Raw genomic sequence first — 57021 nt, 5'->3', positions numbered from 1 at the left:
TCGTTATAGCCTATTTGTATCCGCATCCGTTTAACTTTCGGACGGATTCGACTAGTGCTAAATAGATACGGACACGGATACGGAAACGGATTTTGACTATTCATTTACACCCCTAATTTAAGGTCATATTTGTTGTAAGTATTAAGCCATGCATGTCTTGAAGTTATTTAGGGTTATTGCTTGTTCTTTCAAGGACATTCATTGCACGAATTCAAGCTGGATTAAACAAGTCTCTCTGAGCGAGGTTATCACTTATCAGATGCCAGTCCAATTCTAATCTTTTTCAAGAACAGAATAAAGAAGGAATTTACTATAATTAAGCACCTAGTTTCAAATTGTTAATACAGATTTCTAGATTTGTGCAGTCTAAATTAAAACTTTCTAAAGAAATACATTCTGAAGCAGATTACCTCATTAGTTAAGGCTTACGAGATCTCCTATAAAAGCATGGAGGTTCGTCATAGTAGATCCATCCTTCTTTATAGCTCTTTGACAAGATCTCTGAAGTTCTTTCGCTCTTTCCCTCAGCTGCAGTACTCCTTCATCTCCATCCATCAACCTTCGCACGACGCGAGCAATCTTATCTCTTCCAACCACATTTTCCACTCCAATATCCTCCTTCACTCTCAAGCCAATCTTCCAGTCTTCCACAATCAACAAACTATTAGGAATTTGGTCAGCAAACAGAGGAAAAGTGAGCATTGGCACCCCTGAGTAAATGGCTTCTAGTATTGAGTTCCATCCACAATGTGTGAAAAACCCTGCCACAGAGGAATGGCATAAGACCCTCAATTGGTCACACCATGGTACTACTAATCCCATTTCACCACAAATTTCCTGCAAATTGAGGGCTTCATCGCGAGCAACCCACAAGTATCGAACCCCACTGCTCTGCAACCCCATTGCAATTTCATGCATTTGAGTGGCCGATGCAGATAAGAAACTACCCAATGAGACATACAAGACAGAATTTTTGGGTTGAGAGTCGAGCCACTTGAGGTAATCCATATCCACAGTATTATTACTGCCATTGCTGAAGGTATCAGCTGAGGGTGTGACTCTGTCTTGAAGTAACATGAAAGGGATGGAGGGACCAATTGGGTAAATGGGTATTGGAAGTATTTCCCTTAAGGTGTCAATTACATGGGGTTGAAGGTCATAGAAGGAAGAAAAGAGAATGAATTGTACTTTGGTTACCCAAGAGAAGGCTTCTTCCATTCGCTTTGAAAGTTCATTTTTGCGCATGTAAATGGATGGCAGATCTCCTGGGCGTATTGCAGGGATTCCTGGGATGTAGGTCATGATCTCATCTTTCCTTTCTGTGAACCAAAAGAAAACAGGTTTAATTAGCACTTCATTTGATGCCCTATTTAGTATTAATTAGCTTAATTGCATGATTAAGTACTTGGAGGGAGTAATATGTTTGATCTATCAACCATTCAAATTAATGGAAATGTTTATTATTGGATCAATTGTATACTAACTATACCCTAGCTAGCTAGCTAGGTATGTGACTGTTTTGGGTATTCTAAGGGTATTTTGGCCAATTCCGACCAATTCGGATTTTGTTGAGGCTGATTCCACCTTCTTGAATCATTGTAGAATATAATTAATTAGAAGTCTAGTAAGTAACACACCTGAGAAATTTTCAAGTGTAAGAGGTAGATGGCCATGAGCACGAAGGAGGTGATAATGATAGGTCAATGAAAACAGGGATGGCGCCATTGGCCAGAGCAAAGCCACCGGAATATTCCTCCGGTCCCCAATAGCTACTGCCCATGACAATAAAGTGTCAGCTATAATACAAGTTGCAGGTGGTTCAAGCCCATCAAGAAGCTGATCAAATGGAGCTTCCATCTTCGTGTAGACAGCCTCAACGAATCCAGCGTAATCAGAAGTTCGAGTTAGCTCCGATGGGATTACATTAGGGATGGAGAGAAACCGAAGGTTTGGAGATGATTCTGGTGCGATTAAGGTAAGCCACTCTTCAGTGACCACAAATGTGACGGGTACGCCTTTTGAAGCTAGAAGAGTACACGCATTCAACATTGAGTTGATGTGGCCACGACTTGGGTATGCCATTGCTAACACGTTGCAGCCTTTGATTTTCTCTATGCCGCCACTGTTAGACATCGCCGGAATCTGATGCTAAGTGCTCGGAGCTATGGAAGAAACTTCACCTTCCCTTCCCCTTCCCCAGTAGTACTGCCAGAACGGGGCTCTCCCTCTCTCTCTCTCTCTCTCTCTCTCTCTCTCTTTATCACATACAGGGGGAGAGTTGATGTTGAATTTTCCATGCCACATCAATGATAACACGTGAGACGGTCCCCAATATTCAATGAGGAGTTGCAAAATGAAAGAACGAAATTTTGTTGCTACAATTGTATTAGGAATGTTCCTGTTGAAAAGCCGGTAGTCAAGGCAAATTAGGAAATGGAATTAATTCATTTTTCCTTTGGGTTCATAAATACCCTCTCAGGTTTTAATATTTATAAAATATTCTTGAGAGTAACATTTTTATAAGTACAATTTTGTGATAATAATATATATTTTTTTTCTCCAAAAAAAGGACTTTGTCCATAACAACGCTCAGGATGACAGTGAAATGATTATACAATCTTATGAAAGATAGAAAACCCGTCCTTGTTGATGCTTTTACATGGGTCCCACAATCCTATTAAGAGAATACAATCCTTTTTTTTTTTAAACAAAGGCCACGTGTCATTATGAGACTGTATGTGAAGCCTTCACGTATGAAGATTTGATTTGAATTTGGCACCTTTAAGCCGCCTAGGGATAGTGTACTAGTACCCTCTTTCTTTCATGAAATGACTTGACTACCCTCCTATGTACAAAGCCATCTCCCCGCACTCATTGGTGTGCTCCGTTATTCTACTTACTATATATGTTAGAAGTGTTTTCTTTGGTAAGAATATGTTAGGAGTGTTAATCGATTGGTTCGGTTTGGTTTTAGTTTGTTCCTAAGTTAATCTGGACCCAAACCATTAATGGAATTTTTGATTTCGATATAATATCTAATTATTTTTTTGCTATCAGTTTGTAATCAGACTATTATCTAGTTGGGTCCAGTCGATTTCCGATTTACATTTATACATAAAAAAATTAATGGGAAAATCCTGGTTTTTTTGGGATTTTATATTTCTTCTTGGGTTATTTGTCCAATCTCACTTCTTATCGGGTTTAATCAGTTTGATATGGTTTCTGTCAGTGCATTCAATCCATTCAATTCAGTGTTGATTTCTTTCAATTCGATAAAACCTCAATCTGAAATCAAAACGATAAATGTTCAATTTGGAAATTTGACTCAGATAGAATCAATCGACTTCGATCGATTTGATCGGAATCTGGATCCAATGCCATTTTAGAAATGATTTTCGTAAAACCTATTTTACATAAAATGATAGATCATATGTAGTTTTATTTGAAAATATTTTATTGTGTTTTACGGGATCCGATCACGTACATAGACACTCTCGTATGGACATGTTCTATGAAATGGAGTTGGCAGTACTTTGTACATGCCTGAGATTCCATAATGGTGATGTTGATTTTTTTTTTTTTGGTAAATATGGTGATGTTGATTAATGGTGGATTAATACATAATAATTAATTGTTATGTAAGGGTATAATTGGAATTTTTTCATAATTAATTGTTTATTTAATTTATTTGATAAGGTGTAAGTTTTATTTATCTATTAAATATAAAATAAATAATTAATTAAACTATTTCCTATTAGATTTTACTTCTTCATCAATTACCTTCGTTTCTTCTTTAATTAAGTTTTTTTTTTTTTTTTTAATCTCTTTTTATTTCTGAAGGAAACAGTGAAAGACTCAGTGGGGGAAGGGAAGGAAGTATAGGGGCTTGGCTTGAAATTGAATCCTTCTCTGATTTTTGGATAGTTATTATTTGACCCGTCGAGATGGATCTTTAGGGTAAACGATGGAAGGGAGGAAACTTACTGTAAAAGAAGTAATATTTAGCAGCCATACCAAAAATATCTCATAAAGCTAGAAAAACTATAGGCCAAAGTCACTAATAATGACTAACCAGAACAAAATCTGTTTTAAGAAAAAATTAAAAGTTGCTTCAAGAAAATTGCAAACCCAGAAGTTAAACAAGCATAAATCGACCATACTGAACTCACGTTTTTCTTCCTAAGCTTATCATTCCCTCCAGTCGTGGAGCCGCTCTCCCCTTTCAACAAATCAAGGGTTCTCTTAGAGTTCAAATTTGCAGACTGGACCGCATGAATAATCAGAATCCTATTTGACAAGGGAGGGAGAATCGGTGGTGGAATTAGTAAAGGAGGAGGAGTTGGAGGTGGTGCTGGAGGCGAGGCTTCATGGTGGTGATGGTGTTAATGGTGGGTGGTGGTGGTATTGAGTATTTACATTGTAAAAGGAGATGATGATTTGGGGAAGATGAGGGCATTTTTATTTTTTTTAAATTTTAGTAAATAGGTTAGGACAATTAGGTCTTTTCAAATGTAAAAAAAAATAGAAAAAGGATAATTTGATCATTTTTAGCATTTAACACCTAGTGTGGACTTAAATGACTTTAGGGGGTAAAGTAAGGGTGATACGTGGAATTTTCAAGACTAATGCGTGGACTTGTCAAAACCTTAAGGGATATGAGGAATAATATTAGATGCATTTTAAGGGGATTCACATATTTAACCCTAAATGCTCAATTTGGGGATTTGACTCCCCTCGAATGAGTAGATCTGCCAATAAGATCCAATGAGCCCAGGAAATGCGACACCTGTACTTCTCCCATCCAACGGCTAGGAAATCTTAGTGTTAATAAAAACCCATTGAACAAAGTTTTTTATGACGACAGAATTAAGGGAAGGAGAGGAGGGGAATTTTCCATACCACACCAATAGTCATGGAAGGAGTGGTATGATATATCTATTTGGATTCAATAAAAAGAAAATTAAATGCATTGCAATCTGTGGGAAGCTTTTTCCTGTATATAAAGGGAAATGGAAATATGAAATACCTTTGTCACTCACCTAATTTTCAGAATGTGGATGAGCTGTTAGACAGTTGAGTCTATCCTGAATCTAGGAAAGATCATTAGTTTGACACTTCTCCCACCTTTTCTTGAAATAGTAGTTATGCAATAATTGTAGTAATAAGAGTGTGGCCTATTCGGTTGCTTTGTCTGCCCCCTTGTAAAGTCCTATCAGCCCCTAGTGGGATCTTTCTGGCTCCAGGGCGGGCCTAACACCAAGGAAAATTCTGCCTAAGCTTATCTTTGATTTTGTTTTTTTTTTTTTTGTAATCTTTGGAAAAATTACATGATTAATCATTCATTGTTTCAGATAATAAAAATACATTGTTTTGAATTTGAGTTTACAAAACTATCCAAAATAGTGTTCATCCCTCATCGAAGGATTTTTTTTAACAATTTTACCCTTACTTCTTCTTTGTTCATGGTTCTTCCGACGATGCTGCTGCTTCTTCTTCTTCTTCTTCTTCTTCTTCTACTTCCTCCTGCCACCCAACTCGTCCCTACCCCCGCATCACCTTCCCATGTAATCCCCTGCAACCATGCCCCACCCTCCCCTATAATTCCGCCCCCACCCCACCCTCTCATCGCCCTATCCAGCACCACCTCTAACCCTGTGCATCACACATCCCAACCCCATTTTTCATCGCCAATTGAACAACTTCTTCAATTATTTCTCTCACGCGTCAGGAATTTGAACCTATCATGAAAATAACTTTTTCTTTTGTCGTTGGAGGTTATTCGGTTATAGATTGTTGATTCTATTGATTTGAAATTCGGCAATAGGGAATAGTGTTTGCACTTTGTTTGGGTCCATGTCATTGAAGTGGGTCAGACATTCAGCAACGAAGAAAATTAATGTTGGGTTGATCTATCGGTTTGCATCTCATGAAACAAATCAAGAGCTTAATGCAAATTTCCAAAACCGCAAAACCCATGTGTGTTTGGAAGACATCCTTTGCTCTTCATCTCTTTCAAGAACTGATAGCTGGCCTCTGCTTTTTCCAATTTGCAAAACCCCTTAATCAAGGCGGCGGTGTAAGTGACTCTTTACAAGATTTCATCACCTATAACAAGTCATAGATCGTCATGAGAGAGATATATATATATATATATATATATATATGGAGAGAGAGAGAGAGAGAGAGAGAGAGAGATCATACATTAGAAGATCCATGATCGTTGTAAAATGTAAACACCAAAGAAATGCAATCCACCAAAGAAATGCAACCCTGGTTAGATTATCCATGTCTGTTTTCTATCCAACAGGAGATAGTGCAGACCGTATGATAGTGAGATCCTCATAATTTTCTATCGACTCTATTGTAGGGACCTCATTACCTACCTCTACATCCATCATCAATAGGGGCCATGAACAAAGATCTATCGATTAAGATTTATCTAAATCAAACATTCTTTAAAAATTAGAGGGTACGGTAAATGATCGCGTACAAAATATATCGCCATATATAGAAATTACAACACACAAACTGAAGTAACACATAAATTGTGGTTATGGCCTTATGGGATGGTAGGTTTAGTGAAAATAATAACGTATTATTATTCCTACTAAATCAAAGATTATTTAATTAAATTTAATGTGAACATCCATGCATCCAATGCATCAAGTGATGCACAAAATTAGTGCTTGCTCCATCCTTTGGCATCTCCATGCTTTTTTCTATCTCCTTCCTTCATCGTATGGTTACCTCCATCTTTCTTTAATATCTTCAATTCTCCATCGGTTGAATTTACATGAAGTAAATAAAATTATAACCTAGTTTTCTATACACTTTCCTTGGGGAAGAAACCTCCTTGGTAAACACAACCCACCATTGGATTGTCCAAGAGGTGCAGTACATAATTTTATCAAAAAAAAAAGGAGGAGAGCACAACGCATATAATATTTCATATTCCATTCACCACATGAATAATTAAATACTACCATCTACATAGATTTACAAATTAAATCTATTCCCATAATCCCCAAGATATAATAAGACTCTCCATAGTCATGTCCAATAAAATAATAACACATTTGGCCCCACATCAAAATGTGGCATATTGGGTGAGTACATCTCATCCACTTTAACTTTTTAAGTACGAGTGTACCCAAAAAAAATTGAACACAAAATATTCAATAAAAAATGATATCCCACAAAAAAAATGTCTCACTCACATAATTTTTTTTTTTTGGATTTGGCCTACGCTAGCAATGCATTATTATACTTGAATAAAATAAAAAAAATAACAACTTATTTTCTTCTCTTGTTCAATCATGCATACCATATTCTAAATATAATAAGAAAACCCTTATTAGAAATCATTAACCATTAATACAAGAACATGGAGAACCCTATCTTATCAAAATCATACTCTGAATCTAAACGAAAAAGCACCGCTCTGATGCTAATTCTTAGATGTAACCCAATGACACAGTAAAATCAAATCTGGTCAAGTACTTTTTGTTTAGATCCAACAGATGGAGAAACAATTTTTTAAGAAAATATGATTACCTTAGAGTCGTAAGTGTAACTTCTCCTATAAACAATAGGTCTTCAAACTGATACAAACTTGGAGATTGATATTTGTTCAACACTTTGAAGCTTGTGATTAATCCTTGCAACTTAAAGTAGAAGACAATTCACCAAAATTCCTTGGGTTCCAAAACTCAAAATTACTCTAACTCAAACCACATCAAGAGAGGGGGAGAGAAAAAAGAAAAAAATGGAGGGAGAGAGGAAAACCAAAAATCTTGGAAGCCCACCGCCTCTGGTTTTATAATTTTAGAGATCTCAAGGTGGCCTTCCATATTGGCCTTAACCCAACCTTCTATTTTGGTGATTCAGTGTATCTCTATTTTTTGTAACTCCAATTTGCTACTAAAGTTGAAGACATAGAATCTCAAAAAAGATGCAATCTTTCTAATTTATAGTTCATGAAATATTTTCATAATATCTCTTGTCATAATATAAAAAGATAGTTAACCATAACTATTTTATTCTCTCATGTAATAGCCATGCGTCCAATAAACTCTTTTATTACACACAAGCCCTTTCATTTTTTTAATATCCCATAATGAATTATAGGGTATGTACTTTAATGCTATTAATCCCCAATTCATCATGTACGTTGATCGAGAGAATATATGACTGCGATCAGACGATCGTAAAACTTTGGAATCAAAATTCAATATATTATATATATATATATATTTTATATTGAAAATAAATTTATAAAAAATTTCGAATAAACACTAGATCTAGATTTTTGTCCAATCAATCACTGAGTTTCTCTCTCCTAGATATTCCCCATAAACAGGCAGTGGATTCCATGTTGAGAATCCTCTTTGCTTACAACATTGACAACATAGAGGTGGAGTCAGACAACAAGAATATATTCTCCTACATCCCAAATCCTTTAAGAAATCCCCATTTGACATTTCCCATGTAGTTAATGACATATGTCATCTTTCCTCCTACTTCCAGTCTATTTCTTTTTCTTTTATTCCTTGAGAGATTAACAGCGTGACTGACTCATCAGCTCAATATGCTCTATACATTATTTGCATGATGGATTGGCCTCACTCCACTCTTTGGCTCCAGGAGGCATGCCTCTCAAATGTCTTGGCCTTTGCACTCTCTCCTCAATAGATTCTTAATTACCAAAAAAAATAAATCATGGTCATCCAAGCCTCTCCATATTTTTGTAGTGACATAAACAAAGAAAGCATGAAGCCCATTTATTGAAAAAAAACTATGCCATACTAAAACGACAAAAAGGTTTAGGACCGAGTTTTCCTCCACCCACGATGAATGGTATCCCATTCATAGGGGGTGGGAGAGGGCAGGAATGGATATCGGGAGTATATTTTGGAACATACTAAAACCCTAGGAGGGGTTTGTGAATCTAGGATGGTGGATGAACCGTCCTCTATGGGTGGAGAAAAACTGTCCAAAAGTTTATATTTTAAGCCATATTCATATATTTGCTCACTTGTTCTAAAGTCACTTAGGCTTACTTGTCCTGGCACTGCCTTGTGCTTCTGTAAGAGAATGAGAAACTCTCGACCCAAGAAAATGCAAATTGCACGGAGCCCACCTAACTTCGTTTTCTACCGCCACTGGCAAGTCCATCTTTTTTTAAGTGATGAAGATTATAGGTGTTTGGTTTATTTTTTTCTAATTTCTTTAGTCTCAAACTCAATTTCATTAATATATTTTTTCTGATCCTGTGGCAAAATAACAAAAAACTCAATTTCATTGAGGCTTGGAATCCTACCTAAAGGAGGTTGGCTACATTATTCCTTTATCAAATTCAACTCTATTAGGTCATATTTGTTGTAAGTATCATGGAAGAAGAACTCGATCGAAACCTGTCGAAACCATCGAGTTAACTTAGTTTTGCAGGTTTCCGAGATGAGTTGCAGGGTGATTTTAAAAAATCCAGGATTTCGACCAAAACTCGATGGTTTCGACATGTTTCGACTATATTTCGATAGTTTTGACCTGAATACATATATAAGTGTCATTTATCCCATCGAAATTTTAGGAAACCTGGCCGAAAACTAGGACATACACTTATATATGCCAGAAATCAGGTCAGCCACTTATTTATGCCTAATATCATTCAAAGAAATGTTTTATATTGATATTTCATAAATGTTTTTATATTGGTATTTCATTTATTTAAGATATTATTCATAAATAAGCAAATACCCCCTATTTGAATTTAATAAAAAAAGTTAAAAAATTAAATTCTAAAAAGACAAAAAGTCAACCCTCCAGTTTAAGAACAAAAACTGGATTTTCGATGGTAGATGAAATTTTCAACTTTCTAATGCTGGGGTTTTTCTTAAATAAAAAAACTTCATAAATCTTAATATGATAAAACATTGTTAAAAACCAAAAGTGCTATAAAATATTCATTTGTTTTGATATCTAAAAAAATATTTTCATTTATAATGATTTTAAACAGCATTAGCGCACACCAATTTAAGTTTGACCAAAACATAACACCTTCATTAAAATCAGATTTAAGCAATCTTAGAGCTTTCAAACAAATCCAGGATTGCTTAAATTTGATTTGTATTAAAGGAGTTATGTTTCGGTCAAACCTTATTCGTTACCATGTCCAAGAACAATATGCAGTATCAAACTTGGACCAAAACCACAAGTATTATTTTAGTGTTCTCTATGTGAAACTAATAAATGGATTGAGTTTAAAATGTAAAAAACAGGCAGTACAACAAGAATCGGGACAAAAAAATAACTTTTGGGTCTCGAAACCAAGGTTCGAGTTAGCCTAGAGAAAGTTCCAAGTTTTAACCGAGATGAACTCGGTTTCTGGATGATCGAAACCTAGTCGAAACTTGAGTTTTAGAACCTTGGTAAGTATGAAGCCATGCATGTCTTTTCTCACTTTGCCTGAAGTTATTTAGGCTTGTTGCTTTTTCTTTTAGCTCATCCATTTTGAACTGAGAGTTCTTTAAAGACATTCATTGCACGAGTTCATGCTGGCTTAAACAAGTCTCTCTGAGCGAGGTTATCACTTATCAGATTTAAGTCCAATTAATCTAATCGATCTCTTTCAAGAACAGAATAAAGAAGGAATTTACTATAATTAAGCACCAAGTTTCAAATTTTTAATACAGATTTCTAGATTTGTGCAGTCTAAATTAAAACTTTCTAAAGAAATACATTCTGAAGCAGATTACCTCATTAGTTAAGGCTTACGAGATCTCCTATAAAAGCATGGAGGTTCGTCATAGTAGATCCATCCTTCTTTATAGCTCTTTGACAAGATCTCTGAAGTTGTTTGGCTCTTTCCCTCAGCTGTAGTACTCCTTCATCTCCATCCATCAACCTTCGCACGACGCGAGCAATCTTATCTCTTCCAACCACATTTTCCACTCCAATATCCTCCTTCACTCTCAAGCCAATCTTCCAGTCTTCCACAATCAACAAACTATTAGGAAATTGGTCAGCAAACAGAGGAAAAGTGAGCATTGGCACCCCTGAGTAAATGACTTCTAGTATTGAGTTCCATCCACAATGTGTGAAAAACCCTGCCACAGAGGAATGGCATAAGACCCTCAATTGGTCACACCATGGTACTACTAATCCCATTTCACCACAAATTTCCTGCAAGTTGAGGGCTTCACCACGAGCAACCCACAAGTATCGAACCTCACTGCTCTGCAATCCCATTGCAATTTCATGCATTTGAGTGGCCGATGCAGATAAGAAACTACCCAATGAGACATACAAGACAGAATTTTTGGGTTGAGAGTCGAGCCACTTGAGGTAATCCATATCCACAGTATTATTACTGCCATTGCTGAAGGTATCAGCTGAGGGTGTGACTCTGTCTTGAAGTAACATGAAAGGGATAGAGGGACCAATTGGGTAAATGGGTATTGGAAGTATTCCCCTTAAGGTGTCAATTACATGGGGCTGAAGGTCATAGAAGGAAGAAAAGAGAATGAATTGTGCTTTGGTTTTTACCCAAGAGAAGGCTTCTTCTATTCTCTTTGAAAATTGATTCTGGCCAATGTGAAGGAGTGGCAGATCTCCTAGGCGTATTGCAGGGATTCCTGGGATGTAGGTTATGATCTCATCTTTCCTTTCTGTGAACCGAAAGAAAACCCATTAGTTTAACAAAATATGTTTGAACTATCAACCATTCCAATTGTAAATGTTTATTGGATCAATTGCAACTAATTAAACCCCTAGCTAGCTAGGGATGTGAATGTTTTGGGTATTTTAGCCAATTCTGACGAATTCGGATTTGGATGAGGCTGATCCGACCTACTTGAATCATTGTAGAATTAAGGGATTAGAAGTCTAGTAAGTAACACACCTGAGAAATTTTCAAGTGTAAGAGGTCGATGGCCATGAGCATGAAGGAGGTGATAATGATAGCGCAAAGAAAACAGGGACGGTGCCATCGGCCAGAGCACAGCCACCGGAATATTCCTCCGGTCCGCAATAGCTATTGCCCATGACAATAAAGTGTCAGCTATAATACAAGTTGCAGGTGGTTCAAGCCCATCAAGAAGGTGATCAAATGGAGCTTCCATCTTCGTGTAGACAGCCTCAACGAATCCGGCATAATCCGAAGTTCGAGTCAGCTCCGATGGGATTACATTAGGGATGGAGAGAAACCGAAGGTTTGGAAATGATCCTGATCCTGATCCTGGTGCGATTAAGGTAAGCCACTCTTCAGTGACCACAAATGTGACGGGTACGCCTTTTGAAGCTAGAAGAGTACATGCATTCAACATTGAGTTGATGTGGCCACGACCTGGGTATGCCATTGCTACCACGTTGCAGCCTTTGATTTTCTCTATGCCGCCACTGTTAGACATCGCCGGAATCTGATGGTAAGTGCTCGGAGCTTTGGAAGAAACTTCACCTTACCCAGCAGTGAGAGGACGGGGCTCTCTCTGTCTATCACAAGCAGGGGGAGAGTACGTCGGGAGGTTGATGTTGAATTTTCCATGTCACATCCATTACAGCACTAGTACCTTCTGTCCCTCATTCTTTCGTGAAATGATCTTATTATCCTCTTATGTATAAAACCAGAGGAAATTGAGGAAATAGAGTTGCCCTTGAAATAGAGCAGAGACAAAGGTCCAAATCAACTTGAAACCAAACCATTAAGGAACCACCTGCAATAGACTTTTGTGGATTTTATATTTCTTCTTGGGTCACTATCGGTCCAATCTCACCTTTTTATCGGCTTCGATGTGGTTTCTATCGGTGCATTCAATCAATTCAATTCAGTTTTGATTTCTCATCCAATCTGAAATCAAAACAATAAATGTTCAATTTGGGGATTCGACTCCACTCCAATGAGTAGCTCTCTCAATAAACTTTGACAAGACGACACCTGTACTTCTCCCATCCAATGGCTAGGAGATCTTAGGGTTAAAAAACAACCCATTAAACAAAGTTTTTCATGACGACAGAATTTAGGGAAGGAGAGGAAGGGAATTTTTCATACCACACCACTAGTCATGGAAGGAATGGTATGATCTATATGGCTAGAATAAAATGAAACCGTAAGAGATGAGAAAATTAAAGGCATTGAAATCGTGGGAAGCTTTTTCCTGTATTTAAAGGGAGATGGAAGTATGAAATACCTTTGTAAGGTCACTCACATAATTTTTGGAATGCGGATGAGCTTTTAGACAGTTGGGTCTATCCTGAATCTAGGAAAGATCACTAGTTTGACACTTTCTCCCATTTTTTCTTGAAACAGTAGTATCAATAATTGTGATGCCATAATTGTAGTACTAAGTGTGTTTGGCCTACTGGGCTGCTTTGTCTGGCCCCTTCCAAGTCCTATCAGCCCCTAGTGGGTTCTTTCTGGCTGCAGACCGGGCCTAACACCTGGGAAAATTCTGTCTAATCTTATCTTTGATTTTTTTTTTTGATGGGAAGTTTACTTGATTAGTCACTTTTAAGATTTTCTTCACAAAACTAACCATTCATTGTTTCAGTTAATAAAAATACATTGTTTGAGTTTGGATTTACAAAACTATCTAAAATAGTAGTGTTCATCCCTTATCTAAGGATTTTTTTGACAGTTTTACCCTTATTCTTCTTCTTCTTCCTCCTCCTCCTGCCACCCAACTCGTCTCTAACCCGGCATCACCTTCCCATGTAATCTCCTGCAACCATGCCCCACCCTCCCCTATAATTCCACCCCCACCCCACCCTCTCACCGCCCTGCGCAACACCGCCTCTAACCCTGTGCGCCACACACCCCTACCCCCTTCCCATCTCCGACTGAACAACTTCTGCAATTATTTCTTTTGCGACGTCTGGAATTGGAACCTATCATGAAAATAGCTTTTTCTTTTGTTGTTGGAGGTTATTCGGTTATAGATTGTTGGTTCTATTGATCTGAAATTCAGCAACAGGGAATAGTGATTGCACTTTGTTTGGGTCCATGTAATTGGAGTGGATCAGAAATTCAGCAACAGAGGAAATTAATGCTGGGTTGATCCATCGGTTTGCATCTCATGAAACAAATCAAGAGCTTAATCCAAATTTCCAGAATCACAAAACCCATATGTGTTTGGAAGACAACGCTTGCTCTTTATCTCTTTCAAGAACTGACACCCGGCCTGTGCTTTTCCCAATTTGCAAAACCTCTTAATCAAGGTGGTGTAAGCAACTCTTTACAAGATTTCTCCACCTATAACAAATCACAGATCATCAGAGAAAGAGAGAAAGAGAGATCATACATTAGAAGATCCATGGCCGTTGTAAACACCGAGGAAATGCAACCCCGATTGGACTATCCCGTCGGTATGTCTTCTCCGGCTACCAACAGAGCTTATACCATACTCTAGGCCTGGATCGTGTGATGGCTTCCCCTTCTTGGTTGTCAACCTTCCACCTTGCTTCAATATCTAAACTTTCATCTATTGGATCTGACCGTAACCCTTTACTTCATTCAACTTCTGACTCTAGACCAAGTTATAAGAAACTTTTTCATTTTCAGTAAACTTGGATTCATCACCCTGATTTTTTCGTCTTTTGTAACTCCTCTTGGAATTCTGATCCACAGGATTCCATTGCTTCTAAACTCTCTAAATTCTTAAAGCAATACACTTCTCCTTTACTTCTACAGGGGGAAGACAACATCAAAAAGGTGGGACAACGTCAAACTCCTGATAGCTTCTCATGGTTAAAGATATCATAGGTAAATTCAAGAAAACATATTGATTTTGGTGTCCAATCTATAAATCCCACATTGAAATTTTTTTTTTTGTGGCACGCACTAGTGCACTACTCTCCTATCAAGGTTATAGGTATTGATATCGGTGATTATATTGGTCATCACCACCAATTCCAACACCGTTACGATATGGATATTGTTGTATCGGTTCGCATTGGACGTAAATTAAAAAATTGATTCACATTCTAGCCAATACTCCCAATCTATATAAGTATCATATTGGTGTCAGATACCAATGATTCCCATTGTATCCATCGATATAGCTGATACGATACTAGTACCTTGATCCAAGCTCATTTCGGAATTAGATCTTATCTCGCCGTGGCGGGAGCTGCACCTGTGTAGCACCACTAAACGATAGAAAAAATAGGGGTAAGGTAGTCATTTCACAGGTGGGTCCCACCTGGGCCCCACATGTGAAATGACCACCCTCCCCCTGTATTTAGGGTGGTTTTTGGTGCTGCACAGTGCAGCTCCCGCCTCGGCTGGATAAGATCCAATTTAGCTCATTTCTTCCCCTACACCCCCACCCCCACCCCCACCCCCTCACCCACTCACCCAAAATACAAAAGGGAAAGAGATCTCTACGTGATGGTGTTTCCTACGTCTTCTCACAGGGCATAGTGAGATGACGCCTCTACTCCTGGATAACTTACTTCCACCCTTTGAATCAGATATAAACAACTAAAAACCCGCCTCAACTTAAGACTCAATCTAGAAATTGTTTTCATCTCACATTTTTACCAATACCAAGAAAAATTGGATGATGGTGTTCAGGTGCACCGTACTTACCTGTACTATATAAAAATCTCACATTTTTTGGAAATGTTGGAACCCAACAAATACAATCCTTTAACCTATTTCATTGTTTCTTCTTGTCACCAAAGTGGTGACTTAGAAGTTGTAGTCTTCTTTTAATTTCCTTAATTTTATTCCCATAAGCTCTATAAGTCAGGAAAAAAAGGAATTTTATTATTTTGTCACCATCTAACCTTGTACTTTTCAATTTGACATGTGAAATGATAATATATTATCTTTGCTGAGAAAAAATGTCATACTAGAAGGATTAAAAAGTATATGAGAAAAAAGGAGCTTGTGGGACTATAGCTCCTATGCCCAAACACAAGCCCTGTTACATGATCACCCCGTCTCTATGAAGGGCGAAAATTACACCATGTTGATGCTTCTACGCAAGCTCCCATTGGCCCCTCGTGTTAGCGCAATGACCACGCTCTTAGACGAAAAAACTCTACCCCAAAATGTAAGTGTGTGTATATATAAGGAAAAGATATGTTTATTGTCAGTGTGCACATTCTTTCACACCCCTTCTCACAAAAGTGAAAGGCATACACATTTTATTTTATTTTATTTCACCTATTTTTAAAATGTGGGTTCCACATGGATGATACTTTTTTAGAGCACTAATTGGTGTGGCGTGTAGATTCTTTCCCACATTGGCAGAGTGGGAAACCTTCTCTCAGATATATTTTAAGGTCAAGAGATCGTTGTCTAGTCGCGTGTCACCTACACCAACAGGGGACCATTGAGTGCACACGGTACAGTAATGCGTGCACTCCTGTGTCTGGGTGCGAGGTCCATGCAACCAAGCAACGTTCGTTTTCCCATATTTTAAGCCATACACATATTTTCTCGCTTGCCGTGAACTCATTTGGGCTTACCTTCCCCGATCCTCATGAAGAAGACATGGAATTGATCATATCTCACATAAAGACTAGGAAAGGGACAAGCCGGATGGATGTCTTCCAAATTTGATGGAGCAGGAAAGAGTTTCACTTTTGGCAGATCTAGAGAGATACTACAAGTCCTCCATCCCAGATTCCATTGTCGCGGCAATCTGGTTTACCGTTACTACATGACCGCGTGCTTCTATTATAAAATGAGAAGCTCTCAACACATCGCAACTTGAGTTCATTTTCTATCGCCATCATCTAAGTCTGTCCCTTTTTTAAGTGGATTAGATCTACGGTCTTTTCTTTTCTTTTTTCTGTTTTTTTAATCCCTTCCATGCTCAGAGTCTTGGACTCCTAATTAAATGGAGTTGGCTACATGAATCTTTTTTTAATTAAACTCTATTCAAGGTCATATTTATTGTTAATCTTAAGCCATGCATGTCTTTTCTCACCTAGTCCTGAAATTATTTAGGCTTGCTACGCTACTTGTTCTTTTAGCTCCTCCATTGTTAACTATGAGTGCTTTAAAGACGTTCATTGCACGAGTTCGTGCGGTCTTGAGCAAGTCTTTATCACTTCATCATGCATTGAATGTCCAATTCTAATCTCTTCCAAAATTTGAAAGGTTTTTGAAATTGATAAAACAGATCATTAGATTTGGGTCGTCTCAACTCTCTACAATGTCAGAGGCAAACTAGAGCTTTTGCACATTTTCGTTAATCCATGAACAATATCTATTTAGACACCATAGAGTCATATATCTTGATCGGAAAAGAATCGGAAACAATCAATATCTTTCAAAACAAATGAAAAGAAACGAAAGATGAAACATAAATCATATATCAAAATATCAATATATCAATAAGCCCTCTTTGGTTTGCTTAAGAATAAGAAAGAGAAATCTCATGTAAATACTAAGGAATAAAGTTTGATTATATTCATGGGGATTCCATAAATATCTCACTCTAAAAGTAAAAAGTTCAATACAAATAGGAATTTCTTTGAGATTGGATGCAGTTATTGATCCATGATATAGCATGTAGACAATGAAAACTTTATTCTTGTTTCTACGAGAATTTTTGTGAAAAGTGTTTCATTTGCTTCTCTTTCATGGAATTACATTTTTTGAGACATTCTAAAATGAAATTTGATCAGAACCAACTAAGCTCTTCTGTCAGCAAGTTTCAAGATTTGTAATATTGCTTCCAAGATCTCCTATAAAAGCATTGAGGTTTGTGAAAGTAGATCCATCCTTCTCTATAGCTCTGTGACAAGATCTCTGAAGTACTTTAGCTCTTTCTTTCAGCTCTATTCCTTCATCTCCATCCGTCAACCTTTGCACAACACGAGAAATCTTACCTCTTCCAACTACATTTTCCACTCCAGTCTCCTCTTTCACTCTCAAGCCTATCTTCCAGTGTTCCACAATAAAAGTACTGTTAGGAATTTGGTCAACTAACAGAGGAAAAGTGAGCATTGGAACCCCTGAGTAAATGGCTTCTAGTATTGAATTCCATCCACAATGTGTGAAGAACCCTGCCACAGATGAATGGCATAAGACCCTCAATTGATCACACCATGGTACTACTAGTCCCATTTCACCACAAGTTTCCTGCAAATTAAGGGCTTCACCGCGAGCAATCCACAAGTATCGAACCCCACTGCTCTGCAACCCCATTGCAATTTCACGCATTTGTGCGGCCGATGTAGATAAGAAACTACCCAATGAGACATACAAGACAGAATTTTTGGGTTGACAGTCCAGCCACTTAAGGTAATCCATGGCATCTCCATTGCTGGACTTGGACTGAGACTCAGAGTGTGTGATTGTGTCTTGAAGTGCCATGAATGGGATGGAGGGGCCTAATGGATAAATGGGTGTTGGAACTATTCCCCTTAAGGTGTCAATTGTATGGGATTGAAGCTCATAGAAGGAAGTAAAGAGAATGAATTGTGCTTTGGTTACCCAAGAGAAGGCTTCTAGTACTCTCTTTATAATTTCATTCTTGCGAGTGTAAATGGATGGCAGATCTCCTAGGCGTATAGCAGGGATTCCTGGGATGTAAGTTATGATCTCATCTTTCCTTTCTGTGAAGCAAAAAAGCAAACAGATTTAGCAATTCATTTCTTACTACTTACCATTTCATATGAGAAAATATGTTTGATCTATCGATCATTCAAGTGGAATCAGCCCAAATACGCCATAACCCTAATGGGTCAGATCGGATTAGATCGGCTGTGTCTGATTCTGTTTATTTGAACTATGTTAGAATTAAGAACTTTTTGAATATACCTGAGATGTTTTCAAATGGAATTGATAGGTGGCCGCAAGCAACAAGGAATTGACAATGATAGTGCAATGAAAACAACGACGGTGCCATCGGCCAAAACAGAGCCACCGGAATATTCCTCCTGTTGCCTACAGTTACTGCCCATGCCAAGAAAGTGTCAGCTATAATACAAGTTGCAGGTGGGTGGAGTCGATCAAGAAGTTGATCAAATGGAGATTTCATCTTGGTGCAAACAGCCTCAAAGAAGCCGGCGAAGTCCGACCCACGGTTCAGCTCCGATGGGATTACGTTAGGGATGGAGCGAAACCGGATGTTGGGCGTGTTTGAAGCTGATCCAGATCCTGGTCCGATTAAGGAGAGCCACTCTTCGGTGACTACAAATGTGATGGCTAAGCCTTTTGAAGCGAGAAGGGCGCAAACATTCATCATTGGATTGATATGACCACGACCCGGGTATGGTATTGCTACCACGTGGCAGCCTGTGATTCTCTCTAAGCCACTGAGAGACATAGCCGGAATATGATGCAAATGTTCGGAGCTTTGGAAGAAACTTCACCTTTGGTCGTGAGAAGATTTTTTTTTTCTTTTTTTTTTTTGTGGGGGGGGAGGCGGGGGTGGCGGCCGGCGGGGTCGGGGGAAGAAGGGATGGATATGTTTATATATATGGGAAAATATTTTCTGAGCTAGACTCTCTCTCCAGATAAAAGGTTTCCAAGGCATCTCCCATACCACAGGTCCACAACACTAGCGACACGGGGAATTACATAATCTATAGAGGCTCACATGGTCACGATTGGAAAGATAACAATTAAAAAAACAAGAGTAAATTACATGCATCCCCCAAAAATTTGAAATAATATCAAACCACCCCCTAGTTTCATTTTAAAAAACCCCTAATGGCTCACGGTGTTGGTAAACTGTTAGTTTTGTAAGTTAAAAAGACCATTTTACCCTTTTTCCATCAATGACTTATTTCAATTATCATTTTACCCTTTTTACATCTTCTCCTCCAAACCAAAAATCCCTTAATCGATTTAGGGTTTTGCTATACACCTCCTCTGGTGAAGGTTGCAGAAGACCAAACCATCGCCAACGGACATCCCCTGTCCCAGCCACCCTTCGGCGAAGGTTAGTCTCTCCACCGCCGTGTCGTGCATTCACCCCTTTGCACAGTCATGGCCGATGTCACCAATGTCCGCCCATTTTCTCCATCTAATCCCAAAAGCAAATACATCTTCCATTTCCGAAACCCCATCACTGACCCTCTCTCAAAAGCCATCTCTGCTAAAACCACCATCATCTCCATTAACCCCTATTACTCCTTTCATCCCTATTCTTTTTATTTTTTTATCATTTTCATTCTAAAAACCCTCATCCCACCATCACCGATTCTTCTCTCCATTTCTTTTCACTTCTAATCTAACCCACATCCTTGTCTAAATAAAACCCCAATCTGAATTCCAGCCATGACCACACTCATCCTCGACTAATTTATCATTTCTGATCCCGTCATGTCTTCGATTTCCTTTTAAATTTTCCCTCCCAATAACCATCGGATCCCTATTTCTTTTCTTTTATTCCCATTTTTCCAAACCCAACAAAGAATCAGAATCCATTGGCTGCCATCATTTTTTTTCAAACTCTTTGGAATCGATTGTCGGCTGTGGTGCAAAGAAAAGTGGAGCAGAAAAAATAGAAGAAGATTAGGAAGAAGAAGAGGAAACCCGAGCGGAGAAGAAGATGGGGAGGAAATTGTGCGGACATTGGTGACATCGGCCATGACTGTGCTCAGCTTCTTTGTTCTTCAAAACCCAGATAAACGGAAATGATAATAGAAAAACATGAGTTGCAGTGATGACTGTGCTCAGATCGCCGGAGAAGAAAGAAATAGGTGGAGGAAGATGACAATGGAAATTTGGTTTTGGGAGAGATGGGTTTGGGCTATGGTTATCTCTCATAAGAGTAAAAGGGTCAATGTCAATTACTAAAGGGTAAAATAGGGTTTTAGAAAAATTTAACTACAATTAACGTTTTACATTTGACAGTAGGCATTTATTTGTAAGTCGTCCAAATTCCAAGTGGGTGCATGTTAAAAGTGAAACTATTTCGGGTGGTTTGATATTATTTCAAACTCCTGGGGGTGCATGTAATTTACTCAAAAAACAACAATACATTGATCACATCAAGGGAAACTTGTAAGTTGGGAAGTGTGTCGTTTGGTAGCAGGTGTTGTCTCTATTTCCAATTTGCATCCTTTAGGATGCGCTGCCCGTCCTGTGTCGTGTTGTGCAAACACAGGGCTGCATGCAATAATTGCCTTATTTTTTACCTGAGCGCCTTATCCAAGTGAGGGTAGCATACATAACTGTGTCTGTGCAGCATGATGCAGGACGGGCAGCGTGTCATAGACGATCCAGATCCGTCTATTTCTTTTTTCCCCCCCTTTGAAATAACTCTATGACTCTCCTGTCTGATGCCTTGTTCCATGATCCCATTGATGCTGCCTATTGTAACAAGTAAAGTGTACTGCACAGGAGCGGCGTGCCCATCCCTCTCCCTTACCATATATATAAAATGGAAGCATGAAATAAGGCTAGCTACGTCACTCCTTGTCTCAGAAGTGTCAAAATAAAAAATGATATATATCATCACCTAAACTTTAGAGAACAAATTAGATTGTAATTTTGGAGCACCGGCCATCTTTCTTTACCAGGATGAACAACATTAATCAATTCCGTTCATCACTATAGTTATCCAAGTCTGTCCATATTTTTGTGGTGACATAGGAGAAAGAAAAGCATGAAGCATGCTATGCCTCCGTAAATCTATAGGGGGTAACAAAATATGGGGAAAGAGAACATTACTTGAGCGTGTATAGTGTACTATTCATGCATCGGCATGTAAAATGATCGTCGCACCCCAATGAAAAGACGTAAAATGCGATCATTTTGTGTGCCTCTGTGTCTGGGCAGATATATTTGGTTTGCCCCTCTCGGCTGATCTTTTTAGAAGAAGGATCATTGTCGATGCAAGAGAGTGTTACAGAAATTGAAGGTGGGATAAGAGTGTAGGACAAGCCGGCAGGGAGATGGGAGAGATGACAGAGATGAGTCCAGCGACCAACGAGTGCACTTTCCAATGGGGGAGAGGTGGGTTCAGAGAGATAGAATTGGGAGAGAAAACAATGAATCCAGAAAAGACGCTTGCCTCAAGTTCAACCAGGGAAGACGGAGTTTGTCGGAGAAAGGGAGAAGAGAAGAGAAAGAGAAAATGGGTTTTTAGCCGAGGAGGTGACGATGGAATATGGGGGAAGGCAAGGGTTTAGTCGGGTCGGGTTCCTACAAACGAACGAGAGGGTGAGATAGAAATCGGTTAAAATGAGGATTTAAAACCCTGACCGTTGGATATATATATTTCCAGGTGTTAGCATCTTAGGGGGTTGCTGGACGGTCCAGCTTCCGCCACGGCTGGACAGGATATTTTGAAATTTTGACAACAGATTACTTAGATTTGAGTAGTCTCAACTTGACAGTCCAGCCACTTTGAACGGCGCTATTCCAGGTCTCTTCGATGGAGCTCTTCCGCGTCTCTTCGAACGGCAGCTCTTCTAAGTTTCAATTTTTCACGATTTTTTTGTTTCTCAAGATTCATGCCCTTTTATACCTCAGCTCAATTTTTGTTTCATGAGGTGAAATCTCAAGATTTCATTTTTTATTCTAAAATGATGAATCTTTAGATTTTGTAAATTTTTGGAAGGTAATTCATTTTTTCAACCAAATGATTTTTTTAAATCAAATTCATGTATTTAGAGAATTACATCCTAAAGAATTAAGCAACCAAACACGGTGTAAGGTAATCCATTGCATCTCTATTGCTGGACTCGGACTCAGAGTGTGCGACTGTGTCTTGAAGTGACATGAAAGAGATGGAGGGGCCTAATGGATAAATGGGTATTGGAAGTATTCCCCTCGAAGTGTCAATTACGTGCGCTTGAAGCTCGTAGAAGGAAGAAAAGAGAACGAATTGTGGTTTGGTTACCCAAGAGAAGGCTTCTAGCAGCAGTGTAGGTAATTGAGTCAAACTCAAAGTAACCATCACAGATAAGGATTAGGTGATCCACAGAAAGCAATGTATAATACTCAGCAAGGGACATATCTTTGAGTAGAGTATATATCACACACAAGGTCAACATTAATACAATAGTTAACAACCCATTTATATACGATCGATGTGTAGATCGAAGGGCAGCTATTATGTTATTTAAATCATGTGTCTACTTTGCTTCTATGAGTTGTGGACTTTCAAGGGACTTGCTAGCACCAAAGGCCAGAGGTTTCTTGCAGGATGTGCAACAAACTAGGGCAAAAATGTTCAAAAGAATAGAGATTTTTCTTACTTGATTTATTTCCCGAAGCCTTTTTCGTAGTTCACTGTAAGTGGTGCCACCACATCTATAAGCCATGCTTCACTGCTGTTTATTAAGAACTTCCCAAGGGTTTTCATTATTTGTGTTCAAAGTTCAACCAGGACAGAGACTACTTTGCACTGCATTAAGGGTGGAAATGGGTTGGCTCCAGGGTTGCGACGTTAATTGCTAAAGAAATATTAAAAGCAACTAATCAGAGAGTGAATGAAAAATTATAATCTTAACCAAACTTTCTATTAGTCTGCTCCTGACACTCGATACTTTATACAGGGCTTCTTCATCACTGCTTCACTTTCCCTTTTAGCAGCTACATCATCTGATATACATTGTGTTTACAGCCGAAAGAATGACAAAACTAGAGAGAGAGAGAGAGAGAGGATTAATGACCCTCCTGTACATATTTCCTGGTGAAAATTAAGTGATGCCGAACCTGTAGATTTGGCAACCATGCTGCAGAGAACAAGTATTCAAAATATTATTGTACAGCTTCTCCGCTTGCCTTCATGCTTTGATATGGGGGTATCGCAGTCCAACCCAACCAGAAAAAGCCTCAAATCGTTTTCAATATCATTTCCGTCAAGCTAGGGAAAGCGAGGCCCACCACTTGGATCAATTCATCCAGAAAACCTTCAACAATTTCAATTTGCCTTAATTTTCCCTACTTACTTTCAGGTAGGTGAATGGTTAGAAGGTGAGATCTCCTCCAAGGCTCTGATACCGGCATCAACAGAATTATATGCATGAGGGTATTCTGTAGGCTCTGGGGTCACTGTGCCAGGTGCAGTATATGCTGGTTCAATGTTCTCATTTATGCTCTTCTTCGGTCTCTTTGGCCTCTTGGGCTTATGCTGTTGTAAGTCTCTGTTCTGGACGGAATTATCTAGCTCATAGTCGATTGAGTGGGGTTCATCCAACCCCATGAAAGAATCACTGGTTTTTGGGGCTTTCTGAGACCGCGCTTTTGGAGGAGTCTGCTTGTCTGAGCTTGCTTTCCTCTGAAAACAAACAACTAGTGTAAGCTATGCTCAAATGGCAGTGTGGAAGTCAACAGAAGTTGGTAACCTCCATAGCAACTGCTGTCAAAATTAGAAAATCTGCATGGTGAAAAATAAAAAGAGAGGAAAAGAATTGTAGACCTTATTACTAGCATTGCCACTCTCCGGATCAGGAGTAACTTCATAGCCAGAATCCTGAATATTTGCAAAATCTTCCCAAGATGCATCCCCCTCAGCATCCAGCCGTATGCCCTTTGTTGCACGTTTCTTCTTCTGTCGTTCCTTAACCTAGTATACCAGAATTAATAAGAATAACTAGTATAAAATCTGTTCTCTCTATAAACCAAACCTTGAACGAGCGCCATGTGGCCCTTTTTTTTGGGGGGGTGGGGGGGTGGGGGATGGGGAGGTAGAGACTTAAAAATAATAATAATAATAATAACCCACCGGAAAATGGGAATGGGAGTAAAAGATCCAAAAAACTAAATTGCTAAAATATTGTGAGTTTATTTTTTGAAAGGGAGAAAACAAGAAGAAGAAAGCACCTGCAATGGAGCTTCTCTCAGTTTCTGCTCCAATTGAGCATCATCAAGAAGTAAGGAAACGACATCCTCAGGAGCCAGGAGGTCACCTTGAACATGGCCACCTGTCATAACCAACTGCTGTACAGTATTTTTCTGACTTGCTCTTTGCAAAATTTTCTCTTCAACCGTTTCTTTACAAATCAAACGGTATACAGTGACCTGCACATCAAAAGTAATCTTTCAGATTGCAAAAAAGGCATTTCCTCCCAGAAACTGAGTGGCCCCCACAAATTTTAGAAGGTAAATGGGCCCTGCCCCTACCCGGGGGGTGGGGGGGGAGAGAGTTAAAGGCGACTCATTGCCATCCCCAACCTCCCACACCCCACCCACAAAGAAAAGGGGGAAAAAACCCAGCTATATGGACTAGAAAACCTGATGTATCACTTCATAAAGGGCCTAGACAAGTACCAAAATTTTCCCAGATCTAACTCCTCACATGCCATTTTTTCTTGGAGCAAAGGAAATATGTGTAAATTGGTTGCTTGGTTTTGTGCTGATACATTTTTGCTCTTTTTATTAATAGCATTATTGAGTCATTCCAGTAAAACTAACCAGGTCAGGATGAACAATAATTAATTAAGTGTGTATTAACCAAACCCATGAGAGTATAAGATAATTATCTCTTACCTTACTCAAACTTAGTAAAGAATCCAGTAAAAATTACAGAAAAAAAGCATAAATTGCAAAAACTCAGATAACTATCAAAATTTAACGCATACCATCAGAAAATGCCAAAAGGATGAAGCATAGACTCTCTATCCATTAAAGAATGTTTAATTCCAGAACTACATAGTTTTATACTCGATTGATTATCAGTACTAAAACATCTCGTATACAAACAAGCATCTTGGAGAGTGCAAGCTGGAGGCCTAGTGTTGCTTTCTATAGCAAAATATGCAGCTTTCCAACTTAAAAGCCACATTGAAGAATGGGAGCACAAAAACACAACACAAACATGTGGCAAAAGTTTTGGAAATGGTCAAATGTCAACGGAGTCATGTTCTAGCAGTAAACATCAGTATTTTAGCCTGAATGAATGACAGCTAACTAACCTCCTTGGTCTGACCAAGACGATGAGCTCTGTCCATTGCCTGTAGATCCAAGGTTGGATTCCAATCACTTTCATAAAATATAACAGTATCAGCAGCTGTTAAGTTAATACCCAGTCCACCAGCTCGGGTACTCAGCAAAAACACAAAAATGTCACCCCTGCAAAACAAGAGAATAATAGATCCAGTTAATGCTATCTCATAAAAGTTCTCATGGGCCATGGCATTATTTTTCATAACAAAGAAAATGTATCTTAAAAAAGCAGATTGGAACAAAACCACAAGGCAACAACCAAAATAGGTTGAAAGAAATGCCTACCGGTGCTGGAAATCTCTGACCATGTCACGTCGATCCATTATAGTTGAAGACCCATCAAGTCGAAGATACCTGTACTTCCTATAATTCATGTAGTCCTGCAAAAAAAATAAATCAATCAGCTTTAAAACCTATTCTGATAATGATTAAGAGTTTGTGAAAATGAAATGAGAAGGAATTGCTTGTTGCCGGTTTCCTCAAAATTTGGACAATACTAAGGCTTTGAAGTAAGGATGTTGCTGTGACATGGTCAGAGCTTTCCAGCACCGGTAGGCATTTCTTTCAACCTATTTTGATTGTTGCCTTGTGGTTTTGTTCTAATCAGCTTTTGTAAGATACATTTTCTCTGTGTTATGAAAAATACTAAGGCTTTGAATTTGGACAATATTAAGGCCTAAAATGATCATAGGAGAAGCGGTGAGGAAGGATTTGCAGAGCCTAGGACCTGTGCCAAGTATGACCTCAGATAGAGCCTATTGGAGGGCAAGGATCCATGTAACAGACCCCATATAGCTGAAATTCTCCTGTGGTGCAGGGTTGTGCCTCTTTCCTCTTACAATCTTTCATCTTTCTTTTTCTTATTTTATTTCCATCTCTCATTTGGCATTTTCTTTTTTTCATTTCTCTTCTCTTTCCCCATCCCTCTTTTCCCTTCTTTTCTTTCCTTTTTTTTTTGTTTGGTTAGAACTCAGTTTTCCTCATCTGGTTTTGTTTGAATCCATGTAGCCGACCCCATTAAGTTGGGATAAGGCGGAGTTTGTTGTTGTAAGGCTTTAAAGAAACTCTTATGATGAGCTGCATTTTAGTAAGGAAACATTCTCAAGCAGTACTCCGTTCAGGAAGATAAGATATTCTCATTCAAAAATTATTATGCCATCTCAACCTTTCTGATCCCACACCTGTTTGAGGTTTTAGACATTTCAGATCTAATACCAACAGGGAAATATGTAAGCCAGCCTTATAAGGTAACCATATTAGCCAAGTCATACTTCTCTTAGTGAGACAGCAAGATATTAGGGTCTAACGAGTCCTACTCTAGAACTGGACTTTAAACCATCACCATATCAGCTCATTGTCAGAGCTGATAAGCTTTGTATATGGAGGGTTTTCTTCTCTATTATGGATAAACTTGCATCTGAAGATTTATGTCTACATCTCATACAGTGTAAGATGAGGTATCTTTGAATAGCTTGCTTTTACAACCATTGAAGTAATTGTAACATTTCTAAAAAAAAATTGAAACAAATGGAAGAATATGACACAGTTATACATTACTTTTACAAATTATTTGGAAATGTTTTCTATATGATGTTGAGGTTGATTGAACCAAGTGTGCCAGGTAATCAAGGCAAGTTGCAAATTGGCATGCCCCATTACACTACTTTTACAAATCATTTGGATATGTTTCCTATGTTGTGTTAAAGATGATTGAACCAAGTAGGCTAGGTAACCACGCAAGTTGCAAACTAGACGTGACTCATCATTCTAATGTTAACGGTAAAATTGGTGCAATGGTAAACATCCTCCATGGAATATTGTCCCAATGAAGTATTAATGTCTTGGACAAAGTAGAGTATGCTAGAAGTCCCTAGAATTGGGAGGAGACAAATCATTACAGTGCAAATTCATGGTACAGATTTTTTTGAAGCCTAATTATGGACTAGAGACCAAATGATAATTTCTGCAGCATGCTGAGTTGTCACAGAAACCAAATTAACCAACAAAGTGAATGGAAAGCACCAGAAATACCTCAAGAATATTCAACATCTTAGTCATTTGGGCAAACAAGAGCACACGGTGGTTTTCAGCTCGCAACCGCTTCAATAAAATATCAAGCGTTTGAAGCTTCCCTGAGTCCTGGATAAGAATGAGGCAAAGTCTTTACTTATTCCATTTAACATACATTAAATGAAATAGAAAGGAGCAAATAGCTTTACCGTAAGCATCTTTGCAGGGTCAAAGGGTTGCATGGGTGGAGATGACCCAAATATCTTGTATGTGAGCTGAAGAATGGGCCGGCTGACAGGTATCTCTGAGTCAATCTCTTGTATCAAATTATGAGGACCACTAGGCTCTCTAGGTCCATTACACTGTGACGTGCGTGCAAACCCGAAGAATAGCCGTTTCACCCAAGGGTTGTGTAGTTCTTCGAGCATTTCGTATGCAAAGTTTCTATTGGAGCAGTGGGCATTAATCTGTCAAGAAAAAGTATTAAAGATAAAGATAATTAAACAGCTTAAACTTTCTCTGTAATACATAACAAATTAAATAAAGCTTACTGGAGGAGCTCTGGCTCGTGGGATGAAAGCATATGTTGATTGAAGAAGCCTGGTGTTGGATACAAGCCTATCCTGATGAGAAACAACTAATGCTTCATATGGGGCATCACCAGGACCAGTTGCAAGCTTCCTTCTGAGTAAATTAGACTCAGATCTAGTTGGCATCAGTAACATCCTTGTAACAGCTCTCACTTTCCCACTATCAAGCTGACGGTCCTGAAGATCATCACCCTCAGATTCCATGAACACGTCTAAGAGTTCATCTAAGAATTGTTGATCCCACCTCAAAATGGAAAACAACAGCTTTTCCATAAATGAACCTTTTGCCAGAAATGCAACCTCTCCAGGGGACAAATCCATCAAATGGGTAAAACCAAATGTCCCGCTGTTAACAGGGGAAGACCCATCTGAGCTTCTAGCATATGGGAGTACAGATTTATAAATATTTATGGGGGAGAATATATTGAAAAGTTTCTCAAATGATTCTCTTTGGACACCATGATTGAATACCGAGGAAGGCATTTCAGCACTTTGAACAATTTCTTGATGGAACAGCTTTGGTACCTGAAGTTGCATGATTCAACCAGGTGTTAGAAAAATTCTAATGTATTCTACAACTCCTAAAAGCAAATTCAATCGCTTTTGCTTTGGCTATCCTATACAAAATTACCAAGTTCGTAGATAACTTTGTTTTTATTGTAGCAATTTTATGAATGTTTTCTCAAGAAAATCTTTGATTGTGAGATACTACAATCTAATTTTATCTACCATGCTTGAAATGCATTAGGTCATCTTCTATGAAATGGCATGATTATCCCCATCTTTGTTCCTTATCTAGGTTAAGTCCTATCATATTTAGAAGAAACTCTTAATTACAACATCCTGTGCTGTAATTTTTTTAGTCACTTTATTAAGGTTTACAGTTTACTTGCATTTGGTCATCTACAATTAGATAATAGAAGTATCTTTAAACTTTTATTGTATTAAATTGAAGAATGAATACTTACAGAATAAAATGTGAACTATTAGGACATTCATGTACTTATATCTATAATGGGCTTGGTAATTCATTACGAAAAGTTCAAATCATCCCTAAACTTATACTATGTTAAACTAAAGAATAAATACTTCCAAAAGGAATGAATGTAATTTATAAGTAAGATTTATCAATTACTATGAAATGCCTAGATTGCCACTAAGCTTAGAGTAAAAGTACTAGGAAAAAACCTTTCATTGTTATACCCTTTGAGGCCAATAGAGTTTAAATTCAATGTAAGATATCAGAATTAACATCCAAGTCTCCTATATATATAAAGTTTTCGTAGAATAATATCCCATAAATAACATTATGGCAAGGTCTTTCCAGACCAGCAGGTCTAGAGGGTATCCCTAGAGCAACACCCAAATTTTTGCCACATGGAAGGTGATATGACAATTTTAACCATATGGTAATGCTATAAATTGGTGATGTGACAAATTTCAGAAGCAACTGCACTCTCCTACTGGGACACTGTCGCATGGATGTCCACATATCATCTCACACCCTCTTGGGGAGTCCTGAATTTTTCAATAATCACTTGGTAAACTTTGTTCTGGCTGAAACTTGACATGTACGCAGTGACTCTGCTGTCAACCAGTCACAAAATATCAGCCCTACCAACTTTGCCATGTGCCAGAATTGGGTACCGGTCTAGAGATAATCCTTCAGACCTGCCAGACTTAAAAAACCCTTTGTTTTCATCTTTACAAATCAAGGAAGTCAATGTCTTATGTATACCCAATTACTTGATTATATGATACACTCAACCTTGATTAGGTAGTAGGAGTATGAGAATGGAAAAAGTTAGCAAGAGTAAGGACCAATTTTGTACCTGATTAATGATAAAATCAAGCCCATGCTATGTTTTATCTTGCCGATTAATATAAAGATGTTGGATTCTCATGCAATTTTTAGTCTTAAAAGGAATTTATTTATATTCTTTTTCACCAATAAGATACTTTTTACGCCTAACAACTAGTATATCACTAATGTCCAATGCATGTACCAAGCCTAGTATAAATGAAAAGTAATATGCAACCAAAATGTGTTGATTATAACAAAAATGAAAGTTAATCAGTCTTTAGGAATTACCATGTACGTTATGGGATTCCGACCTCCAGCATAGTGTATGTCCTCCAACTCCCCAAAGGGAGGAGGAAGAAGAGAATTTGGGATCTCTCCGAAGTAAAGATATGAGCTTCCCTCATTCCTTTCAAACAACTCTGGATGGTTGCAGACCTGCCATTATACAAGGAATTGTTCACTGTTTGCAGGTGAGAAGTTAAAAGCAAACAACAAATACTAAAGAAAAATTTTGAACACAAGACTACGTTCATTTCTACCACATTCCCAGCAGGAGAATACTGAAAACCTATACCTTCCTCAGCTGGATGACGATATTCATCAAGTTCAGAATTTTCTTCTCATTAAGATGACCTCGTCTGCCATCAAACAACTCAGCAAGAGATATCTTATTCTTTATAGCTTGATAGAAAGCCTGTTGCCGAGAACTCAACTTGCAGTGCACTGTGACCTCCTTTTTCCCAGTCATCTCAGTTATCACATCTTTTTTAACTCGTCGCAACATAAAGGGCTTCAGAACTGCATGCTGTCAGAAGGAAAAACCAGCATTAAATACAGGCTGGAAGCTCTTCTTCAAGCTTCTAAAGGTGGTAACCATCAGAGACCAAGTAGGCTAAACATATATCCCCTTTTTTTATAATGATGCAAAAACAAAATATGCCATTTCAGTTGGGCTCCGTTTGTTTCGAAGTAAACACAACAACAACAACAACAAAGCCTTTTCCCAACTAAATGGGGTTGGTTACATGGATCCCGAAAGTAACATATATTAATAATATAAAAAAGAGAAGGCTGACGCAACAATGACACAAACTCTAGGGCATCGACCCGACTTAGCAACATACCACATCATAACTTCGTTTGTTTCGAAGTAAAATGGTCAGTAAATTTTGTTTTACCGTAAAATTAGATTTTTCGTTGTTTGTTTTGCAATTTGGAAGACCTCAGTTTTACCTACTTTGTTTGGATCCATGTAGCCGACCCCATTAAGTTGGGATTAGGCTGAATTTGTTGTTGTTGTTTTGCAATTTGGAAAATTTTCAGAGGGGAAAATTTTATATGGGAGCATATATTTTCCAGAAAACATGCTGACAAATTTATGGCCAACATGGAAGTAAAATGTTCCCCGCAAATGACTCGCACGATTGCAACACTTTCGCTCAGTTCATGTCTGCAAAACCAAAGTCGCCCTTCACTCCTAAACTCCAACTCACCATTGCTCCATGCATCTCTTTGTAATGATCTGAACTTATAAGTTCTATGGAAACAGAAACTATATTTTACGACTCTCAGCAGTCAGTGTTGCAAGAAAGGAAACGGTTGGAGAGTCAAATTACGGGAATTCTGAAGAAAGGAACCACCATTAAGGAAGCTACATTAAAAGAGAAACTCAGAGAGAGAGAAAAAAGCTAGGGCTTCAAGACGAGCTCAAATGAGTTACATGTGAAGGTAGAGAGATTACCGAGAGAGAGAGAGAGAAGGGATATCTAGGGTTCTTGAATTTTCCAACTGATTTATTGGTGTAAGTTGTAACAGTGTTCTTTTCACTTTGTACAAGTGGTGTATTGTTAGCTATTATCTGGAATTTTTTTTTTTGGGGGGAAATATTTCTAATTCTGTTGCTGGTGTTTTCTTTATATTTCTAATTCTGTTTTGTTAATTATATGCTATTATGCTCTTAGTTAATTGATTTGTTTTTTTTTTATTTTTTATGAATATGCTTCTTTATAAGTTTATGTCCTAGACTTTGTTCATTATTTGTTGGTTTTCTCATATTAGATCATTGCTAGCATAATTATACCATATTGCATTAATACGATTCTTGATGTAACATATAAGTAAAATTCTATCATTGTTAAAATGGTATTTGGTGATTTGTTATACTAGTCTACTAGATATAATGGATACATAAAAAAATTAAGACGTCTGGGTCACCTAGGCGATGACACAATGCCTAGGCAGACGCCTTGTCACCTAAGTGTGTAGGAGGCCCTCAAACGCCTTGGGTCACCTAGCTCTTTGACAACTATGAACCAAACAGCATAGGTTCCTCATTTCTTCGGATATTGCTGCACTTACCAATCTGTTGAGCTGGTGTTCATTTAAAGTCCCTCCATGCTCTGCATGATTCTCAATGCTGATAACATGACAAAACACAGAAAGTTACTAGTGAATGAACATGAGAGCATAAAAGCACAAATGAGTCTAAAACAAATAACAGACTACCAGAAATATGCATACCCTTTTGAAAACCACTCATTGAACTGTTCATGGCTGTCAAATAAGGTGGGCATTATGAAATGAAGAAGGGCCCACAGCTCTGCCATGTTATTCTGAACGGGTGTACCAGTCAAAAGTAAGCGGTTTCTACAGTTGAAACTGAGCAATGTCTTCCACCTTATACTGCAAAACCAAAATATTCATCAGAACCATGAAAAAGAACATATCACATCAATGAACATGAACTGTATGCAGTCTATGCGATGATAGTCTTTCAGGAAACTGTGAAGGGACATGGTATTTTCATGAGTATTTATATAATAACATGTATGGTTAACTCTTAACAGTATAACCATTTATATTTAAACACATACTGTGAATATTTGATCAATATAAATCCATCGAACTTAGCAATTTGCTATTTGAATTTTTAATACAAATGGACCTCAGGGAAGAAACACATTCCCTTCAAAGTCGATCATCTGCTCTTTGACACCTTCGACATTTTTAAGAGTATAACCCAATCTTTCCAACTTCTCTCTAAGCAAATTGTGATTCTCCGGATTCAACGGTAGGTTGTGGAGTCGGGTTGGAGTTTATTACCAACCACATCCTCTCCTAAGAGTGGATTTGGAGAGTAGAGAAATCTAATTTCCAGAATTAGGAAATGGAAAAGAGTACACATGCATCCAAATAAAACATCCATCCTCATGGAAGTATTAATCGAATAAACCAAATACTCCAATATATTCAGGAGATTATCAATTTGGAGACAACTAATACCTGTTAGAACTTTTAATTGCCTGTGCTTCATCCAACACCATATATTGCCATTTTACACGCCGGAAATACTTCTCATCCGAGACAAGCAGTTGGTAGCTGGTTATCAATATGTGGAATCCAGAGTCCCTGGCAAAAATGAGAAAACTACATCAGCCACAATCCAGGACAAACACAACGTACAGTATTGACCATTGAGCAAACTACACTGATCAAGGATTCAAGTAGTTGCTGGCAAGAAAGAATAGCACAAGATTGACAGAGATCAAAAGGACTCATGGAAGATACTCTCGAACTTAATCTTAATATAGCTCATGGGCATCTTGAATTTCATGCATTAAGGGTGACTTAGAGAGAAAAGGGGACACATAAAAAGCATTTTGGGTCTACTGGGGATAAATTATTCTAATGAGGCAGAAACCAAAATCTCTTCTGCAAGGAATTTCATCTTTTTTTCAAAAATGTAGCAAACTTCATCGATGGTGGGATTTGAGTATGTATCAGATCCACGGACTTTCTTGTCGTTTGAAATAGTAAATTATCACAAAATCAATGTTTGAATAAGCAAGTGCAACAAAAGAACAGTTACTGGTGAGTCACCATTCCCTGCAAACCCTTCTTGAGTATCTTCAAAATTTTCTGTCAATAAAATTCATGCGGTTACCCAGAACAAAGCAAAGGAAATGTAGCTGTAGAAGATTTACCTTCTATAAAGACGCTTTGGATTGATGTTCTTTCTAAGAATCTGCCTCTCCTGAAGTCCACCCCAGTATGGAAGTGTTCTTAAGTCAGGGCAGAAACGACTAATTTCATCAGCCCAGTTGTTCAAGACAGAAGCAGGTGCGACAACCAGGAAGGGTCCCCATATATTTTTCTCCTGCACAGAACAGCCAATTCCTGTAATTAAAGAGGTACCTAGAATAGTAATTTCATGAGCAGACACCATTAAAGAAGGATCAATCACCTCAGCTAAATGAGCCAAGAACGCCATAGCTTGGATGGTCTTTCCCAGTCCCATCTCATCAGCAAGGATACCATTCAAACCCTGCAACAGAAAACATTCTGATCTTCATAACCAAACAGAAACTTGTTTGGCAAAATGCAAGTTTATTTAGAGATTGCCTAAGAACCTGCTCATAACAATTGACCAGCCATTGCAGACCCTTTAACTGATATTCCTTAAGGGAACCTTTAAATAACTCTGGCGTCTGCACTGATGATGTTACAGGCATAGTAGAACTGAAACATGAAAAGCAATGTTAAAGATCAGAACTGGACTGATTGAAGAAGATATCACCATCATCTTAATATTGCCCATGAAATATATATACACATAAAACTCACGGATGAAGTAGATCTATGTTACTAGATCCTGCAATTGAAGAGTCCTTTGTCTGCCCTTCAGTTTCTGCTGCTTCACGTAGTTTTTGGCATTCACTATCAAAAGCACTAGTTATCTTCTTTTGCTGGGAGACTGCCAGTTGAGCAGCTCTGAGAGCCTCCAGTCTCAATTCGGCCTCCTCAGGATCTTCTTCCCCAGGCTTAACATCTGAGGTACTCAGAGAGAAATCTTGGTTATTTGGTTCTCCATCACTCACAGGTAATGCTTCTGATGATTGTGGAGTTGCTTTGTTCTGCATGAAATGACTGTAGAGCTCTGTTTGTGATAATAGGAAATTCAGTCTCTGTTGTTGTCTTTTCGCTTCACGGAGCTCCTCCTCACGCTTCATAGCTTCTGCAGCTTCTTTTTCTTCTCTCTTCCTAATCTCAGCCTGCAAGAAGAGACTTTGCCTTGACCAAATTCTGATATTTTAAAGATAGGATGCTTTCCTTTTAAATGCTTACTCAAATGCTATTTATGTCAACCCCTCCCCCCAAAGAGCAGGAAAAAAGAAGCTTTCTTAAACTTCAAAACCACTCCATTTTAAGAGTAGTTGCATATATCTAGTACATTTTAAGGATTCATCGATACACTCAAATAAAAGGATACGCAGGTTCTGCTGTTCGCCAATATTCTTCGCGCACTAGTGAATTAGTTTTGATATATAACAACATATAAAAGTTGGTTCCTTTTATTGAATGACCACAGAATAAATTGGGTTCACAGTATCCAACTCCTAAAATAATAGCAAATCACGCTGATGCATCTCTTGGTATTTAAGTTATAAAGAAAGCACTAGTCTGCCTGCTGTGAGGAAAAAATCCATATACAAACATCATTCTAATTCTGCATGTGCATCCTAAATCCAGACTGTTCATTTCTCAGGGCCATAACCCAAAAGGAAGACTTGGTAAAAGCCCTGATTATAAAGACTTTTCTACTACCAGTTAACTATGTTCTCCAAGTTTTAGTTTTAGATTTGTCATTAGGAGCTGATGGGCAACAATTATCAGGGTGCTCAACTGTTACTACGATGGAGGCTAACAATAGAGAATACTTAAACACCCCCTCGGGCAACACAGCTCACAACTTTTATCATATCCTACCAGAAATGTGATTCAACATGGTTATCTCAAACAGAAGCCTTCATATAGAATAAAATTACGAGCACTACAAATTGGTAGGGCTACGAACCGCACAAATCACTCTTCTTCCCACTGACATGTGGACCTTAAAAATAGTGAAAATGAAATTTGTAAAGCTGACATGTAGGTGGGAGGCGTGGTTCAGCGAGTTCGTACTGGCTCCTGGTTCATAGTGGTAGCTCCCTTCATAATAGGATTTGGTCACATTAGTTGCACACACACACACATATTTTCCAGAGACCTTCCATTATTATTGTCAAATAAACCTTTTTTTAGGGAAAATTATGCGTACACCGCCTGTACTGTGTCTAAAGTAATAATAAATCCGGAGTTTCACAAAACGCACTTGCACCCCCTCTACTTTTCAAAAAATACAAAATTAACAGTCCGTTAGCAAGTAAACATTAAGTGATGATGTGGGCTTTAAAGTTTAAACTGGACATGAAATGACTGTTTTACCCTTCCTCCCTTTCCTTCTCCCTTGGTATTTTAAAGCCCTACATTGCCCCTGGTACCCTCCCCTCTTCTACCGTATTCCACTCCCACGGTCAGATTTGAACTGGAGCATTCACCCACCTGCCAGAGTGTTCCAGTGAAGCCACACAATCCTGGTGTGAGGATGACCCACCCATTCTTTCGCTTCCCTCTTCTCTCACAGTCATAGCAATAGACTGTGCTGATGAAAATACTGCAGCTCACTTCGCACATCCCAAACGAACCCATTATTCTCTTCTGTTGAACTTTGAATGAAGTATGTGAGAGTCTGCGTTTCTTTTGGACTCCAGAAATATGAGGACTCGAAGGGTTTGGTAGTTGCGTAAGCCAAGTGGGTAGAGGATAGGGGTCGGGCTTTGAGGCCCTTTCAGAAAAATTTGTTCATGTAATTGGTTAGACGTACATTTGTAGAATTTTTTTTTTCCTGCAATGAATAGATGTTTCTTCTCTTTTGTTTCATTCACTCACTCCTTCACGGCTTCTTCTTGTTTTTCCTTCTCTCCTTCTAATGGTTTCGTCCCTGTGCTTTTGTCTAGAGATTTTGGTCCTGATTAATGAATCCTATCTAAAAAATAACAATTCTGTCAATTTTTCAATGTTCTTCAAACAGGGTTAAATAAGTCAGGGGATATTGAAGTTTCAAGAATACAGACTTCTCTATTTCATTCTACTGTCAAGAGATGAAGAATTTGAAGTCCTGCAATGTAGGGTTTTTAAAATACCAAGGGAGAAGGAAAGGAGGAAGGGTAAAACAATCATTTCATGTTCAATTTAAAGCCCACGTCATTATTTAACGTTTACTTGCTAACGGACTGTTAATTTTTTTATTTTTTGAAAAATAGAGGTGGTGTACAAGTGCGTTATTTGAAACTTCGGATTTATTACTTTAGGCAAAGTACAAGGGGTGTACGCGTAATATTATCCTTTTTATGGTTCTTACTCTTTTCTAATGACTTCTTCTTCTTCTTCTTTTTGTGTGGGGGGGTCGTTTTGGTAGAAAGTGTCCAGATATGCCAAACCTATTAATATATAATTGATAACCCAATATGTCAAAATATGGCCAAGGTAAATTCACGAAGCAAATGAACACATACCTGCTCCTTATCTACCCTTTTCCAAAATACCAGCATATCTCTAGCCAATTTCCTAGTGCGGATCGCTGCTCCCCTCATCAATTTAAGAGACCTGCTCACCTTCAATTTTACCTGGAAAAGAAATCAACTATTAGTATAAACATACAAAATAAAATAGTTTACCTAAAAATGTAAGAGAACAAGCTTGCTAACATCTATGCCTAGAAACTCATATAACAGTACTTGCCTCTCTTTGACAAATTTCTGAGAACCTCTTAGCATCAGTTAATTGTTTCCTATGGAAATTAGTGAAAAATCTGTGATGCTTTGGTATATCTCTTCTCACAATGTTCACCCAGACTTTCCCAACCTTTTCCATCTCCTCTTTCTCAATCGAAGCAGGATCTTTCTTCACTATTTGCTTCTTGGGTAGCCTACGTTCAATAATCTGCACCAGAGAGCAAAAATACTGAATAAAAAAATAACCAAAATGGACCTGTCATCTCAATAATTAAAACTCAAAGCAGATACTGACCTCATACGTGTCTCCTTTCTCCAAGACCTTCACATAGTAAACTTGCAAGGTACCTCCGTCAGACAAAATAGACCTTTGTATACCTCCAGCTGCCCCCTCAGGGATGGAGGAATTCAAACCAGTGTCACTGACTTGTAGGTCAAACTTTTGAACTGAATTATTGGCTGATAAGGCCTTTAATCTTGCTTGAAGGGATTCATACTGCGGCTGAGGCTCACCCATTCCACCTCGGTTTTGAAGACCAAATGTTCTATCAGAAGCCATCATCGCAGCTAGGGATCCCAAATCCAGTGTACCCTTTAAATAATATTCGTCCACCCGGATATCCAAGAAGCTCGGCAAATTCAGAGATGTAGCAAGCTTATCATAAGTTGGAGGAATCCTATAAGTGATGCCCTCCCCAATATCCAAATAACCAGAATCAAATGAGGAAGTGAACCTATCATTCCCATATTCTGATGTGAAATCTGTATCATAGTGGCTCCCATGCTTAATAGGACTAATTTCCCTAAGATACTCTGATGGTGTTTCCACACCATGTAACACTCTATCCTCATTCCCTGACTTCCGGCCTTTGGAGATGAGATTACGTTTTGGAAGTGGCATTTTTATTCTGGTGGCCGCCGGATTTGATGAAGTCTCTTTGAACCTCACCCTTCGGTACTTCTGAATGTGTTCCCCCAGCATTGATCGGTAGTGCTCCTCCGTAATGTGGTTCCTATACCCGCTGTCTTCGTCCTCGTCGTTACTTTCGGCGTCTCTCCTGGCAGAAGAATTTGAACCAGCCTCAGCGTCGAAGTACCGCCGCTTCTTCTTGCGGCCTAATTCTGATGACCTCCGTAACAGAACTCCATTCCCACTGTCCACCATTACTTCTTTACCTGTTAAATTACAACCAGAGAACCAACAATGTACATAATTCACAATTGCCCAACCCAAATCTTCCCCACTAGCTCAACTGGGGAACTCAAAAGACAGCATTCTAACTAATAAGTATTAGGACAGTAGAATGAAGATGTGCAAAATGTAAAATGTTGTCAAGCCTAAATCCAACTGGGTAGTCGTAATTTCCACTCAAAGTCAGAATAAACGTCTAAAAAATATGAAAAGAACTAGAAACCAAAAAAACAAATCTCGATACAAAAGTGCCTACCTTGGCTACCTCTGCTCTCATCCTGACTACTATTGCCATAATTATCAAAATCATCATCTTGTTGAGGAAGTTGAAAGTTCATCAAAGACTACAATACAACAACCCAAAAACAAAAAACAAAAACAAAAAATACATAAAATAAACCTCAAATTCATCAATAACATGTAAACAGAAATTTAAAAAACGAACATAAGAATAGACCCATCTCATTGAAACCCACCAAAAAGGAAATTCAAAACCTAATCTCTACTCCAAAAACCAAAACATAATCTTTTCAAAACCCAAATACCTCGTTCAGATCAGGAAGCAAAACGAACCCATCTAACAAATTAAGAGACACCCATACCACTAACCTCAAGATTGAAGAGATTGGAGTATGAATATCCGTTCTTTGAGTGACGCTTGTTCTCCATATGTTAAGTTAGGGTTTGCAGGCTCTGATAAAGGAAGTAAGGAACCCCAAAAACAAAAACTCGAATTTCCTAGAAAGCATAGAAGAGGAAGCTTGTGAATTATTATTATTAGTAGGCAATCATAAAACAAGATGAGCCCTTTGATTATGTGAACAAGGTTGATAGAGAGGTGATGAGGGTGCGCAGGATAAGTATGAATACGAAAAATTAAGGAAGATGAGAAGAGACGGAAAAGAGAAGAATCGAAGAGACAGACGGTAACAGGAAAGCATCTTGTACGTGCTAACGTGAGCCAATGGGGTTATGTTCATTAACGTGTTCTCATTGTTCCATTTGTTCCTCCCCATCGCCTCCCAGAGCTCGAGACTGCTCGCAGACTGTGAAGGAAAGCTTTTTCAAAAAATATCGCGGGAGTACGATTGGCTACTGTAGTCCACTGGTTCGGGGAATTTTTGACCGTTGTTTTCTTTCATAATTTGGGCTACCAATTGATTCCCACCGATCGGATGGTTTTGATCTACGTTTATGGAAGTGGGTCCAATAAGGACGATGAACCCTCACTACCATTTAGAATCTAGTGAAAATTTTCCAAGTCCCAAGTCGTCGTGAAAAGTATGGAATAAGGATCTACAGACTATACGTTCTGAGAAAATTCGAGTCTAACAAAACATTTTTTTCATTTTAGAGAGTCCATGAAAAACAGAAAACAACAGTCAACTGGTTAAAATTATATTAAAAAAAAAAAAAAAGGGCAAGAGATCACTGTGTGGCCTGTAGCCCCTGCATCAGCGCATGGACCAATGAGAACGCATGTAGAGGCATGAACACTGATGCCATTTTTTGTTTTCATGGAGGGTAGAGTGGTAGTTTCACACACTTTGATGCACTTTTGTGTTCAAGTGCAGGAACTGTGCCAGCCACACGACCAGGTAACCTTCTTTTTTCCCAAGACCTAAATCAACTAGGTCAGCCTAGAGTGAACTAAACCCATATCTGAATGGTTTTAGGTTGAAGCTTATGGAACTCGAGGAAATTAAAACAATATCGGACCAATCGAACCTGATAAAAAACAATGAGGCTGGTCTGATGATAACCCAATATGAAACCGAAAACACACACAAAAAAAAAATCAGAAATTTTCCATTGAGCTTCTTATGTATACAGGTAAAACCGAAAATTGGATTGGACTGGACCAAACCCAATAGTAGCTCGATTATAAACCGATAACAAAAAACTGATAAGAAAGCGGACCAATCCAAAACTGATCAAAGCTGAAACTTCGTTAACAGTTTGGTTATCAGGCCTAGTAACAGACCAAAACTGAGCAGTCCAACCGAAACTAAACCAAATGATTGACACATTAGGTTTCACATTTGGTTAAGGCATGGAATTACGTTTCTATTTGATTGGTTAGTTACTAGTCCATAATCAGGCTCATAGTAATCGAGCTTTAAACGGGCTAAATTGGGTTATCAACAAGACTTAAACGATCCATAAACGGGCTATAGCGGACTAACTAGGCTTAAATGAGTTAATCGGGCTACAAACGGTCAATCAAGTGTGTTGGTCGCTCTTGGTCACCCGTCAGACTACAACCAAACATTGTTATTGACCCTTTTCATAATCGGGCTAGGACTGGCACTGGACTATTAACTAACCGATCGTTCTAATGTTGGCCTTTAATTAGTCGGATCTAATCAGGCCTAGGCCTACTAGTGTGGACTAGCATTTGACACTCCTAATGGGATCGACTTCTACCATTATAATCAATTTTCGATCTAATCAAAATCAATCGAAATTTGACCAGAATCTCCTAAACCCTCGAAAACTATAGAATCGAGCATTTTGAATTGATCTTAGCTGATTCCAATTCAAATCAGTCGTTTAAACCGATCAACTCTTGATTCCTTGAACCATGAAGGTAGGTATAACTATATATATTGAACCTGATCATTTGGATTTGTAAAGACATGGTAAGTTCATGCCCTACTGGTGGACCTCGGTACATAGTGGTGTCAAATGATCTGTTTGGTTTGAATTTGGTTAGGTTTTTGGTATTTTCATATACTTGGTCAAATTGAAATCAAATTGATAAGGTGTTCAATCTACAAAAAATAAAATAAAATACGATAACTATCAATCCAGTTGGTTTTAGTATGTTATCGATTTCTTTTAATGGTCCCTTATTGATCTGTCTTGATTTTCATATATTAAAAAATAAAAAATAAATAAAAAAAGTACACAAATATTGTATTCTATCAATTTTTTTTTTCAATTTTGGTCTCATGCCTATTTTGGTGTTGTCGGTCATCCAAATCTGTTTTTGTCTCTTATTTTAAAACAAAATCAATACTGAAACTTTAAAGCCCCGTTTGTTTGAATGGAACTTAGGTGGTGTAGGAGAGTTGGGGTGCGAAAGAGTTGATGTGGCACTTCAAAATCCCACCCCAACCTTATGTGTTAATCTGGACTGATGAACTGATAAATTCTAAGGGAACAACATTAAATGCTTTATCTGTTGACGTATCAGTTGAAATCTCACTCATATGTTATCTAAAATTGCAAAAAAACAAATGACTTTAGTTACTGTTCATGAGAAAAGTAAAAATCTCATCTCTGTTTCCCAACCCACTACACTGTGGTTTGTGGGACTCAGTCCACAACATTCCCAATCCATCCTCCCTGTCAAAACAAATGGGGCCTAATGGTTTTGGTCCGTCAGTTTCTGTTCGGTCATTCGACTGGTTCAAGAAGGTTGAACTGATTTTTGACAGCCCTAGCTTAGACTCGGTTTGGGCACTGGTTTGGTATCTGGTCTGATTTTTAACACTATGTACTATTAACAACCAAAGCCATTTTCCCCCACTAAATAAATAACGATTCTAATGAGTATTAGTTTTTCTTTTTTTTGGATGAAAGGGTTAAGTCTATAGTTATTAGATTGAGTCCAAAGATAATCAGGTGCATTTCATGTTTAACAATTTAAAACTTGTCTACATGCCACTTCTCTATTGGATTAGCCATCTTTTAAGTTTGGTATGTCATCTCAACCATATGGTTCATTATGAATCCAAATTTTATCCTTATATTTTTTATTCTTTGAAAGAAAAATAATTATATGATTTTCAATATGTCCATAAAATTTGAGTGCCAACTAAATTTTTGTATGATAGATACTTATTAAGGTCTTGATGCAAGCTCAACTTGGTAGGCTAAAATGGATTCTTCTTACATATATTTTAATAGATTTATAGAAAATGATCGTGCTAATTGGCACAAGTGCATGAGAACTGGTGAATTGATATCAAATCTCCACGTTGTTTGTCAATGAGTTAAGGTTGATTGCCAATCCATATACGAACAATAATAATCACAACATAGAATGATAGTTTGGTCATTTTGATCTTTGAATGGGTGTCATTCGTATGTATCAAATTTGTTGGCTTATTTCAACAATATTATCCACTATGCTCTCTTTTTTAACTTTTTTTTTTTCAAATGGTCACACGTTTTTATTTCAAACAACTTTAACTTCATTGTATTGACAAATTGAAAGGTTATATTAGTTTATAATTAAGTCATGATTAGATGATAATATGGTATCAAAGAACTAAACAAAAAGAAATTTGATTTAAAATTCAAAGCAAAATGAGCTCAATAACATTTGGGCTGCTAAAATCAAAAGAAAAACTAGCTAGACAACTACAACTGATGTAGGCTAAGCTCAAAAGGTTAAAAGAACAGAAATAGAAGAGGAAAATTAGATAAATTTCATTAATAAGCAAGAAGTACGCAAGATATATAGATGGATTACCTCTATTTGTAGTGGATCCGGCTCCTCTCCAGGGAGCTCAGCGCCCAGGGCACGCCCAGGAGCCATCCAAGGGTGGGGCTATACTGCACACATCTCAGCGCACGTCTAGGGATGTGTGCGGCACAGCCCAACGACTGGATGCTCTCTAGGCGTGTTGGCCTCCCTGGAAACGAGCTCAATTGATTTGCAATGGCTTTCTCTTCATGATGGAAGGATATTCGGGGAAGGGGGAATTCTATGGATCAATTTTTTTTTTTTATAGAAGTAACTTATGGAAGTTTTCCGTCATGGTGGATTGGTGGTTATGAAGGTAACAAAATTGGAGTGTATGTGGAGAGAAATTACCACCCACGTACATGGAAAAGATCTGGATTCCTTTTAATCAGAAAATTCACATAAACATGAAAACTAATACAAATGTTCAATTATTGCTATGACTTTGGGTAGAGTATAAGTTTTATACATACCACTATATCTCTTGCTTTCTCATATTGATTTAGGACAAGAGATCTCAGCCTGGTTGTGTAGTCTCTACACCAGGGTGTAGGCCAATGAGATTGTGCATAGGGGCATCAATATATATGAGATGTTTTATTTCAAGAAGGGTGGGACGATCAGTTCTCGCTCATGCTCCTATGCGTGGACTCAGGAACCATGCAACCAGACATCGTTCTTTCTCCCTTAGATTTTATTGCAATATTATTTAAATTGAATGGATGAAGATCCTCCTAGATACCAAAGTCAAAGGAAAATTGATCATGAGAATGGTTGTGGCTGTGTGGGAAAGACCTTAAAAAATCTTAACTTCTCCCCCCCCCCCCCCCAAAAAAAAAGAAAAAAAGAACCACCCTTAAAAAGGTCATCTAATCCAAGGTCAAATAGATTTGTCTCTTCAGATATTAATCAATTCTAGGTAAGTGACATTTGTTATATTTATTCTTGAGACTTGAAATATTTATAAACAAAATTCTATGGACAAAACAAAAAATCCAACATAAAGAGTAATTAAAAAATTACACAACAATTTCACTAACAATGGAAGAAAAAAAAAAAGATTGCAAGCTCTCTTCCTCACACCTCTTTGTGTTTACAAAAGATTTCCACGTAATCCTTCATCACAAAAATTTTAAAGAAAAACAAAGCGATACAAATTTTCAAAACCCTATGAGCTTTAACGGCCCATTCGAGGCAACCCACACCCTAGTCAAACCATAGAATACAAGACATCAACCATCAACAATAAAGGGACCAAAAGACATCAACCATCAACAAAAAGGGGACCAAGTCAATATATTGAGTCAAGAAATTAACCAAAATTAACCCTAAACCAAAATGCAGATACCCATATATATCAAAAGGAAAAAGATGAAGAACATGTATGGTCATGACTTTTTATATATTAAAGCTTTAAAGGCCTCCAAGCCTATGGAATGATCTTGGAGTTGCGGGGTTGGATGCTTGAAGAAGATTTTGAGCTTGGGAGAGCTGTTCCTTCAAAGACTTGATCTGTGTGAGATAGGCTTGAACAATTTCCAGAGCTTCTGCTTCCACCTCCCCAAGCTGAAAACAAAGGCGTTCCTCTGCATCCTCTGCAATTCTAAGTCTGTACAAAGTCCTTTGGAGCTCTTCCCTTATCTTTTCTTCCCTCTCTGAACTCTTCTTCAATTCTCTCTCAAGTTCTTTGTTTCTCTCCTTCAATGTCTTTCCTATATTTGTCTCCATTTGGACGATTATGGTTCACAGGGTACACAGCAACCACAGCATTAGGAGTCATTTGGATGGTATGCCATTATTAGAGCATACACAGTTGAGTTTGTATGATCAAATATCTCCTGAGATTTATAAGCCTCCATGACTGAGCTCACATGATGGAGGGTTAGACACGATATGCTCCACTTGAGATTCATGCAGTAAAGGCAATTTAGACCATTGGAGAAGCCTCCAGATATAGATCAATGGAGGTGTTAACCATGCCCTGTTCATGCACAGGTGTTAACCATGCATGCCCTCTTCATGCACACTTCTATATATGGATGGTAGAGCCTACCTAGTACCTACACCCCAAATTGATGAAGCATCAGTGGGGTTATCATGGAAAATTATCGTCTCCATTTATCTGTCCCTCCATTTCCTCCATTTCATCTAATAGGGGGGAGTGGATCCCACCTGGGCAGTTTGTTCGGGCAGGAGGTAAGGTGGTCATTTTCGCCCGCTATGAGAGGAAATGGAGGGGCAGATAAATGGAGACGATAAAGATCATTGTAATTGAATCATCATATTTATTTAATGCACATTATGCTATCTTTAAAGTGCATCGGACAGCAATCACTGTACTTGAAAGGATAAAAATCCAATGCACAAGTGAGATGCACCGAACGATACGCTGGACAATGCACCACAATTGAGAGAATAAAAATTCAGTCATATTGTACTATATAGAGTGTATTATTTTTTTTGGGGGGGGGATTATGGCTAATTAAGATAGCGAGGATCCAAACAATTGAGAATTGCATGGTTAAGGCTCAATTTGGTTACTAAGAATTCAAACAATCATGAATCCTAACCTCCATTTTTTTAGCTACACAATCCTTGTGACCAACAAGAATTAAGGCCTCCACCTAAAGTTGTGAAGTCCAATTTCTATTGATTTGGTGGATTTAGTTTCTTAGATGTGAATCTCTTAAATTGCCATCTAAACTACTAATTAAATCATTAAAACAGATCTAATGCAGAGACTAATGAATTCCTAATTATATATTTGGACTCTCATAATCCAAAATGAAGCTTAGTTCTATACTTCTATATATAAAGTCTTGTGATCAATGATTAGTACAACTGGCAAACTAGATTTCTATTATGGAAACCGGCTCAAGATCAATAAGTCAAAGCCAGACCATGGGCTGAAAAGCCCAATCCAATCTGGCTGAAAATGGTGTTGGGCCAGGTTGGAATTCGGATGCCCAGCCCAAGTTGTGTGTTTTTTTTTTTTTTTTTTCCTTGTACTTCTCACCCCAGACCAGAGGGACAAAATGGACTTTTATTAGAAAAATAAGACTATTTCCAGGAAAGAGGTGAGGGTTGACCACTCCACCTTTTATCCAATTTGGATCCCCTACTGCCGAGCTGCTTGGCAGGACCCTATTGCCAAGACACAGCAAGGCGGTAAATGCCTGCCTTACCCCCACTCGGGCAAGGCACTCAGGCAGGGGTAAGGCGGTCATTCCTAGCCTTGCTGTGTCTTAGCAGTAGGGTCCTGCCGGACAGCTCGGTAGTAGAGGATCAAAGTAACCATTCAATATTCATACTTAATCTACCAATTGGCATAGTACTTATTGGATCAAGTTTTCTTCCAGCGATGGTGAATGAGGAATCCCCTCATCATAGACATTGGAACCATTGTCGGATTGGCATGGGGAGGGCAGTTTTGACCTTGTACAATAAGAGTGAGAGTTAATGATGATACAAAAGTCTAATCACATGGTCAGATACTCCTCTTCCTCCTCTATGCATGAAGGAAAACTTATATTCTGTACATATTTGTTTCTTTTTTGTTCCTCTTTCCTTGATTAAAAAATGCAGTTGCTGCCCCATAGTTAAATGTAATTGAGTGACTTAAAATACCACTTTTTCATAAGGTTGTTGTTAATGCATTAATTACCCACTAACTCAAACATTGTTTCCAATATTATCCCAATTAGTTTGAGGTATGTAAGTAATAGAGGAATATACTAGAGACTAACATTTTATGAGGATGAAAAACCTCAAACAAAACTCTCTTTATGGGAGGGAAGGAGTAGAATTTAGTTAAGCACAATTGAAGGCTTATTTTTGTGTGATTACACTTTCATCAAAAAAGAAAAAAAGGGGTGTGTGTGTTTAGTCCCACATCGAGTGTGTGAGTGTGGTGTGTATTGTGTATATCCGCCATTCCACGGTCCTAAAAGTCGGTTAATCTTTTGGGATTGATGTGTGATTTATGTGATTACATCAAAAAAAGGACATTAGGAGTTCAGTGGAAGTATAGAACATTCTGTGCTCTTGTATAAATGGTAAAGGAATAGGTTAACTCGAATTTAATTATTCATGTAAATTAAGACAAACCTCTTATTTAAAGTAGCAATTGAAGAAAATATAGGCTCTGTTTGGATCCGGGTGATCTGAATCTGATGATCTCTTGCAATTTCCCTGATAATTAAACTTCTTTAACTTAATTGATATAAAATTTCATTACTAATAATAATAATAAACAACCAAACCAATGCTAGCTATCACACTAAGTAGACTTCTAGACATATGTATCTTGTGAGTGTACCAAAAACGTTTGCAAAAGATGAATACCATCAAGGAAAAAAGAGTTAATAACTACAATACCCCCCCCCCCCCCAACAAAAAATCTTTCAAATAACATTTGAATAAAATTAGAATAAATGAAGGGAAAAGTTTCCCTGTGATGCCAGCTGAGTAGGAAACTCTTTCTCACAGCCTCTTACCTCCGGTCTTCCCCCAACAACCACTGACACTCTCTCTCCTCTGCTCCCTATTGACTAAGCTGATCGTGCGCTTCTCATTAGTTCAACCTTACAGCCGTGATGAGTGCACAAAAAGAGGTTGGAGTAGTGGTTTGATCTCATGATCATGTTCCCATTCCAATGCTTCCCACCATTGGGTTTCTCCCTTAATCATCCTTAAAGTAGTACTACTGGATCGCTGCTGAATCATCCCCAAACTCAAAGGGAGCAGACTCTTCAGATTTGGACACCCTACAACTCCTATTACTTCCAAGGATGGCGCCATGGGATGAAAAGAAACTGTTTTCAAAATCCTTTCTAGTCTGGGTAGTTTCTCAAGAGTGAGATTCTTCAATTTTGGGAAAAGAGCAACATCATCATGACCTCCTTCTGCTTCCTCTTCTTCATTCACTATTATTACTTGGACGGTATCACAGTCTTTGACAACAAGTTGTTCAAGGTTTGAAAGTTGTTGGAGTATGCCCCTTGTGAAAATCTCTCTCAGGTTCGGACAACCACTGATACTCAAATAAGCTAAACGGCTGAAGCTTCCTGGTGGCATTGGCCCTTCCCAAATGGTCGTCATAGTTGGCATTTCTTCAACTTGCAAGTATTCCAAGTTTGGTAAAACTGCACATGGTGTTGTTGTTGAAGTAGTACTTAAATCATTATTTCCATTGATGATGATGATCTCCATCATCTTGCATTTACTAACATAACATCGTTTCAGCTGAGTTAAGTTCTTCAAGCCAAAATCCAACAGCCCTTGACAAGTGTGATTGTTTCTTAAATAGAAACCATTGGCCCTACGGAGTACCTCTGCAATTGCAGTTGGCGTGTAATTACCTCCTACCAGTTGTAAAAATCGCTTATTTGATGATGCTTCTTCTTCTTCATAATAAAAAATACTGTATCCAGACTCATTGCTGCAATGCAAAGTGAACTGAAATGACTTCAAGCTTTGATTTTTCCATGGATAACTTTCACGTAGAAAATGCTCAAAACTTTCTAATGTTGTAAACTTAACCTCAAGTTGAGTTAGTTGCTTTAAGCTACCCACCTCTTCAACAATGCTTTCTCCAAAATCTGAATATCCACCATATGCACGTATGCTCAAGTTTTCAAGCAGAGAGAGCCTTGATATAATCCCATTAGGAACCATCAGTCGTCGATTCCCACTTGGAATTTCATAAAATGACACTTGCAGACTTCTAAGGAGTGTAAGCTGCTGAATTTCAATAGGTAAGCACTCCAAATGGCGGCCTCCTAAATGAAGCACTTGAAGTTTTTTAAGATTCCCTATTTGGGATGGTACAGTAACCAAATAGGGACAACTGAGAAGAAATAATCCTCTAAGGTTTACTAAATTGGAAACAGAAGATGGTAACTCCCTGATATGAGTGTATGATAGGTCCAAAACTCGTAGATTGTGCATATGCTCGAAGAATGATTCTGGAATTTTAGTCAACCTTCTATTATGCTGCAAAAATAGCGTCACAAGTAAGAGGGATGTGGGGTTCTCAGGAAGATTAATGCGACATTTATTATTACCCATCAATGAGATCCTTTGGAACTGTCCCCAATTTTCCTCATTTGAGATTGAGAGCTCCTCTTGTATTCCTCCTATATTAGTTCGAACCAAGAACTGATGATTACCATCCTCCTCCTCCTCTACTGCATGTCGTACCATTAATAATTTAGCAGACATTAATGATGATGCTGATGTGATTATTAATGCCAAATCTCTAATCACATCACGCATCTTGACTGCTAGCTTCCCAAAAGGATCAACTACTACTCCTTCCAACAATGAAACATCTTTTAGGTAATTTAATATAGCATGCCCTTTATCATACGCCTCATCCAGCCTTAAATCACCACCATCATCAATGAAACCCTCTGCCAACCAACGTTGGACAAGTTCTTTTTCTCGAATCTCATAGTCCTCCGGGTATAAAGCACAGTATAGAAAACAGTTCTTGATATTGTTGCTTTTTAACTGGTCGTAACTGAACTTCAATATCTTAAACACAGATTCTTCCATATCATCAATAATTTCGTACTTATTTGATCTCAACTCCTTCAATGCATTTCTCCATTCACGCAGGTCACTCTTATTTCTTAAGGACCCTCCTATTACAATAAGCGCAAGTGGCAAACCTTTGCATTCTCCTACGACCTGTGCAGCTATTTCTCTTATATCTTCTGATGATGAATCCACAACGTTACCAACCTTTTTGCGAAACAATTTCCATGCCTCTTCTTCAGATAAAACTTCAACTTTAATTGCCTTATCTATCTCCATTTTGTTACAGACAACCATGGAACGAGTTGTTATTATCATTTTGCATCCATTTTCTTCGCATGGGTTGGGGATTCCTATATCTTTCAAATCCATTCTTTCCCACAAGTCATCGAGAAGCAGCAAATACTTCATATTATTATTACTCAATCTTTGAAAGATTTTCCTGGCGGTTCTTTCAACAGGCTCATCATCATCAAACGGCAACGACAGACGCTCTATAATATCCTCTTGTACCTTTCTTATACCTCCTCCTTTGGACACAGTTACCCAAATAACCATGTCGAACATACCTGCAATTTCTGTTGAATTGTTTAGGAGCTTCATTGAAGTTGTCTTACCAACTCCACCCATACCCCATATGCCAATCTTATGGATATCATCATCCCTTATGCACCTTAATATCTTCTGGACAGTACGACCAATTGATGATGATGTATTATTATTATTATTATTGTGGCCTTCCATTGCTGGTGCAGGAATTGGCTCAACTGACTGTGGAGGTCGCTCAACCACATACCTTGATATTCCTGAAAACATTGTGTGGTCCTTGAAGAGATCAACAATGTCATCATTCATCATAGTCACAATTTTCTTACCCAGATTCCTTCGCCACCAAATGTTGGGGCACAATCCCCCAATGCAGCAATGCTTATTTTGTTGGATCTCTGTTTCTATGACTTTGATTTTATTTTCCATCTCTCCCACCTTCCGAAGCCAAGCTTGACATTCAGCTGTCGGCATTGTTGATATGGCATCTCTGTTTATCTCTCTATTTATATCCTCCCTTTTGTCATAGAGATCTGCCGCTCCCTCATTCAGCTTCTCTGAATTTTTTTCAATGTTTTTGACGTAGCTGATTTGACGTCTGAACGGGACCCATATACTTTGTCCAATGAAATCCATCAACGAATTTTCACCTGCGCGCCATGATTTCAACACCAATTAATTCTAGGCAATTAACAATTGAAATGATGAAAGGGAGAGAGGGGGCTAGTGAAGATGTGAACAACACCAACACCCATGCAACATAAAATTTTTGGGTGCCCATAACTAGGAAAAAGATGCCACATTCTGCATAAGTTTTAAACATGCTTTTTGAATAGAGCATATAACATCAAATCCCATGTATAAGCCTTTTCATGCTTGAAAAGCATGAACAAAGGATCCTTCTGAAAATCATCACTTAAAAGAATGAGAAACCCAAAATGAGCCCTCTACCAGCAGAGTTTCTTTTCCATGCCGTAGTAGTTCAAGGCTATTATGTATTTATATGGAACAGAAATAAAAGTGATCAGATGGTGAGATGAAATAATGCACTCTACATGCAGGAGCTGAGCTAAGAAACTTTTTATTGAGGGCTGGATCTGCACAAGAGCTTTTGTGACTGAAACAATATTGGGGGAGGAAAATTCAAAAGTTGGCATTAGATGGATGGAGGCCAAGATGAGAGAACACTGGAGACTTTTGAATCTAATATGATGTGTGAGAGCGAGGATGGCAGCATTGAACACCATGTTCTACTGGCGTCCAAGATCGTTGGACTCCACAGCTGATGAACTTGCAAAGGTAGGTGCTAGAGTAATGATTCTCACATGGGACAGTACCCCCATTCCAATGTAATTTGATTTTGGCTATTTGTATAGTTTTCGATTTGCTGTTTCTGCTTCTTTCTTTATTCTTAGCTACCTGCTTTGTTATACATTTTTCTTTTACATTTTTTACAATGAAAGCCAATTAATTATTCCCAGAAGAACAAGAGGAAGAAGCCAAGGCCACTAAGCTTTAAGAAATAGATACGTGATGCTTCCTGATTAGAGGAAGGAGGAGCAATGAATCCCAAAAAACACTTGCTTCTGAGATGTTGTCTTTCCTCTCAACAATCTAATAAAGAAAGAATTTGAGAATTATAAATATGAATAGAAAGACGAAAGAGAATAAAGAAAAAAAAAATTAGAAGAACAAGAAGAAGTGGCCAAAGCCCCTAATCTTTAAGAAAAGATGCAGGACACTTGCCCGTTTAAGGGAAGAAGCAATTAATTAAGTCCAAAAAAATTGCTTCTGAGTTGTTATCCTTCCTGTTAATACTCTAATTGAAAAAAATTAATGATAATGATAAATATATAGTAGTGAAAAATGAAATATATATAAAAAGAGAAAACCATTAGAACAAAAGGAAGAAGTCAGGGACCCAAGCTATAAGACTAGATGCATGATACTTACTTGATTATGGGGAGAGGGAGCTCTAAAACCAAAAAATACTTGCTCTGAGATGTCTTCCTTTCTCTCAGCACTCTAATAAAAAAAAATTTGAGAATGACAAATAAGTAGTGAACATGAAATAGAGCTTAAAGAAGAAACCAGGAAAACAACAAGAAGAGACTAGGGCCCTAAGATTTAAGAATGGATTCATGATATTTACCTAATTATGAGGAGCACTAAAATACAAAAAAGAGACTTTCAAGAAAGAAGTAAGAAATTCCAAAAGATGTGAATTCCTTTCGATGGTGGCTGGCAAGGGCCATGGCAACTGTTTTAAGTAATGGTTCATTTATTTTCACTTTCCCCCCACAATGCAAGCTAATATCATGCAACTTTTGGGGATATATATGTATTTTAATGCTTATAAGGTAATGAAATGGTGGGATTTACACAGATGAAAGAGTCACACTGCGGATACGCCTCTGGCAATATTCTTAGTTGTGCCAAATGAGAGGGTGATACGGCAATTCTGACTCATAAACACCTACAAAATGTTTTGAATTGTTCACAGTTAAATCCAAATTCAATCATATAACGTCCCATGTATGTTACATTTATATTTTTCAGCCATCCATGCACAAATGGGGAAATTTGGTTTTCATCTCATACTAGGGACACTGAGTTATATGGTCCACAAAGCCCCAATATTTCATCAGCTACGTCAAGATCTTTGATGTAGCTGATTTGATGTCTTTGCGAGACACATGAACATTGCCCAGTAGCCATTATTGGTTGCCCAATGGCGGCTACTTTTTGTCCAGTTTAATCCATTGATGAATTTTCAACACAACCATATCTTGCGACTAAACAATTGAAATGAAGAAAGGGGTGGGGGAACATGAAGCTGTGAACTACACCAACACCTATGCAACATAAAAATTATAGTGCTCCAAATAACAAGGGAAACAGAAGATGAAACAAAGAAGCAGGTGGGAAAAATTTTTGTGCTCCTCGCCCTTAGGTGAGGAGGATGATTTCTTGACTTTGGACGATGAAACAGAAGATGTGTTAGAGAAGCAAGCAGAACTGATCCTGGTAGGCAAAATGCTGGACGGTAAACCATTTCGGAAGCAAGCGATTCTGGAAGCCCTAATCGCTGTGTGGCACCCTCTGTATGGAGTTCAGGTAACTCCATTGGATTCTCACCAGTTTATTTTCTATTTTAATCATTACCTAGATGTGGTTAATGTTATATGTTAGTGCTCTTAGAAGTGTTGTAATTGTTGGCAACAAGGATTTGGCAGTGGTGGTAGTGGTCATCAGTAAATGGTTGTGGAGGCAGTATTCATTGGTCCGAAGGCTATCTTTTGAAATTGTATATATATTCTCGTTAAAGGACCGAAAACGCATCTCTGGAGCCCTAGTGAAGAAGGAAATCGAGGAGAAGTCATCTTCTACCATTCCAACGTGATTCGAGAGCATAGGCGCGAAGGAAATCAACAGAAAACATCAGTTTGGTCCATAGTTATCAAGGTGGGAAGGCGACCATGGCGTTTTAGAGGGTAAAAAAACAAGGCGACACCTCCATGGCGGCAAGGGGCCCGCCATGGTGCCCAAGTCGTCCAAGGCGACCAAGGAGTCTGGACGCCATGGCGACGCCTTGATAACTATGGTTTGGTCGTTAGCAATGGATTCGAGTGCTTGATTCATCCTGTTGAAGATCTCACAGCATTCGTTTGGAGTTGGGAGTTTTCCTTTGAGAAGGTAAACATGTTCACAAACCATTGTCTCTGTGTAATCTGTTAAGGGTTGGGTTTATGATTGAAATCTGATTACTGGGTTGATTGATCGTAAGGCTGAGGCCAGTTTATATTGGGGATTATAGTCCTTGCCCTCACTGAGGTGAGAGGTTGAAGCAGGGTAAGGGTATCCTGGCCATAGGGGCGGCTAATTATACTATTGTTGAGTATTGGGCATATACGAAACCCTAAGGGGTACTGCTCTGTGGACGTAGCCTTCACATACTGTGAGGTGAACCACGTAAATCGTGTCTTGTGTCTATTTTTATTTGTTGGAGACTAATCCCTGTTTTGCAGAGTGGGTTTACAATCTTGGTAGACCTGGCCACATTCTGGTGGTGCGAGGTGAGACTGTAAGCGACTATGTGGTTTGCAGAAGACGTTGTAAAATTTAAGGGAACTGATTCACCTCCCCCCTCTCAGTTCGATCCAGCATTCACATTATAGAAGGGGGACTTGCCGTAAGGAAGATGACAGCAGAATGTCAGTGTCCTCTTCCACGCGCAGGCTTCCTTCCAGTACCTGTATCACACGTGTCCACCCTGCTTCGACATCACCTCACCACTATCGCCTGCCACCCTGTCCTCTCCAGCAAATAACCGTTACAACAACAATCCAATCATTAGGGATTTGGACCCCAGCCCAGCCTTCAATGTCTCGCATCAGTCTAGCATTACTCCAATCCCAGACTTTGACACATCATCCTTGCACCTTCTGGACACCATAAAAACCCAACTTCATAAGACTCCCAATCATCCAAATTCCCTCACCTCTCTCATCCCTCTTCTAGAAGGAACTACTTTATCAGACCTAGTTCTTTCCCACTTAAGCCTGACCCAACTACCCGACCCATAACCCACTCAACCTTTACTCTTAACCCCAGGCCCATCAACTTACACAAACTATCCCATTCACCCCAGACCTACTGTTAAGCCCATAGTGGACCCTCCCATTGAAGCCTGCCAAAAAGAGACAACCTTGGCCCAGCCACACAGCTGCATACCCCACTCCCCTACCTTTCCTCAGAATCAAACCCAGGACTCACACTCTCGAGTCTTCCCCCTAACCCAGAACTCAGGCCCATCAAGATTGAAGAAGCAAGTGAGAGAAGTAAGACAGAAAACCATATCTCAGGACTCGATCTGCTGAGTTGAAGCCCCCCAGTGGAGGATCCAAACGTCCCACATTCCAACCAGGAAGAAAATTCAATGGAAGATGCTGAGCTACCACCCCCTCAGAAACAATATTTAATTGATGACCCCTTGGTGGTTGGGGGAAATCAACCCCAAGGGCAGATATGAAGCTCATCAGTTGGAAATGTCAGGGGCTGGGGAGACCCCTGACAATTCAATCCTTAAAGCATCTCTCCCACTCTGCTTGGCCGAACATTGTTTTCCTTATGGAGACTCGTAGCAGCAGTAAGGTCTCTAATATTGCGCGGCGACTTCAGTTGTTTTCTTCCTTTTGTGTCGATCCGGTGGGAACAACAGGTGGCCTAAGCATCCTATGGGATCAGCAATATCAACTGAACATTCTCTATGCAGATCATCGTATTATCGATGTTGAGGTGAAATCTAAGCTTAGCCCATCTTTCTTTCTAACATGTGTTTATGGTAATCCTGTGAAGGGTTTTCGTCAGCAGGTACGGGATCAAATAATTTCACTTGGACACCACCACCATGATAATTGGATGTGCGTGGGCGACTTCAACTCTTTTCTAGCCTGGCATGAAAAGAAAGGGGGAAATAAAAAAGGGTATAATGACATTCGGCAGTTTAAAAAGTTGTTGGTTATATGCAATCTCATAGATATTGGAGCACATGGGCCAGTGTAAACCTGGAACAACATGAGAAAGGGCACTGCAAACATCCGAATAAGACTCGATCGAGTTCTTTCTAATTAGGCATGGCGTAGCCCTTTCACTGAAGCAAGTCAAGCGACTGTTCTGGTTCACTCCACAGTGGGTTCTGATCACTTTCCACTGAGTGTGGTCAAAGCTCTGGTACTCACCCCTGCAGATTTGAAGTGATGTGGTTTCCGCACCCCGATTGTAAAAATGCTGCTTTGAGAGCATGGTCTTTACCTTCACCAGGGTCAGCCAGGACAACTTTTCGCCTCAAAACAGAGAGATGCAAATCATTTTTCTCAGATTGGAATCGGGATGTCTTTGGCAATGTTCACAGAAAAATTGAAAGATATCTCAAGGAGCTAGAACAAATTCAAGGAAGACTTTGGGATGCAAATTCTCAAAGGGAAACTGAGCTTCATAATCTTCTGGGTTGAGTTTTCAGTGAGAACAAACCTTATGGCATCAGAAGTCCATAGCACTTTGTGGCGATAAGAACACCCGTTTCTTCCACACAACCACGATGCAGAGAAGAATCGAAACAAAATGCTAAAATTACATCTCCAATCAGGCACTTGGTCCCAATTGGAAGAAGATATTTTCCAGGAAGTCATGAAGGTGTTGATGAGTTTGAGCTCAATATTGTGCTTCAAGCGATTTTACCTTCGGTCGATGATTTTGCAAATGACCAACTATACAAGATCCCGAATATGGAAGAAGTTAGATCAGCTCTGTTCTCTATGGCCCCATTGAAATCACCTGACTCGATGGGTTACTCCCCCCCCCCCCCCCCCCCGGCGCTTTTTTTCAG

General features: G+C 38.6%; 5 protein-coding genes across 6 annotated transcripts; all 5 read right to left on the bottom strand.

Annotated features, from left to right (window-relative positions):
• Nucleotides 1–414: 414 nt before the first annotated feature.
• Nucleotides 415–2133, bottom strand: LOC122672504 (UDP-glycosyltransferase 87A1-like). The gene is made up of 2 exons (XM_043869966.1): nucleotides 1638–2133; nucleotides 415–1319 (listed from the first exon to the last, which is right to left on the bottom strand). The coding sequence occupies exons 1-2, from the start codon at nucleotides 2131–2133 to the stop codon at nucleotides 415–417; spliced, it is 1401 nt and encodes a 466-aa protein (XP_043725901.1).
• Nucleotides 2134–10758: 8625 nt separating this feature from the next.
• LOC122672503 (UDP-glycosyltransferase 87A1-like) lies at nucleotides 10759–12477 on the bottom strand. The gene is made up of 2 exons (XM_043869964.1): nucleotides 11900–12477; nucleotides 10759–11666 (listed from the first exon to the last, which is right to left on the bottom strand). Exons 1-2 carry the CDS (start codon nucleotides 12405–12407, stop codon nucleotides 10759–10761), a joined length of 1416 nt encoding a protein of 471 aa, XP_043725899.1. The 5' UTR covers nucleotides 12408–12477.
• Nucleotides 12478–17656: 5179 nt separating this feature from the next.
• On the bottom strand, nucleotides 17657–19326 carry LOC122672502 (UDP-glycosyltransferase 87A1-like). Its single transcript, XM_043869963.1, has 2 exons — nucleotides 18776–19326; nucleotides 17657–18570 (listed from the first exon to the last, which is right to left on the bottom strand). Exons 1-2 carry the CDS (start codon nucleotides 19281–19283, stop codon nucleotides 17657–17659), a joined length of 1422 nt encoding a protein of 473 aa, XP_043725898.1. The 5' UTR covers nucleotides 19284–19326.
• A 4089-nt stretch (nucleotides 19327–23415) lies between these two features.
• LOC122672745 (chromatin-remodeling ATPase INO80) lies at nucleotides 23416–40107 on the bottom strand. Of its 2 annotated transcripts, XM_043870222.1 has the most exons (22): nucleotides 39680–40107; nucleotides 39327–39414; nucleotides 38174–39054; nucleotides 37886–38086; nucleotides 37660–37770; nucleotides 34889–35316; nucleotides 34675–34783; nucleotides 34509–34589; nucleotides 34249–34421; nucleotides 33548–33673; nucleotides 32786–32947; nucleotides 32624–32681; nucleotides 30840–31070; nucleotides 30554–30700; nucleotides 28423–28986; nucleotides 28081–28338; nucleotides 27893–28000; nucleotides 26147–26241; nucleotides 25831–25987; nucleotides 24740–24937; nucleotides 24336–24482; nucleotides 23416–24194 (listed from the first exon to the last, which is right to left on the bottom strand). In XM_043870222.1, exons 1-22 carry the CDS (start codon nucleotides 39737–39739, stop codon nucleotides 23868–23870), a joined length of 4710 nt encoding a protein of 1569 aa, XP_043726157.1. In that variant the 5' UTR covers nucleotides 39740–40107; the 3' UTR covers nucleotides 23416–23867. The 2 variants fall into 2 exon arrangements, with proteins under 2 accessions (XP_043726157.1, XP_043726158.1); XM_043870223.1 differs by lacking the exon at nucleotides 39327–39414.
• Nucleotides 40108–48086: 7979 nt separating this feature from the next.
• LOC122672501 (putative disease resistance protein At1g63350) lies at nucleotides 48087–51269 on the bottom strand. The gene has a single exon (XM_043869962.1). The coding sequence runs from the start codon at nucleotides 51267–51269 to the stop codon at nucleotides 48132–48134; it is 3138 nt and encodes a 1045-aa protein (XP_043725897.1). The 3' UTR covers nucleotides 48087–48131.
• Between the last annotated feature and the right edge of the window lie 5752 nt (nucleotides 51270–57021).

The sequence above is a fragment of the Telopea speciosissima genome, chromosome 8, assembly GCF_018873765.1.
Source record: "Telopea speciosissima isolate NSW1024214 ecotype Mountain lineage chromosome 8, Tspe_v1, whole genome shotgun sequence".
Classification (NCBI taxonomy): Eukaryota; Viridiplantae; Streptophyta; class Magnoliopsida; order Proteales; family Proteaceae; genus Telopea; species Telopea speciosissima.
Note: the sequence above shows the minus strand (reverse complement) of the source record. Positions and strands in the feature narration are given on the sequence as shown.

Excerpts from the sequence above, each read along its gene's own strand:
- LOC122672504 (XM_043869966.1), bottom strand. The coding sequence starts at position 2,133 with ATGTCTAACAGTGGCGGCATAGAGAAAATCAAAGGCTGCAACGTGTTA. Across the intron at positions 1,320-1,637 it reads TACACTTGAAAATTTCTCAG|AAAGGAAAGATGAGATCATG; the intron begins GTGTGTTACTTA and ends TTTGGTTCACAG.
- LOC122672503 (XM_043869964.1), bottom strand. The coding sequence starts at position 12,407 with ATGTCTAACAGTGGCGGCATAGAGAAAATCAAAGGCTGCAACGTGGTA. Across the intron at positions 11,667-11,899 it reads TACACTTGAAAATTTCTCAG|AAAGGAAAGATGAGATCATA; the intron begins GTGTGTTACTTA and ends TTCGGTTCACAG.
- LOC122672502 (XM_043869963.1), bottom strand. The coding sequence starts at position 19,283 with ATGTCTCTCAGTGGCTTAGAGAGAATCACAGGCTGCCACGTGGTAGCA. Across the intron at positions 18,571-18,775 it reads TCCATTTGAAAACATCTCAG|AAAGGAAAGATGAGATCATA; the intron begins GTATATTCAAAA and ends TTTGCTTCACAG.
- LOC122672745 (XM_043870222.1), bottom strand. The coding sequence starts at position 39,739 with ATGGAGAACAAGCGTCACTCAAAGAACGGATATTCATACTCCAATCTC. Across the intron at positions 33,674-34,248 it reads CCAAAGCGTCTTTATAGAAG|GGACTCTGGATTCCACATAT; the intron begins GTAAATCTTCTA and ends CATTTTTGCCAG. Across the intron at positions 32,682-32,785 it reads AATGAGTGGTTTTCAAAAGG|CATTGAGAATCATGCAGAGC; the intron begins GTATGCATATTT and ends TCATGTTATCAG.
- LOC122672501 (XM_043869962.1), bottom strand. The coding sequence starts at position 51,269 with ATGGATTTCATTGGACAAAGTATATGGGTCCCGTTCAGACGTCAAATC.